Genomic DNA, 72089 nt, shown 5'->3' with positions numbered 1-72089 from the left:
AGCACAGCCGCGCTCGATTGCGCATGTCAGAATGGCCCGCATCGTACTGCGCATGTCAGGGGCGTCATCGCGCACACCGACCCCTATCACAACCACATAAACCCATTGGGGCTAAAGCACTCCTGCCGCGCATTACCGCGCATGTCAGAGCGGCAAAGATACATACAGCGGTCACCATGGTTCTCACAGAAATACAACTCTTGGTCCATGTGCTCATTTGCCACAGCTTCTGGTCAAGGTACGCTGCATCAGTGCCCATTTCTGCAAGTCAGCCACAGCTTCTGCCACTCTAGCAGTGCTGCAGCAGTGCATTCAAATGCCAGCTCACCGACTAGTGTGCAATGTCACCACACGCTGGAACTCCACACTGCACATGCTGTAAAGGGTTTCTGAGCAGAAGATGCCAGTTGTGGAATACCAGCTCCAACATATCCGTTGGTATTCTGGTTAGCCTCCCACATAACAACTGAAAAGTGGGCATGTTTTTGCTGATTTTTCTTTTATTATTATTTTTTATTTCTTGTTCCTTGTATAGATATCATTGGAAAAGGCCTTTGTGCCGAAACATTGGAAATTCTGTTCTGTTCTTTCATTTGTCTGCTGTAAATTAAAAGTCCTTTGATTTAATTAAATTACACATGAAGTGTCATATTTTGAGTGCCGAAGGTGTCTTCTGAGAATTGACTATTGACAATTAACCAAGACGTTTTGCATGCGGACCAGGTGGAGATGGAGGAAGATGTGAGGCAAGGAGATACTGTCCAGAACAGTCCCATCTCATCTGCTCAGTGTGGATTGGATATCAATGAGGAGGTAGAGACTGAGGAGGAGGAACAGGAGCTGGCTACAACAGAGGCTGGTACCTACACAACCTTTGCCCCATCTTTCCTATGTAGATCAGCTGAGGAAGGGAATGAGGAGGAAGAGATGGAGCAGGAGGAGGAGATGGAGAGTAGTCATCATGGTGGAGACAGGAAAGTGTTGCCTGTAGGGCACATATGGCAGACATTATGTACTGCTCCCTTTCCCATGACCCTTGCATTACATTCATCCTGGCCAAAAAGAGTACCAGTTGTTCATCTTGCTAAACCCACTGCTTCCACACTACGAGAAGGCAGCACCGCAGAAAGTTTTTGTAATCTTCAATATTTTAATGAGTCTCGCCATTTGTTTCCTTCAAGGATCTATGGATGTCTGGATGACCATTTTTTATATTTTTCCCCTCAATTTTTACTGTGTTCAGAGCCTTTATGAGTGTAGAAGAGCCACAACATACTTTTTATGGGCACTCCAGTTGATGCCTTCAAGGGTGTGTGGATGGCCCAGCTTGTTATTTTTGGCAAGCTTTGCATTTAGTTCATAGCCTTTATAAGTCTAGGAGTACAACTGCACGACAATTTGAACAGAATGTGTATGAGACCCTCCTTTATCTCTAGTACAGCATGTATCTGAGTCCCTCTTCAATCAAATCGTTGGCAGTTCTTGCTTCCTTCATAAAATATACGGTGCAAATTGCCTCTTCTGGGAAAAAGAGGACTTAAACTCTATAGCGCCACCTGTTGGAAGTAGCGATCCTACAAGTCACAATCAACTCTTTAACGAGTCGTGCAATATGACTTAGGATAAAAGCCAAATTAGTATCTCAATTCGCAGACACGGTGTTTCGGGCTGTTGGCCCTCGTCATTGCGAAGCATGAGAACTAATTTGGCTAGGTGAGAGGCTCTGGACTGGGGTCTAAGGGGTATCGTTTCTCCTTATGGAGAGTGACATACCATCTCTGGCTTGTCAAGGTAAGGAGGCTTATTCGCCGTGCAATGCTCCTCTGGGAAATATAATATGCAAATTGCCTCTTCTGGGAAAAAGAGGACTTAAACTCTATAGCGCCACCTGTTGGAAGTAGCGATCCTACAAGTCACAATCAACTCTTTAACGAGTCGTGCAATATGACTTAGGATAAAAGCCAAATTAGTATCTCAATTCGCAGACACGGTGTTTCGGGCTGTTGGCCCTCGTCATTGCGAAGCATGAGAACTAATTTGGCTAGGTGAGAGGCTCTGGACTGGGGTCTAAGGGGTATCGTTTCTCCTTATGGAGAGTGACATACCATCTCTGGCTTGTCAAGGTAAGGAGGCTTATTCGCCGTGCAATGCTCCTCTGGGAAATATAATATGCAAATTGCCTCTTCTGGGAAAAAGAGGACTTAAACTCTATAGTGCCACCTGTTGGAAGTAGCGATCCTACAAGTCACAATCAACTCTTTAACGAGTCGTGCAATAAGACTTAGGATAAAAGCCAAATTAGTATCTCCATTCGCAGACACGGTGTTTCGGGCTGTTGGCCCTCGTCAGTGCGAAGCATGAGAACTAATTTGGCTAGGTGAGAGGCTCTGGACTGGGGTCTAAGGGGTATCGTTTCTCCTTATGGAGAGTGACATACCATCTCTGGCTTGTCAAGGTAAGGAGGCTTATTCGCCGTGCAATGCTCCTCTGGGAAATATAATATGCAAATTGCCTCTTCTGGGAAAAAGAGGACTTAAACTCTATAGCGCCACCTGTTGGAAGTAGCGATCCTACAAGTCACAATCAACTCTTTAACGAGTCGTGCAATATGATTTAGGATAAAAGCCAAATTAGTTTCTCAATTCGCAGACACGGTGTTTCGGGCTGTTGGCCCTCGTCAGTGCGAAGCATGAGAACTAATTTGGCTAGGTGAGAGGCTCTGGACTGGGGTCTAAGGGGTATCGTTTCTCCTTATGGAGAGTGACATACCATCTCTGGCTTGTCAAGGTAAGGAGGCTTATTCGCCGTGCAATGCTCCTCTGGGAAATATAATATGCAAATTGCCTCTTCTGGGAAAAAGAGGACTTAAACTCTATAGCGCCACCTGTTGGAAGTAGCGATCCTACAAGTCACAATCAACTCTTTAACGAGTCGTGCAATATGACTTAGGATAAAAGCCAAATTAGTATCTCAATTCGCAGACACAGTGTTTCGGGCTATTGGCCCTCGTCAGTGCGAAGCATGAGAACTAATTTGGCTAGGTGAGAGGCTCTGGACTGGGGTCTAAGGGGTATCGTTTCTCCTTATGGAGAGAGAGTGACATACCATCTCTGGCTTGTCAAGGTAAGGAGGCTTATTCGCCGTGCAATGCTCCTCTGGGAAATATAATATGCAAATTGCCTCTTCTGGGAAAAAGAGGACTTAAACTCTATAGCGCCACCTGTTGGAAGTAGCGATCCTACAAGTCACAATCAACTCTTTAACGAGTCATGCAATATGACTTAGGATAATAGCCAAATTAGTATCTCAATTCGCAGATCAGTAAAATATACTTTTTTTAAATTTTGTTTATTTCATTTATTTTCTTTAAATGTTTTTAAAATGTTGCCTTATATACTATGAATTAAACAGTAAAGAATGTTTCTTAACATTCTTTTCCTGTAAAGTCCAATTTCTCATCGATTTTGTCATATGTGTGTCAGGTGTGACAGACAGTCATCCTGGATCTGGCTGTAGAAGGTCATTGCAATTAGCTCCACAAGCACCTTCTTGATTTTTGCATCTCTGTTATGGAGAGATATCCTTTTCCTTCTAAGTACCAACAGTTACCTCCACCTTATGCTACTTAATACTTCCTTTCTGAAGCTTTAAATACCTGCAGTCTCTTCAGCACAGTGCTGGAGTTAGATCAATTTCCCTCTGTCTGGTTGAAAGTACTAGCAGTCGGTTAAGGTCCTCTTGGAGGATTGCTGGTGTGATATCTCAGTGGTCTTCTCAAACTAAGTGCATTCCCTCATTTGTCAACCTCTCTGTCTTTAGTTGTAGTGGAGGCTGACTAGTTCACACCCCATCCCCTCCCTATCCAGGGCCTATCGCTAGGGTCAGGCAGGGATTAGGTTCTGCTCGGCGATAGGTGCAGAACCTATTAAGGGACATTTAGGGCAGACAGGGTGTTATTAGACCTGCCTAGGGTCACCACTCCCCCCTTCCCTAGTTTTTGAGCTTCCCCTTCCTATCTCCATTGTTGTGCACCTTGCTTCTCCCTCATGTAGCATGATATTAACCCCAACCGTACACTTTAAAAAAAAAAAGACTGACACTTGTTTTTTTTGTGTTTTTTTTTTTTTTCTTTTTCCGGATTCGTTGATCCCGATTCTGTGCTGGCAGAACAGCTGTGGAGGTTGTCTTTGAAAGAGACTGACCTTCAATTTGAGGTTCAGCTGCATCGGCAACGGCTGCAGACTACTACTGTGGGTGACTCTGCAGGCAGGCCGGTCAAGCTTGAATGCAAAATTGCCCTCCCGGACAGGCTTTCAGGAGGTAGCGTCACGTTTTTTGTATTTAAAGAAGCATGTAAATTATATTTTAAACTTCATCCTTACTCCTCTGGAGATGAGGAGCAATGAGTGGGAATTGTGATTTCACTGTTGCAATGGGATCCTCAATCCTGGGCTTTTTCTTTATCACAGTGTTCCATTTGTCTCTAGTTGGTTGAGGGCTTTTTGGGGTTTTAGCCATTATCTGTGAATATCCTGACCACATTTCCTTGACTAAATCCAGGCTGTGTCGCCTTCAGCAGAGAAATCGTTCTGTGGAGTATTATAGCTCTGAGTTCTGCAGTTGGGAAACAGATACCAAATGTAATTACCCTGCTCAAAGAAGCCAATTTTGTCAAAGTCTTACTGAAAGGTTAAAAGATGCTTTGTATTTGTGTGTATTAAACCCCAGAGTCATTGGAGGCTGCTATGTCATTTGTTATACAGGGGGGATATAGATTCTTGTGGGATAGATGGGTAAGACCACCTTCTCCTGAGCCCTCTTTCTGGGACAATACCCCATGTGCTGGGGGATGGTCCAGATTTGAACCAGTACTTGTGGAATTAAATGAACCAATGCAGTTAGGAGGTGCTTCTGCGTCGAATGTCTCCCCAGACATTCGCAAGAAAAAGGGCGTGTGTTTTTTGTGTGAAGAAGAGACATTTTATTGGGGCCTGTCCTTTGATTGCATTCCTATTTATACCATAGACTCGGCTCCACTTGCACAGAGAGCGTTGACGCAGATTTTACATAACATAAGACTGAAGGTGGGGTCTTTTCATAATGAGGTAATTCCTTGTTATGTCCTTGTTGGTCTCCCCACTCCAATTGTACTGGGTTTACCCTGTTTGGTGAAGCTGTGCCTTCATACAAGTAATAATAAAGGGCAACATGTTGCTTAACATTTTTTTTTCTTGTAAAGTTCTCTTCAACTTTGAAAGTTTTATTGCCAGACTTTAAAGTGGAGTAAAAATACGGCACCATTGTTCTCAGCAGCAAACTGCCGGTCAGCACATTTTCCATTCATTTCAACATTTTCACTGCCCCTCAGACCTCCCTGTGGGGACTGCTTGAAAAATACTTGTATTTCCCATTTATTCCCATTATGTTCGATACTCAAAACGAGCATCAGAGCATTAAGAATTGCTCTGTCCGAGTAACAAGCATACGAGCATTTTAATGCTCGCTTATCTCTAGTGTTTTCATTTCTTTCAATGTAATTTAAAACCACTCCCCAATAGTCCAGTTTCATTGTAGAGCTCAAGGATATAAATTTAATATAAGAAACATTTACAGTGCCATGCAATTAATATGTAATTTTGAATACTTCAGCTAACAATTATCTCACTATATTGTTTTTCACTTTCAATTAAGCTGCCAAAATGTTCTCGTATCTTAGGACAAACCTTTTCATTTTATAATTACAGTATTTTATTTTTGTAATGGAGTTAATTCTGCAATTATTGTTTAAGCAACTCTAGTGATAGGCTACCTGCCATCAATTAGAGTTTAATGAGCAATGTATTTGTATCAAATGATTACTTGTTCAGCTCGATAAATGATTCCAAGAAAAAATGAGAACATAGAAGCATTAAAATAGCAATGTCTGGAGAAAAGAAAGATAACATTTTAATACTTACATTATTATTAATGACTTTATAACCTTAAGATGCCTGCTTCAAAAAAAATCATGTAATACTTAGTGATGAGTGAGCATGCTCGCCACTACTCGGTACTCGCCAGAGCATCTCACTGCTTGAGATGCTCAGAGCTTGACGAGTATTTCCGGGGTTGCTCGATGGTAGCTCGGGTCCCCTCCCTGCATGTTTGGTGCTCTTTAGAGAGCCATTGTGCATGCAGGGATTGTCTGCCACACACTGTAATGCAGCAGCCATGTTGGTTGTGGCATTACAGTGATTGGCTGGCTGCACAGCGTCATCAGGTCTATATCAGACCTGGCACCGCCATGCTCGTCACAGTCTACTCCGGAATCAGGCAGTGTAGGGAGAGGTGCTGCTGAGCTAGGGACAGATTTGCTTGTTTCTTAGTTAGTGTAGATATACCACAATATATTATACACATATCCATCTCAACTACAGTCCTTCTGAGGACTAATCAAGCTGCATAGATATCAGTGCTAGGCAGGCAGGCAGTGCATGTGGCAGTGCAGTGTATATAGCAAGAGGGTCCATTCCAGTTTTGTCTCCTGCTGCTGCTTTCACAGATATTTGTAGACATAGCTCCAGGAATCAGGGGCCAGGAATAACTTTTTGGGATCTTAAAGGGGTTGTCCACTACTTTCAGTTAACCCCCAATGTATCCCCCCGGGGCCCCTAATGAATTGTGTAAATACCTTCTGTTGCCGTTTTCACCTGTGAGCGGCGCTATGCTGGCGGCTGAGTCTGGGTCACGTGACACTAATGTCAGCCGATGTCACGTCAATTTCCAGACTCTGGACAATTGATGTGACGTCAGCAGCAGGCGTGACCAGCCTCCACAGACAGCGGTCACTCATCAAGAGTGACTGGGCTGTGGGTGGTGCTGGGCTGTGATGGGGTGGGCAGGGCTGTGCTGGGAGCAGGTGGGACTAGGCAGGGATGTGCGGGTGCCAGGGGTCTGCGTGCTGGTGCCGGGATGTGCGGGCGCCAGGGGTCTGCATGCCGGCACCGGGATGTGCGGGTGGTGCTGGGGTCTGCGAGTGTGTGCGGTGGGTCTGCTGGCCATGTTGGTGCGGGGGAGGGGGCGGTCATTGGTGTGTGTGTGTCTCTGTGTGCAGGCATCGTCCGTTGGGACTACAAGTCTCATCGGGCTCTGCCTGCTACAGTGACAGTGAGTGACACATTAGCCAATGATGGGACAGTAGTAGTCCCATCATCCGGCTAATGTGTTGAATGTAAAAAAAAACCACATACACACATATACAGAACATACAGACATGCAACATACACCATGTGACATCATGCGACATGCAGCATGCGACATTTGACAACATGTGATGACATGCAGCATGTGACATGCACCATGCGACATGCACCATGCGATGACATACTACATGCAGCATGCAACATGCGCCATGTGACAACATGCGACACGTGACAACATGCAAATGCAACATGTGACAACATGCGACATGCAACATGCGATGACATGCAACATGTGACAACATGCGACATGCAGCATGTGACATGCGGCTTGCAGCATGCGATGACATGCAGCATACGCCATACAGCATGCGACAACATGCGACGACATGTACCATGCGACAAAATGCACCATGCGACGACATACGACATGCGACATGCGACTACATGCAACATGCGCCATGTGACAACATGCAATATGTGCCATGCGTCAACATGTGACATGCAACATGCGACATGCAACATACGACATGCAACATGCCACGTACAGTATATACATACAGTACATACATACAACATACATATAGACAGACATACAGTACATATAATATAGATTACATACTCACCATCACTTGTCACTTTGATCCCCAAAGCCAGTGTCACCTGTAAAAAATAATAAAATATTAAACAAAGACTGTACTGCCTGATCCGCAGACATCCAATTAAAACGAGTGTCCCACGATGATCTCCCATGGAGAGCAGCAGCATCAGCAGCTGATGTGACTGCTCTCCAGGGGTTCCAGGAATACAATGATGGAGGGTATCTTTCCTCAATGTATTCCTCACAATGTATTCCTACGCCTCTGTGAGAAAATAGTCCCTAGTCTCACTTTTGGCATTGCTGTGTGAGAAAGTTCCCACGCAGCAAATGCCATAAAGTGAGACCAGTGAACTATAGTAACCTCTCAGTGATGCACTGCATGAGCTATTGTCTCCTGTCAGTGTGTCACTGAGGGTCCTATAGAGCAGTGACATTGCCCGATGTCACTGTTCTATAGGGGAGATCGTCGTGGGACCCTCGTTATTAATTGGACTACATTGGACAGGGAGTATATGGTTCATTATTTTACATTTTTTGCAGGCGCTGAAGTATGGTAAGTATGGTTAAATGAATAATATTAAAATACTTTTTTCCTAATGTGTGTGTTTTATTTACCCTTTATTACTATTGGATTAATAATGGATAGGCGTCTCCATTATTAACCCAGCTTAATGTCACCTTACAATAGCAAGGTGACATTAACCCCTTATTACTACATATCCCACCACTACTCGGGAGTGGGAAGAGAGGGGCTAAGTGCCATAATTGGTGCATCTCACAGATGCACCATTTCTCGGGCGGTTGCAGACTGCTATTTGTAGCCGGGGGGGGGGGGGGGGGATATCCATGGTACCTCTCTAGGCTGTGAATATCAGCCCACAGCTGTCTGTGTAGACTTTCTGGCTATAAAATATAGGGGGACCCCACGTCATTTTTTTGGAGTCCCCCTATTTTAATAGCCAGTAAAGGCTACGCAGACAGCTGCGGGCTGATATTCATAGCCTCGGAGGGGCCATGGGTATTGCCCCCTTCCCAGGCTACAAATATTAGCCACCGGCTGTCAGCTTTCCCCCTCTGGCGCAGAAAATTGCGCAGGAGCCCACACCATTTTTTTCGTTTTTTTAACTGAAACATATTGTCCATTAACCCCTTTCTGCCAGTTGACGGAATAGTACGTCAGCTGGCAGTGTGCCCCGCTTGGAGGTGGGCTTCGGCGGTGAGCCCACGTCAAAGCCGCAACATGTCAGCTGTTTTCAATACAACAAAAAAAATTTACATGCTCGCTAAACGGTGTAGCGAGAAAAAAATCAAAAGCCAAAATTATGTTATTTGGTCACCGCGACATTGCATTAAAATGCAATAACGGGCAATCAAAACAACGTATCTGCACAAAAGTGGTATAATTAAAAACGTCAGCTCGGCACGCAAAAAAATAGCCCTCACCCAACCCGATATCTCAGAAAATATAGATGCTATGGGTATTGGAAAATGGTGCAATTATTTTATTTTTTTTTAGCAAAGTTTGGAATTTTTTTTACCATGTAGATAAAAAAATAACCTAGACGTGTTTGGTGTCTATGAACTCGTAATCACCTGGAGAATCATAATGGCAGGTCAGTTTTATGCTGTGTGCACACATTGCAGATTTGGGTGCAGAATTTTCTGCACAAAATCTGCATCTCCTTGCAGAAAACGCAGCAGCGTTTTTGATGCATTTTTTCACGGTTTTTGCGCGGTTTTGATGCGGGTTTTTTGTGCAGTTTTGATGCAGTTCTTGGTGCGGGTTTTGTTGCGTTTTTTGCGCGGTTTTGATTCAGTTTTGCTGCACTATTTGGTGCTTTTTTTACGTCGATATGATTCAGGTTTTTGATGCTTTTTTATGCCGATTTTGGTGAAGTTTTGATGCAGTTTTTGGTGCAGTTTTGATGCAGTTTTTGGTTCAGTTTTTGGTGCGTTTTTTGCGCAGTTTTGATTCAGTTTTTGATGCACTATTTGGTGCGGTTTTTTGCATGGATATGATTCAGGTTTTGATGCTTTTTTTATGCAGTTTTTGGTGAAGTTTTGATGCAGTTTTTGGTGCAGTTTTGATGCAGTTTTTGGTTCGGTTTTAATGCAGTTTTTGGTGTGGTTTTGATGCAGTTTTTGGTGCGGTTTTGATGCATTTTTGATGCAGTTTTTGCTGCGGTTTTGATGCGGTTTTTGGTGACGTTTTGATGCAGTTTTGATGTGTTTTTGGTGCATTTTTTGTGCGCTTTTAATGCATTTTTTAAATTTTTTTGGTGCGGTTTTTGCGCAGTTTTCTTCATTTTTGTATGTGTTTTTGAAAGCTAAATAAAGATATATTATTGAACAAAAAAAGATTTGTGATGTCATTATTGTCCAACCTCCTCTTTTACATTTGTCCAACCCGCACTCAATTACACACAGATAGACAGATAGATGATAGATGAAATGGATAGACAGATCTACATATAGATAGATCTATAGATGCATACATCTATCTATAGATATATCTGGATAGATATATCTATTGATAGATGTATGGCTAGTGTAGGGTTCATGTCCACTGTCCGGATTACATCCGAATTAGCTGCAGATTGGATGCTGCGTACTTGTAGTCCCATCGGATGATGCCTGCACACACACCCCAAAAGACCCCCCGCACAGTCCCGAAAACATCCAAACGTTCCCGCACACACCCGAACAGCCAGGCACACACCCGCACAGCCCCGCACACAACCGAACAGTTCCACCCACACCCAAACAGCCAGGCACACCCGCACAGCCCCGCACACACCCGAACAGTCCCGCACACACCTGAACAGTCCCGCACAGCGCCACACACATCAGAACAGTCCTGCACACACCCGCACACATCCCAACAGCCCGCAGACCCTGACCGCACACACATACACGCACACAGTCACCGCCGACACATTTCCCTCCTCCCGAACTGCAGCGTTTCTCAGACCCACATTCGCAGCAAAACTGCAGATCTTTTTTACATCTGCGGTTTTGCTGCGGATGTGCCCGACTCAATGAAAGTCTAAGGGTGCAGAAACGCTGCAGTTCGGCACAAAAGAAGTGACATGCTGCGGAAAAAAAAAGCTGTGTTTTGGTGCGGCTTTTTCCGCAGTCTGCGGCTCCCATAGGCTTACATTGGTTGTGCACTACACTGCGGATTTGATGCAATTCTGTGCAGCAAAAAACCCTGCGGATCTGGAATCAAATCCACAATGTGTGCACACAGCCTTAGCATTTCGTGAACCTAGCAAAAAAGCCAAGCAAAAAACAAGTGTGGGATTTGCACTTTTTTTGCAATTTCATCGCACTTTGAATTTTTTTCACATTTTCTGTTACACGACATGGTAAAACCAATGGTGTCGTTCAAAATTAGAACTTGTCCCGCAAAAGATAAGCCCTCACATGGCCATATCGACGGAAAAATTATGGCTCTGGAAAGAAGGGGAGCGATAAACGAAAAAAAGCTCCAGGGGTGAAGGGGTTTAGAAACATGGATATGGACATATCTATGTAAATAGACATAGATATATAGATACATATCTATCTATCTATCTAATATCTATCTATCTGTCTATCTATCTATCTATCTATCTGTGTGTAATGGAATGTGGGTTGGAGAAATGTAAAAGAGGAGGTTGGACAGAAATGACATCACAAATCTTTTTGAAGATAGAGGGGAGAGAGGAGGGAGTGGTTTGGGTGTGTTTTGCAGTGGGTGTGGTATGTTCGAGCTTAGTGGCCAGTGCAATGCATCATGGAACTTGTAGTATTAGAGCACAATAACTCAGGAGAAAGGAAGTTGTCGATTAACCCCATGAGAGCTGGATCCGGCACTGAAGATGTGCTGCTACAGCATAATAAAAGGTAATATCTATATATAATTGTCTAAGGGGTACTTCCGTCTGACTGTCTTTCTGTCTGTCGGCAACTTCCGTCATGGAAATCCCACGTCACTAATTGGTCTCACCAGCTGCCTGTCATGGCTGCCACAACCAATCAGCAACGGGCACAGTCCGATTAGTCCCTCCCTACTCCCCTGCAGTCAGTGCCCGGGGCGCCCGCATACTCCCTTCCACTCACCGCTCTCACAGAGTTAATGCCAGCGTTACCGGAGAGCGGTGTAACGCACTTCGGTTACGCAGCTATTAACCCTGTGTGACCAACTTTTTACTATTGATGCTGCGTGTGCAGCATCAATAGTAAAACGATCTAATGTTAAAAACAATAATAATAAAAAAAGGTTATTCTCACCCTCCGACTTGGCGTTGTCCTCATGCAAGCTGCAGGTTCCGGTGCTAAGGATGCTATGCGAGAAGGACCTGCCATGACGTCACGGTCACGTGACCGCGACGTCATCACAGATCCTGCGCTCATACCAACCCTGGGACTGGAAGCTGCCGCGTGCACCGCACACAGCCACCAGGACTACAAGAGCCCTTCAGAAGGTGAGTATTTATATTTTATTTTAAGTCTTTTTTAACCTGTTACATACGTGGCTGGGCAATATACTACGTGGCTGGGCAATATACTACGTGACTGGCCAATACACTACGTGACTGGGCAGTATTCTACATGTCTGTGCTGTATATTACGCGGCTCTGTGCTGTATACTACGTTGCTGTGCAATATACTACGTGACTGGGCAAAATACTACGTGGCTGGGCAATATACTACTTCACTGGGCAATATACTACGTAGCTGGGCAATATAGTACGTGACTTGGCAATATACTACGTGGCTGGGCAATATACTACGTGGCTGGGCAATATACTACGTGGCTGGGCAATATACTACGTAGCTGGGCAATATACTACGTAGCTGGGCAATATAGTACGTGACTTGGCAATATACTACGTGGCTGGGCAATATACTACGTGGCTGGGAAATATACTACGTGGTTGGGCAATATACTACGTGGCTGGGCAATATACTACATGGGCTGTGCAATATACTACGTGGACATGCATATTCTAGAATACCCGATGCGTTAGAATCGGGCCACCAACTAGTTGCTAAAATAAACACAGTGGATGTTTTCAGTGGCACATAATAGCAAGATTTATGAAAAAAAAAATATTGTAGTGGACAACTTCTTTAAGGCCGGGGTCACACTAGACCGTAATACGGACGAGTGCAATGCGATAAAAAATCACATAGCACTCGCACCAATGTTAATCTATGGGGAAGCTCCCATCATCCGATATTTTCTCGGTCGTATTCAGGATCCGAGTGAAATCGCAGCATGCTGCGATTGTCAGCGTATCTCGGCCGAGAATCGCCAATGCAAGTCTATGGGTGCGAGAAAAAATCGGATTACATACGGACCATGCGTGTGCATTGCGAGAAATACGGAAGACTTCTCCAGGTGACAGGAAATTGAATCATCCATTATCAGGAAGCTTTGGCATGCTAATTTCTGGCCCACGCTGGATTGCAAACCAGGAAGCACGCCTCCACGGAGTGTTCTGTTGTAGCAGCATGGCCAGGCATATTAATGTGGAGATGCTGATTGCTCTGGTCCATGATAGACCCGAATTATGGGACCAACGCGACGCACATTATGCGGACCGTGCACGTAAAGACGCAGCATGGAGGTCAACATGTCGCCACATGTTCCCCGATTTTGATGAGCGACCTCAAGAGGTTCAGCAAGAAATATGTAAGTACCATTCTTCATCAAAAAATGTGGTTTAATAATAGTGGTTTCAGGATAAAAATAAGCCTGAACCCATCATATGTGTTTTGTTTATGATGGGAGTAAATCATCCATGCTCTTGGTTGAAGATGCAAAAACATTACCAAGAGACACAAATATGTATGAAATGTATTTTAGCTATAGTCCGTTAATATAGGGCCAAAGGAATTTTATGTCCCCCTAGCCTCCTGGGCCCATGTGTTCTTGCAAACCCTGTAACGGTTTGAGTTATGTGTGTGATATTTATATCGAATATTTTGTATATTTGCAGTCAATGATGTCAATAGATGCTGGCGGAGTTGCCGGGACCAATACCAGCGTGAGCGTCAAGTTCATGGGCGGAGTGATGATGCAGCCCCCAAAAAAAGGAAATACCTTTATTATGATCAACTAAATTTTCTGGCACCGGTGATGGAGCTACGACCGTAAGTGCATGCATGTCTCCAAATATTGTAGACATCTTATGACGTGAATATGTATGTATTTTTTAATATAAATAATATTTTTTGAAATACAGAACAGAGTCAAATCTGACAGAAAGAGAGACTGGATCTGACTCAGAGTTGGTGATTGACCCTGTTGGTGAAGATGCAGAAATGGCTGGACCATCTGGGCAAGCAACAGGCAGCAACCACCCACCACCACCACCACAACCAGCAGCAGCGTCTTCTGCTACACAGGAGGCAAATCCTGAGGTTGATGAAGGAGCCCAGAGCAGCAGTCCAACATTGGCTCTGGATACATCACCACAGCCTACTACAAGACCAAACCGTGGTCGTCGCAGAAGGGTGGCTTTGAACATTGGCACCAGGAGGCAAGTTGATACCGGGGTGTTGGACTATTTGTCACGAGCTGCCCATGACGATGGGGAGGAAGCATACTTCCGCAGTCTTGCACGCTATTTACGGCCCATTCCACGCTCGCTCAGGCTGCGGACCAGAGGTTGCATACAAATTTTGCTAGATGCGGCCACACCCCCAAACAACCCCACTAATATTTTTAATTATCTTGAACGGTGGCAAATGTCAGCTACCAACCTTCTGGCGGTGCAAGACCTTCCACAGGAACAATCACAAACTGAGTCAGCACCACCCCCGCAACCTATAGCTCCCCAACAACAGCCTGCACAAAGCACACGACAAGCCCAAAACAGGGGTATTTATGATTTAGCAGCAAATCCCCAATATGACCACTTGAACAGACACATGTTTGGAGGCTGGTCCCAACATGTGTCTGCTCGACATGGCCATATTGGGGGGTCTGACCAAATGGGTCAATCCAGTACCCAGGACTTGATGCCCTTCTACCCTCCACATCAAGTGTTATCTCATACACATGATCGCAACTTGCCACAACACCCTCAATTTAGATCTGCACTAACACAGTTAGACAGTGTGGTTGGTCAACCACCCAGGCCAAGTTCCGCACATGCTGGACACCCGCCATCACCATCACCACCCCCAACCTACCTTAACCTGTAATGTTTTTTAGTTTATTTTTGGACTGTCATTTGGTCTTTTTGGTGGCCTAAGTATTTTGTTACCTCGGCATGTAAAGCTGTGTTGTTTATTTTGCTCAAATTACATATGAGAATATAAATATGTTTTTTGAATACATATATATATGCGCTGAGCAGTAAAAATTTGTTCTGAAATCAGAGTGTTATGTATTGGTCCAGCTACATGCATGATTTATCAACTTTACACACTTACATAATTTCCTAATCAGATACATAATACACAAATTTATGAAGCAAATTATTTGATTTATTAACTTAGAATCTAAATAAAAATTAAGGCCAAACAGCATTGTCTTGCCAAACCGTAGATCCCTCTGGTGACAAAAAAATTGGTTAAAACATTGCGAACTTTTAGGCCAGAGGGCTGACGACGTGAAGGACGAACACGTGTAGTTGTCAAGACAGTATTTGCATAATCAATGTCATCTGCAGCAGATGATGGGCAATCATGGTCTCTTGTAAAGTTGTGAAGAACAACACATGCTTTAATCACGCCATTTACATTGCCTTCACTCAGTTGGATTGCAGAATGAAGTACCCGCCATTTTGCACTGAGAATGCCGAATGAACACTCGACCAGACGGCGGGCACGGGAAAGACGCAAATTAAAGATTCTGCGCCAGTAGTCCAGGCCTCTCCGTGGATAGGGCCTCATGACGTTCCTTGATAATTGAAAGGCCTCATCTGCTACGATCATGTAAGGTGCCGCATCCAAATTAGCCCCTGGTATGTGACTTGGGGGTGGGAGATCCAATTCATTGTTGCGCAGCCGCCGACCCATAATGGAAGAACTGAAGACTCTAGAGTCTCCAGTTCTCCCATAGGCCCCAATATCTACAATTATAAACCTGTAGTTGCTGTCGACTAGGGCCAACAGCACTACAGAGAAAAACTGTTTATAATTATAGAATTGGGTCCCTGAACCTGGCGGCTTACGCACACGGATGTGCTTTCCATCAAGAGCCCCAATACAGTGCGGAAACTGGCATGTGTCCTGAAATCCTTGAGCAATACGTAACCAGTCTGCAATTTTGGGTTCAGGCATCACCTCTTGATGGAGTCTTCCCCAGATTTCCTTGCATGTATCCCGCACAATCCCAGAAATTGTAGATTTGCCCAATAATAACTCCAAATGCAGGGCCGCATATGATAGGCCAGTGGCAAGGAAGCTAAAAGACAAAAGAATATTGTTTGAAAATATAAAATGAACACAATACAGGGTTATATGGGGCAAAAACAAAAATAAAAACCAAAAAAATATTATTCAAAGATTAAGGACATGCTATGGCTTTGATCTTTGCAAAAATTAAATGTTAGAAAAGAAGGCCAAATTACGTTGAAGTTACTTAACCATTTAAGTATCTAATTTTAATAAGGGGGCTCGACCAAAAAATGATTACAAAATTGGGTCAATTATTATTAAGGCATACCGCAAGGTAAGGATAAGGCGCTCCTCAGCTGAAATAGATTTGCGCATCCTGGTGTCCTTCTTCGTGATCCCTGGACGCAAAATCTCCAACAAAATGTCAAAGGTTTGAATCCTCATCCAACAATAGTTGAAGAACTTGTCCGGATTAGTCCTCAGAGCAGCATACAGACGGCTGAAATGGCCTTTATTGATCCGTTGCTTTAGAAGTGGATGTACCCACATCCGTCCCCGCCTCCTCGGATCTACAATAACTGGGTATGGCTGGCCAAAACGTTGGGAAAGTACCCAGTTGTAAAGCACACGCTCTGTGGTGGTAAAAGTGAGTAGATCAGACATGTTGCTCATAAATCCGAAGTGCACCAACACAAGCAGGGACTCTACTGCATAGATTGGTGGGTGGAACCTGTTTTAGGGCCTTTAAATAATGTCCTTGGTGATGATTTAAATGTTTTCTGGTGTAAAATCCGTTATCTGTCCATTTTGCAAGCCTGCGTGAAAATCTCGTCATACGGATGCCATACGGATGTCACACAGATGTCACACGGATCATTTTATGCGAGAAAATCGCATCCTCGCACTGCACACGGATCACTGTTTTGTCAACACATTGGTGCGATTCTCGTCCGTCAAAAATGGAACTTTTTTTATACGTTGTGTGTGTCCCCGGCCTAATCCTGATTATTTGCTTAAAAATCAATCCAGTATAGCTCCAACAAAGTGTTTATCCGCACAGCGGGGAAGCCCACTCAGTGCACAGGTAATTGCATTAACTGATGCTGCAAGCATGTATACAGCAGTAAGTGCTCTGTGAGCTGGGGTGCCACTCCAAAGAAAGTAGCCACAATGGATACAAAAATTGAAAGGAACGAATGGCACTCACCAGTTAAAAAACTTCTTTATTCCAATACTTTAAAACATCGGCATCGGGAGGATGGAAGCAGGAGTGGAATGGACGACAGCCGTTTCGCGCTGCAGAGGCGCTTCTACTGGTCACCAAAAAAATAAAAAATCAATCCAGAGAACACTGTTTTTCTGCTCCATTTTACTTGTTGGCATTGCAGAATGCAGCCAGATCCTTTACATATTACAACGCTAAAAATCCACCTATTTAAAACTGTGATTTGTCCGTCACAGCGATCACATATAAATGCGCTCAAAATTCTGCCATTTCTGGACTCCATTTAAATCTTGTTGCAGTGTGTTAGCGAAGTTATTGACACCAGTTTGCTGCTAAAAATAGTTGCCTACAGGCCAGCTATTTAACCCCTTTCTGACCTCGGATGGTATAGTACGTCCGAGGTCAGATCCCCTACTTTGATGTGGCCTCTGGCGGTGAGCCCACATCAAGCCACGACATGCCAGCTGCTTTGTACAGCTGACATGTGTGCGCAATAGCGGTGAGTGGAATCGCAATCTACCCGCCACTATTAACTAGTTAAATGCCGCTGTCAAACGCTGACAGCAGCATTTAACTACCACTTCCGGCCATCCGGCCGGAAATGCGTGCATCGCCGACCCCGTCACATGATCGGATGTCAGCGATGCCGGCTGATGCCGGCTTGCTGTGAGCGCCACCCTGTGGTCAGCGCTCATAGCAAGCCTTTAATTCAGCTACATAGGAGCGATCTGATGATGTAGAAGAGCCGATCAGGCTATGCCAGCTTCTAGCCGCCCATGGAGGCTATTGAAGCATGGAAACAGTAAAAAAAGTTTAAAAAAATATGAAATAAATAAAAAAAAATATATAAAAGTGTAAATCACCCCCATTTCACCCCCTTTCAAAATAAAACAATAAAACTAAAATCAAATATACACATATTTGGTATCGCCGCATTCAGAATCGCCCGATCTATCAATAAAAAAAGGATTAACCTGATCGCTAAATGGCATAGCGAGAAAAAAAAACTCCCGAATTACGTTTTTTTGGTCGCCACAACATTGCATTAAAATGCAAAAACGGGTGAACGAAAGAATGTATCTGCACCAAAATAGTATCGTTAAAAACTTCAGCTTGGCACGCAAAAAATAAGCCCTCATCCTATCCCACATCATCAAAAATGGAGACACTACGGGTATCGGAAAATGGCGCAATTTGTTTTTATTTAAGCAAAGTTTGGAATTTTTTTCACCTTTTAGATAAAAAAAAACCTACACATGTTTGGTGTCTAGGAGCTTGTAATGATCTGGAGAATCATAATGGCAGGTCAGTTTTAGCATTTAGTGAACCTAGCAAAAAAGGCAAACAAAAAACAACTGGGGGATTGAACTTTTTTTGCAATTTCACCGCACTTGGAATTTTTTCCATTTTGTAGTTTGCAAAATGGTAAAATCAATGATGTCGCTCAAAAGTAAAACTCGTTCCGCTAAAAATAAGCCCTCACATGGCCATATTGACAGAAAAATAAAAAAGTTATGGCTCTGAGAAGGAGGGGAGCAAAAAACGAACACGGAAAAATGTAAAATCCCAAGGTCATGAAAGGGTTAAAACTGTGGTTTGCTCCTCACACGGCTCGCATATAAATGTGCTTAAAATTCTGCCATTCTGGCTTCCATTTAAATTTTGTTGCAGTGTGTTAGCAAAGTTATTGACACCAGTTTGCGGTTAAAAATAGTTACCTGCAGGACAGCTACTGTGGGGCAAAAAAGTATTTAGTCAGTCAGCAATAGTGCAAGTTCCACCACTTAAAAAGATGAGAGGCGTCAGTAATTTACATCATAGGTAGACCTCAACTATGGGTGACAAACTGAGAAAAAAAAATCCAGAAAATCACATTGTCTGTTTTTTTAACATTTTATTTGCATATTATGGTCGAAAATAAGTATTTGGTCAGAAAAAAAATTTCATCTCAATACTTTGTAATATATCCTTTGTTGGCAATGACAGAGGTCAAACGTTTTCTGTAAGTCTTCACAAGGTTGCCACACACTGTTGTTGGTATGTTGGCCCATTCCTCCATGCAGATCTCCTCTAGAGCAGTGATGTTTTTGGCTTTTTGCTTGGCAACACGGACTTTCAACTACCTCCAAAGGTTTTCTATAGGGTTGAGATCTGGAGACTGGCTAGGCCACTCCAGGACCTTGAAATGCTTCTTACGAAGCCACTCCTTCGTTGCCCTGGCGGTGTGCTTTGTCATTGTCATGTTGAAAGACCCAGCCACGTTTCATCTTCAATGCCCTTGCTGATGGAAGGAGGTTTGCACTCAAAATCTCTCGATACATGGCCCCATTCATTCTTTCATGTACCTGGATCAGTCGTCCTGGCCCCTTTGCAGAGAAACAGCCCCAAAGCATGATGTTTCCACCACCATGCTTTACAGTAGGTATGGTGTTTGATGGATGCAACTCAGTATTCTTTTTCCTCCAAACACGACAAGTTGTGTTTCTACCAAACAGTTCCAGTTTGGTTTCATCAGACCATAGGACATTCTCCCAAAACTCCTCTGGATCATCCAAATGCTCTCTAGCAAACTTCAGACGGGCCCGGACATGTACTGGCTTAAGCAGTGGGACACGTCTGGCACTGCAGGATCTGAGTCCATGGTGGCGTAGTGTGTTACTTATGGTAGGCCTTGTTACATTGGTCCCAGCTCTCTGCAGTTCATTCACTAGGTCCCCCCGCGTGGTTCTGGGATTTTTGCTCACCGTTCTTGTGATCATTCTGACCCCACGGGGTGGGAGTTTGCGTGGAGCCCCAGATCGAGGGAGATTATCAGTGGTCTTGTATGTCTTCCATTTTCTAATTATTGCTCCCACTGTTGATTTCTTCACTCCAAGCTGGTTGGCTATTGCAGATTCAGTCTTCCCAGCCTGGTGCAGGGCTACAATTTTGTTTCTGGTGTCCTTTGACAGCTCTTTGGTCTTCACCATAGTGGAGTTTGGAGTCAGACTGTTTGAGGGTGTTCACAGGTGTCTTTTTATACTGATAACAAGTTTAAACAGGTGCCATTACGACAGGTAATGAGTGGAGGAAAGAGGAGACTCTTAAAGAAGAAGTTACAGGTCTGTGAGAGCCAGAAATCTTGATTGTTTGTTTCTGACCAAATACTTATTTTCCACCATAATATGCAAAAAAAATGTTAAAAAAACAGACAATGTGATTTTCTGGATTTTTTTTTCTCAGTTTGTCTCCCATAGTTGAGGTCTACCTATGATGTAAATTACAGACGCCTCTCATCTTTTTAAGTGGTGGAACTTGCACTATTGCTGACTGACTAAATACTTTTTTGCCCCACTGTATTTAAAACTGTGGTTTGTCCGTCACACGGATCACATATAAGTTTGCTCCAAATTTAGCCATTTGCAGTGAACATGGAAAATATTGTCCTCCATTTAAAATGGGAATGGCGTGTGGCAAGGGATGGGGAACTGGATGTGATGGTGATGGTGCATGCAAAGGCCAAGGCTGTGGGCAAGCTGAAATTGTGCCACAACAAACACCCACATCTTCTCGCTTGACCTTCCTGTCCCAATTACTAGGGGACCGCAGCACACCACTATTGAACCCAGAGCAATGTCAAAAGGTTGTTGGTTGGATAGCGAATAATGCTGCCAGTCACTTTGCCACCACCACCACCACCATCCTGTCTTTCACACGGTCAAGTCTCAGTAGCCCTGAGTCTCGACTGCATATTCCTCACCCTGATCCTCCTTCCTCCCACCATGCCGAGTACCCTGAGACAACTGATCGCACACTTGGACACTTCGAGGAGTGGTTCACTTTTCCATTTGTAGATTCAAGCCTTTGACCTGGTCCACTTGAAGTGGGGCATGATGAGATCGCATGTAGCGATGCCCAAATATTTGAGCAGCCACGGTCACATGAAGGCGATGTTGGGAAAGTGTCACAAGAGGTGGACGAGGATGAGACACAATTGCCAGAAAGTCAGGAGGACGACCAGAGTGGGGAAGTGGAAGATGAGGTGGTGGTAATATAGTAACTTACCAACATGGCAGAAGGACATGCAGAGCGAGGACAGCAGTGGAAAGGGGGAGGGAGGTATAGCACCCCAACAGGCAGGAAGAAGCAGTGTGGTGGCTGCAGACAGAAGACAGGCAACCCTTTCCCGTAACACCAACACAAGTTGCCAGTACAACTGTTAGGTCTTTTCGAGTCTGGTTGTTTTTTAAAGACTCTGCCGATAACCCCAAAAAGGTCATTTGCACCACCTGCCAGTCCATCATCAGCAGGGGTAGCAAAACTACCAGCCTGACCACCACCAGCATGATCAGGCACATGGCAGCAAAGCACCCGATTTGTGGGCTGAAACCCAGGGTCCAGGAACACTGTCTGTGGGTGACACCACTGTTTCTTCCGCTGTTGTGCGTGCAAGCCAATCCCCTGTCCATGGTGCATGCAAAGATGACTCCTGTTCTGCACCTGTCGTTGCACACACTCAGCTAGCACCATCAGCAAGCATGCCCATGTGCTTGTCCCAGCACAGCATTCAGTTGTCCATACCCCAGTCCTTGGAAAGCAAGTGCAAATATGCAGTCATTGCCCCACAGACCACACTACTAAATTCCTACATTTTGGCACTGGTTACACTTGAAATGTTGCCTTTTAGGCTCGTAGAGACAGAAGCTTTCCACAACCTGATGGTGGTGGCCATCCCTCGGTATTCATTCCCCAGCCACCACTATTTCTCCTGGGGTGCTGTCCCCGCATTACACCAGCATGTGTCCCACAATATTAGCCGTGCCCTCAAGAATGCAGTTACTGGGAAAGTCCACCTAACCACTGACACGTGGACAAGTGCTTATGGTCAGGGACGGTACATCTCGCTGATGTCTCACTGGGTTAAAATAGTGGAAGCCAGGACCCAGTCAGACCTTGGGATGGAACACGTCCTCCCGATGCGAGGATTGCGGGCTCTAGGTCAATCAGGGTTGCCCCATCGTCTACAGCTCCTGCACCTCATCCTCCTCCTCTTCAGCCTCCATCTCCGAAATGACTACATCAGTCACAAGCTGGAAGCACTGCAGCACTGCCTCAGCCAAGTGGCAAAAGGCTGTGCTGAAGCCAATATGCTTAAGTAACAAACCACACAATGCTGAAGAGCTGTGGACAGCTCTGAAAGAGCAGGCATATCTGTGGCTGACACCGCTGAACCTACAGCCAGGCATGGCTATGTGTTACAACGGCCTGAACCTGGTAGCGGCTCTGAGATGAGGTGGTCTTACACACAGATCTGCTTGTCAAAGTACGCCGCCTGTGTGCCCATTTTATAAAGTGAGCTACAGCTTCTGCCACCCTTGCTGTGCTTCAGCAGCATTTGCAGCTTCCATCTCACCGACTGGTGTGTGATGTCCCCACTAGTGATGAGCTAGCACTAAAATGCTTGGGTGCTCCTTGCTCGGGTAAAGCAAATTGGAATGCTCGGGTGCTCGACCCGAGCAATGAGCCCAGTGTAAGTCTATGAGAAAACCGAGCATTTTTGCTGCGACCACCACCGGGGGTCCTTTTAGGGTCTAAAAACATCTGAAATTGATGGAAACAGTGTTCAAATGACATGGGAACAACATAGGGAATACACCTGGAAGCATTTCTGACTCCCAGGTCACAGCTGTGAACAAAGTTGCCAGAGTCTTATGCCACTTTTACAGTCACACAATAAAAAATACAAAAACAAAATAGATTTTCCTGGCAAATATGTTAAGGAGCATCCTTTCCGGGGTAATGATTTGTATGTAAGGCAAAATAAATAACCAAAAAAAAAAGTTCATTCACCACTTGGGCTATGTTGACACTTAGCGTTTTTGAACTTTACCATTGCTTTCAACCAAGACAAATGCATTCACTGGGAAATGTCATTTTAACATTTTACAGCCTTATTTGGCCATGTGGTGCGTGACACATCATCAGACACATCCTGTTTCATTTACGAAGTCACAAAGTGTAACAACCCTGCTGGCATCACTGCATGGTCTCCCATCCCCCACCTGCATTACACTCAAATTCACTTATTTTTCTGGGCCATGTTGTGACTTCTCTCTGCTGCCAGCTCCATGCTGTGTGCCTCATGTCTGCTGCTTGCTGTGTGCATGCTCTATCTGTGTGCATAGGGGAGCGGCGCCGGCAACTCCTGTTTCTTTTTGAGACTGTGTACACCTTGCTAAGGTGTCCCCGGCCTATTGCCATGAGGCTTCCTGTATTTAAGACATCTCCACCCATTGGTGGGGGCCTGTGCAACTTACTCCCTCAGTCAGTCCTTAGCTGCTGAGGTGCCAGGCCCTGTCTCTGTGACTCTTGTGTCTGCCACCCAGGAGGGTGTGTTAGCCACCCAGTGGGGCATAGTACCCTGGCCTGTGTCCTTGTGTAGCCACCCAGTGGGGCACAGAACCCTGGCCTGTGTCCTTATGTAGCCACCCAGTGGGGCGTCATACCCTGGCTTGTGTCCGTGTCTCTGTGCCTTGTCCCATTCCTGACTCTGTCTTAGTCTAGTCCTGTTCATGTGTTTATATCCCTGTCTTGGTTTGCTTTCTCTGCTGTGCGTAGTCTGTGTCTTCCTTTGCTCTGCTCTCTGCGACCTTGCTTTGCTCCTTGCTCTGCATTCTGTTACCTTGCTCTGCACTCTGTGGCTTTGCTCTCGGCTCTGCACTCTGTGTCTTGCTCTGCACTCTGTGGCTTTGCTCTCGGCTCTGCACTCTGTGTCTTTCTCTGCACTCTGTGGCTTTACTCTTGGCTCTGCACTTGGTAGCTTTGCTCTGCACTCAGGACTGCACTCTGACTTTGCTCTGCTCTGCACTTGGTGTCTTGCTTTGCTCTGCTCTCAGCTCTACACTCGGTGTCTTGCTTTTCGCCGCTCTCGGCTCTGCAATCTGTGGTCCTTCTCTGCCTTGTGCTCTGCGGCTCCGCTCCTTGCAGTTCTACCTGGCTCTGCTCCTTCCGGTTCTAACTGCTGGCTCTGCTCCTTGCAGTTCTACTTTGTTTCACCTCCTGCGTCTCTGCTCTTGGCTCTTATATATTTAGAAAGCATTGGCCTCGTCTAACAAAAGTCTAACCCAATATCGATATTTTCGGTGAACCGGTATTAATGTGTACTAAAAGACCATCCAATATCAAAGATAGACTAGTAAGAGCCGATATAGGTAGCACACGCCTTACCACTACCCAAAGACTTCTATCTACCCGACGTAATGGTACTTTTCCTTGTCTAAATTGCGCTGCTTGCTCCAATATCATCAAATCAGACAGCATAACTCATCCCAGGACCGGTAAATCTTATCTGATATGCGGTTTCTATACTTGTGACTCCAATTTTGTGATATATGTGGTGAAATGTCCCTGTGGACTCCTTTACGTGGGAGAAACCACACAACACATAAAGGACCGTATTGCAAGCCATAAGTCCACCATTAGGTGTGGAAAAACTTGGTTACCTCTGCCAGACCACTTCACTAAATTTAGACATACAGTGGCACAGCTCAAATTTCAGGTCATCGAGCATGTCCCCCAACTTCAACTTATTGCCACCTTGATGCCTTTTCTGTTTACATATGACCATTAGTGTTGAGCGATACCGTCCGATACTTGAAAGTATCGGTATCGGATAGTATCGGCCGATACCCGAAAAATATCGGATATCGCCGATACCGATATCCGATACCAATACAAGTCAATGGGACACCAAGTATCGGAAGGTATTCTCATGGTTCCCAGGGTCTGAAGGAGAGGAAACTCTCCTTCAGGCCCTGGGATCCATAGGGATGTGTAAAATAAAGAATTAAAATAAAAAATATTGATATGCTCACCTCTCCGGCGGCCCCTGGACATCACGCTGGTAACCGGCCGGCTTCTTTGTTTAAAATGAGCGCCTTCAGGACCTGCGAATGACGTCGCGACTTCTGATTGGTCGCGTGCCGCCCATATGACCGGCACGCGACCAATCAGAAGCCGCGACGTCATTCGCAGGTCCTTAATTCCTAGAATTAGGAGTTTTGTGAATGAGAATGACGTCGCGGCTTCTGATTGGTCGCGTGCCGGTCACATGGGCGGCACGCGACCAATCAGAAGCCGCGACGTCATTCGCAGGTCCTGAAGGCGCTCATTTTAAACAAAGAAGCCGGCCGGTTAGCAGCGTGATGTCCAGGGGCCGCCGGAGAGGTGAGGATATCAATATTTTTTATTTTAATTCTTTATTTTACACATCCCTATTGATCCGATACCGATACCCGATATCACAAAAGTATCGGATCTCGGTATCGGAATTCCGATACCGCAAGTATCGGCCGATACCCGATACTTGCGGTATCGGAATGCTCAACACTAATGACCATTCCACTGATACACAGGTTTAAATGCCACATACACCTTTATGCTGTGATATCGTATATGCAGGGGTTCTCAATCTCATAAGGAACGCTAGTGCTGCCGGTTCTAACTCATAGACAACCACCACCCAGCCTTTATCAAGCTACTGGTTACCTTAGCGATGGCCACGCATGCGCAATACATACACGGCGGCCGCGATACGTCACATCCGGCCGGGGCGGCTCACTTTTGGTCCGGTGGCACAGGGAGATATTTAACAGGAGTCCGCTGCGGTGAACACACATTCCAACACAGCGAGGCGCGGGATCGCTGCTCGTGACAGCTATCCAAACAGGTAACTCACCGCTTTGGCTCAGCTTTGCTCCAGGACTGCTCCTATATGTCCTATATGTATATACACCGGATACATGTATGTATTACTTATTTACAGATTCCCGGCAGCCATCATTGTGCTACTCCATACGGGCATATACTTACTACTAGGTGCCTTATACTCCTATAGGCACTTGGGTGAAGTCTTCCATATGCTAATTAACTTTTCAATTTCCCACAGTCTCTATGCGACACCACTGGGATCCTTATCCCTATTCTTTCTAATCTCCTTTTCATCTGGAATAAGGTAATCATGCATCTCTCATTACCTTAGATTCATTACCTGTCCCTGAGACACTTGTTATATATGTATATATAGTTGTTTATAATTTTGATTCTATAGATTCTTGTAGACTAATCTGCTTAAACAGAACATCTGTTCGCACCAGGGTGACTTTATATTACGGATAATCCACATATGTTCTCTTATTATTTATGTAATTCCATCTGTGTATTTTCGCTTATATGGTTTTCTTTTTATTTACAGCGACTATGTGACAAAGGCTCCGGAGGACCCGAAACGTTTTCTTGTATGTCGCTTTACTTAAATATTCTGTTACGCTCCCAGATTATGTAACAATAAGTTTATAATTTTTGCACGTTAATCCACAAGAGAGTGGGGTGAATTTTAAATTCTATTTCCTTCACTTTGATGTTCGCTCCGGCGGTAAGCCTTTATCTTTCTCGGCACATGTCAACTATATTGAACAGCAGACATGTGTCCTGGACAGCCGAGAGTGGAATTGCGATCCATCCACAGCTATTAACCCGTTAAATGCCGCTGACAGCGGCATTTAACATGCAATTCCGGCATTCACGCAAGAAATCAACCCTGTCACATGATCGCGGGTCACTCATTGGTTGGTATGACAACCAGAGGTGTCCTGGAGACCTCTATTGTTGTCACTGCCGGATTGCTATGAGCGCCACCCAGTAGTAAGCGCTCATAGCAAGTGAGCAATTCTGCTACATACAGGCGATCTGATCATCGCCTGTATGTAGCAGAGCCGATCAGGTTATGGCAGCTTCTAGTCTCCCATGGAGACTATTGAAGCATGCAAAAAGTGAAAAAAAGTTTTTAAAAATTAAAAAAAATAAAAAATTATAAAAGTTCAAATCACCCCCCTTTTGCTTCATTCAAAGTAAAACAATAAAAAAAATTAAACATACACATATTTGGTATTGCCATGTTCAGAATCACCCGGGTTATCAAAAAAAAAAGAATTAACCTGATCGCTAAATGGCGTAGTGAGAAAAAAGTCTAAGCGCCAGAACTCCATTATTTTGGTCGCCATAACATTGCATTAAAGTGCAATAATGGGTAGGGTTGAGCGAAACGGTTCGGCCAGATTCAGAAGTCGCCGACTTTTGGCAAAGTCGGGTTTCATGAAACCCGACCCGACCCCTGTGTGGGATCGGCCATAAGGTCGGCGATCTTCTGAATCTGGAATCGGAATTCCGATACCGAGTTCCGATATGTTTAAGATATCGGGAATCGGTGTGAGAATTCATATTTAAGTGTAAAATAAAAAAAATAAAAAAATATTGATATACTCACCCTCGGACGCGCCCTGGTTCTCACTGGCAGCCTTCCTTCCTAAGGCCGGCGTCACACACAGCGTAAAACAATACGGTCCGTATATTACGGCTATAATACGCTGAAAAGTCCCGAAAATAGTGGTCCGTAGCTCCTCCGTAGGCAGGGTGTGTCAGCGTTTTTTGCGCATGGCATCCTCCGTATGTAATCCGTATGGCATCCGTACTGCGTGGTTTTCTCGCAGGCTTGCAAAACCAACACACCGCTATAGAAGTGATCCATGTGTCCCAAAAATAAAAAAAAAAATATATATATACTGTCTATATATATATATATATATATATATATATATATATATATATATATGTCAGTAGACACATATATGTATATATATTAATATTTATTCCAGCGCCATACAGCTTGAAAGCCGGTAATTCAATTACCGGCTTTTTCTTTCTCCTTCCTAAACCCGACATGACATGACCCGACAATGAAAGTCTATGGAAGCGTGAAAAATACGGATTACACACGGACAAGCAGTGTGACTTGCGAGAAATACGCAGCGGTGTTAGAGAGAAAAGCCGGTAATTCAGTGCGGTGTACAGTAAAATCACACTGACAGCTTCCAGTCCAATAGGTAGAATAAATGTGTACACATAGAATAGGTATATACAGTGGGGCAAAAAAGTATTTAGTCAGTCAGCAATAGTGCAAGTTCCACCACTTAAAAAGATGAGAGGCGTCTGTAATTTACATCATAGGTAGACCTCAACTATGGGAGACAAACTGAGAAAAAAAAATCCAGAAAATCACATTGTCTGTTTTTTTAACATTTTATTTGCATATTATGGTGGAAAATAAGTATTTGGTCAGAAACAAAATTTCATCTCAATACTTTGTAATATATTCTTTGTTGGCAATGACAGAGGTCAAACGTTTTCTGTAAGTCTTCACAAGGTTGCCACACACTGTTGTTGGTATGTTGGCCCATTCCTCCATGCAGATCTCCTCTAGAGCAGTGATGTTTTTGGCTTTTCGCTTGGCAACACGGACTTTCAACTCCCTCCAAAGGTTTTCTATAGGGTTGAGATCTGGAGACTGGCTAGGCCACTCCAGGACCTTGAAATGCTTCTTACGAAGCCACTCCTTCGTTGCCCTGGCGGTGTGCTTTGGATCATTGTCATGTTGAAAGACCCAGCCACGTTTCATCTTCAATGCCCCTGCTGATGGAAGGAGGTTTGCACTCAAAATCTCACGATACATGGCCCCATTCATTCTTTCATGTACCCGGATCAGTCGTCCTGGCCCCTTTGCAGAGAAACAGCCCCAAAGCATGATGTTTCCACCACCATGCTTTACAGTAGGTATGGTGTTTGATGGATGCAACTCAGTATTCTTTTTCCTCCAAACACGACAAGTTGTGTTTCTACCAAACAGTTCCAGTTTGGTTTCATCAGACCATAGGACATTCTCCCAAAACTCCTCTGGATCATCCAAATGCTCTCTAGCAAACTTCAGACGGGCCCGGACATGTACTGGCTTAAGCAGTGGGACACGTCTGGCACTGCAGGATCTGAGTCCATGGTGGCGCAGTGTGTTACTTATGGTAGGCCTTGTTACATTGGTCCCAGCTCTCTGCAGTTCATTCACTAGGTCCCCCCGCATGGTTCTGGGATTTTTGCTCACCGTTCTTGTGATCATTCTGACCCCACGGGGTGGGATTTTGCGTGGAGCCCCAGATCGAGGGAGATTATCAGTGGTCTTGTATGTCTTCCATTTTCTAATTATTGCTCCCACTGTTGATTTCTTCACTCCAAGCTGGTTGGCTATTGCAGATTCAGTCTTCCCAGCCTGGTGCAGGGCTACAATTTTGTTTCTGGTGTCCTTTGACAGCTCTTTGGTCTTCACCATAGTGGAGTTTGGAGTCAGACTGTTTGAGGGTGTGCACAGGTGTCTTTTTATACTGATAACAAGTTTAAACAGGTGCCATTACTACAGGTAATGAGTGGAGGAAAGAGGAGACTCTTAAAGAAGAAGTTACAGGTCTGTGAGAGCCAGAAATCTTGATTGTTTGTTTCTGACCAAATACTTATTTTCCACCATAATATGCAAAAAAAATGATAAAAAAACAGACAATGTGATTTTCTGGATTTTTTTTTCTCAGTTTGTCTCCCATAGTTGAGGTCTACCTATGATGTAAATTACAGACGCCTCTCATCTTTTTAAGTGGTGGAACTTGCACTATTGCTGACTGACTAAATACTTTTTTGCCCCACTGTATATATATGTCAGTGAGACACATATATGTATATATATTAATATTTATTCCAGCGCTATACAGCTTGAAAGCCGGTAATTCAATTACCGGCTTTTTCTTTCTCCTTCCTAAACCCGACATGATTTGAGACATGGTTTACATACAGTAAACCATGTCTTCTCTCCATTTTTTTTGCAGATTCCACACTACTAACTAATTCCACATAATTTTTAATAATGTGTGTGTGTTTTTTTTTAACCCTTTCATTCAATTGGATTAATAATGGATAGGTGTCATAATTGACACCTCTCCATTATTAATTAGGCTTAATGTCACCTTACAATAGCAAGGTGGCATTAACCCTTCATTACCCCATATCCCACCGCTACACGGGAATGGGAAGAGAGTGGCCAAGTGCCTGAATAGGCGCATCTTCCAGATGTGCCTTTTCTGGGGTGGCTGGGGGCAGATGTTTTTAGCCAGGGGGGGGACCAATAACCGTGGACCCTCTCCAGGCTATTAATATCTGCCCTCAGTCACTGGCTTTACTACTCTGGCGGAGAAAATTGCGCGGGAGCCCACGCCAATTTTTTCCGCCATTTAACCCTTTAATTTAGTAGATAGAACAGCCAAATTTTGCAGATACACACTACTGACATTAGTAGTGTGGAATCTGCAAAAAAAAGGAGAGAAGACATGGTTTACTGTATGTAAACCATGTCTGAAATCATGTCGGGTTTAGGAAGGAGAAAGAAAAAGCCGGTAATTGAATTACCGGCTTTCAAGCTGTATAGCGCTGGAATAAATATTAATATATATACATATATGTGTCTCACTGACATATATATATATACCTATTCTATGTGTACACATTTATTCTACCTATTGGACTGGAAGCTGTCAGTGTGATTTTACTGTACACCGCACTGAATTACCGGCTTTTCTCTCTAACACCGCTGCGTATTTCTCGCAAGTCACACTGCTTGTCCGTGTGTAATCCGTATTTTTCACGCTTCCATAGACTTTCATTGGCGTATTTCTTGCGCAGTACGGTGACAAACGCAGCATGCTGCAATTTTCTACGGCCGTAGAAAGCCGTATAATACTGATCAGTAAAATACGGCAGATAGGAGCAGGGGCATAGAGAATAATTGTGCCGTATTTTTTGCGAGTTTTACGGACGTAGTTTCTGCGCTCTTACGTCCGTAAAACTCGCAAGTGTGACGTCGGCCTAAGAATGAGCGCCTGAAGGGCCTTCGATGACGTCATGGCTTGTGATTGGTCGCGTGAGCGGTCACATGGTCGGTCACGTGACCAATCACAAGCCGCGACATCATCTAAGGTCCTTCAGGCGCTAATTCTTAGGAAGGAAGCATCCGAGGGCGCGTCCGAGGGTGAGTATATTCCTAATAGGTATATACTCACCCTCGGACGCGCCCTGGTTCTAACCCGCAGCCTTCCTTCCTAAGAATCAGCACCTGAAGGACCTTAGATGACGTCGCGGCTTGTGATTGGTCGCGTGACGCCCATATGACCGCTCACGCGACCAATCACAAGCCGCGACGTCATCGAAGGTTATTCAGGCGCTCATTCTTAGGAAGGAAGTCTGCCGGTGAGAACCAGGGCACGTTCGAGGGTAAGTATATCAATATTTTTTATTTTGATTCTTTATTTTACACTTAAATATGTATCCCAGGGCCTGAAGGAGAGTTTCCTCTCCTTCAGACCCTGGGAACCATTAGAAACCCAATGCACTGCATTGGGTTTCATGTTTCGGCCGACCCCGACCCCGACTTTTCTATAGGATCGGCCAATTTCACTCGACCCGACTTTTGAAAAAGTTGGGTTTCATGAAACCCAACCCGATCCTATAAAAAGAAAAGTCGCTCAACCCTAATAATGGGCAATCAAAAGATTGTATCTGCACCAAAATGGTATCATTAAAAACATCAGCTCAGATCACAAAAAATAGAGACACTATGGTTATTGGAAAATGCTGCAATTATTTTTTTAACAAAGGATGGAATTTTTTTAACCACTTAGATAAAAAAGAACCTAGACATATTTGGTGTCTAAGAACTCGTAATGACCTGGAGAATCATAATGGAAAGTCAGTTTTAGCATTTAGTTAACCTAGTGAAAACAAAAAACAACTGTGGGATTTCACCGCACTTGCAATTTTTTTCCTGTTTTCCAGTATTTGATATGTTAAAACCAATGAAGTAGTTCAAAAGTACAACTCGTCCCACAAGAAATAAGCCTTCACAAGGCCATATTGATGGAAAAATAAAAAATTATGGCTCTGGGAAGAAGGGGAAACGAAAACAGAAAGCTGTGACCTCTGGTCATGAAAGGATTAGAAAACAGGGTGGGGACCCATCTCTTCATAAACAGCCTTTGATGCTGACAGCTGAGGGTTGCAGCCCACAGTTGTGAGTTTTGCCTGGCTGGGGAACCCATGGCAGTTTTTTCATTTATTTATAGCACAGGAGGTGGGTTCTGAATACTCTCATCTGCCGCTCCTGCTGTTACTGTTATTTGCGGCAGCAGGTGTAGGTTGATGGGAGTAATAATCCCATCATCTGTTGCCTGCTGTAATTGATATCACTTGAATATAACACTCATCATTCTCTCCTGCTCATGCTGATCGCCGGCAGATCAGGGGAGAATGGTGAGAGCCGTCTTCAGCACCCGGCGCCGGGGAACAGAGCTTACTGTACCGCTTTTTCCATGGTGCCGGTGTGTGCCACGCTGATGACATCCATGTGTGTCATCTGTGTGCACATGTGCAGGATGCTTTGTGGCCCGTGCTGACAGTAAAAAATGAACATGTTGCCGTGTGGGTCACACGGACAGACGGTCCATGGTAACAAAGGGCCATATGCACAGCAACATAGATTTCAAAGTGTCTACATGTGTCAGTATCTCCTGTATGTGTGAAATCTGTCAATACACGTACTGGACACACTGACTTGTGAAACCGGCCTTACACGAATTTGAAATTAGCGTGTTGTACAGCCAACATATTTTAATGTGCAGGTTATGCACTCAGTGATACAGACATATGAGGGACTGCAGGACCGGGTGGGGGAAGGGGACAGACGCAGGGCTGCAGTTAGGAGATGAGGCAAGGGCGGAGGCCCTGGCATCCTTGCCATCTGAGGTATCCTGAGGAAGAGGGCAAGTTAGGGTGCCCCTAGTGCTAGGGCCAGGAAAGGTGCCCCTGGTCCCAGTTTACTTGCCAGTCCTATCGTGACAAAAAGTGTATGCAATCATACTATTTCTTTAATTTTGTACTTTTAAATAAAATTGCATTATATCACAAGCAGGAGCCTTCTTTAAAGCCGTATCTGAACCTTAGTGTTAAAAACTTGGCAATACAGCGTTACATCTCACTGACTGGGTACTGGGTGACTCGAGTGGCTGTAGGGGCACGCGGTCAAGGGGATGCTCCACAAGTCTTTGAATTCCCAAGGCTTACGGGACACCTCTGTATCTAACAGTTTCTCCACTGCTTCTGGATTCTCCACCTCCTCTAGGGCCTCCACGTAGAATCCTCCCCACCATGGCTCACCGCAATCAGGCAGTATTCAAATTGACATGACGTGGAGATTGGAGTCACACTGCTGAAGAGTTGTGGAAAGCTATCTCGGGTGAGTTAGAGTAATGGCTGTTTCCACTGAACCTGGAGCCAGGGAAGGCCGTGTGCAATAATGGAGAAAACCGGGTTGCGGCCCTCACACACATGCCTTGCATGGCTCATGTCCTCAACTTGGTGGTACAGCAATTTCTCCACTACTATCCCTTCCTGGATGCACTGCTGCAAAAAGCAGTCGCTGTGTGTTCACTTCCACCGATCACAGCCCGCAGGTCATCGACTTGTATCTTTACAGATGTCTTTTGGGTTACTGGTTAACTGTTTGATTGACGATGTTCCGATATGGTGGAATTCCACTCTGCACATGTTGAAGCATCTGTGGCTGCAGCGACGAGCCCTCTTACAGTATGTTCTTTTGCATAGCCTGGGCCAGCGCAGTACAGACGTGGCACAAATCACGCTTGTGGAGTGGACAGAGACGAAGAATCTCTGCACCCTTCTCCACAGTTTTGAAATGACTACTAAGATGGTTAGTTCTGATGATGCCATCATCAGCATCAGTATTCCGGTCATCTACATGCTGGAGCACACTTTAAATAGTCTGCATCAGGAGGTGGTGGTCTCACAGAAAGAGGTGGAAGCAGAGGAGTATGCATGAGGGATAACAATATCTCAAATTTCCCGACTGTTGTTGCATGGGAGGGCGGTTACAGCGATCGAGCTGGTGCAGGAGCAGAGGAGCAAATGGAGGAGGACAAGGTGATGGATGTGTAACAGTCAGGAGATAAAGATGATAATGATACTCTTTCTGTTGTCCATGGTTGGTGGGAGGGGACAGAGCAAGCAACCTTCAGTGTTACTCTGCCACTAACATGCCATGGTCTTGGACCTCATGGAAGCACCCGCCACATGAGCACCTTCTTGCTGCACTATCTTCAACATGATGCCTGTATTCATAGGGTTAGAAATAGTGGTGACTACTGGGTTGCCACTTTGTTAGATCCACGATACAAAAGTTAATTTAGCCAGATGCTTTTTCCCACTGGAAAGGGATGTGCACATGCTGGAGTAACGAAAAATGCTTGTAGACAATCTTAAGAGTGGTTTTCCCCAAGACAGCAGTGAGGCACACAGTATGCATCCCAGTTCTAGACGTCCAACTCCTGGAAAATCAAGGCATAATTGCAAAAAATATTAGAAGCAGCAGCCGCATTGTAAGTGGCAGAAGCAATTTCTGTGAGTCGTTTCATACATTTTTTAGACCATCCTGTTCACCAGCAGAAGAGAGAACAAGTTTGAAACGTTGTGAATGAATGGAAAGGATTTTGCAGGAGTATCTGTATATGAAGCTCAATATCAATGCCATCAGGGTGGTTTGGACCCTTTTTCAGTTTGGTCTTCAAAAATGGAAGAGTGGCCTGAGCTTGCCTGTTACACCTTGGGGGTATTGTCATGTCTCTCAGAACATGTCTTCAGTGCTGCTGGTTGTGGCCTGATGAAGAAGTGCATCTGGCTGTCCCCCGAAAGTGTAGACTGCCTACCGTTTATCAAAATGAACAAGTCATGGATCTCCAATATCTTTTTTCACCCCAACATAAATTCATCATTATTATGCTGCCCCATCTTAGTACATTGTCATTCACTGTACCCCACCCCCAATTCTTCTTGTCCCCACTCTGTATTTCTGCTCACCAGTCCACATACAGCAGTAAGGGCAGTATTGCCCTGATGGAACCCTGATACCTGGCATTTGACTGCTGTATTTAGTACCGCAATATCTGCATAATATTCCTCCTGAATTCAGGAGACCAAAACTACATGTAAATTATTTCTTAATCACCTCTGATCAATGTTCAGTGTCAGTGTTGGAGAACTAAGGTTTGATTTAAAAAGATTATAAGAGAAAAAGAACATTTTTCTTTCCTTAAATTTTTGCCAGTTTGGCCTCTAAATCTCAGAAAGATGTAGTCATAAAGAACGGAAATTGGACACTAATTGTGAACTAAGTTCCTGTCCTGGAGGTGTTTTCCACCTTTGATTTTTTTTTTAACAGCCAGTTTTCACTTTTGTGATTTTGTTTTTTTCTCATTTTCTTCAGAGAGCCATAACATTTATATTTTTCCATAGGCATATCATAAGAAGACTTATTTTTTGTGGGACAAGAAGTAGTTTTGAATGATATTATTCATTTTTCTAAGTGGGGTTAAATGATGAAAAAAGCACAATTCTGCAATTGTTTTTTTAGGTTTTGTTTTTATATTCATTGTGTAGTAAAAATGCCCAGGTGATATGATTCTTTAGGTCAGTACAATTATGGTGACATAAGAGATAAAGATTTTTTTTTATATTGTAGGAGATCAAAAATGTTTTGAACTTTGTAAAAAAAGGTTTTGTTTGCAGTGACTCACAATTTTCTTAATTTTCCATTAATAGAGGTGTATGAGAGCTTTTTGTTTGCATGATGTCATCTGCCTCATTTTGGGGCAGATACAATGCTTGCAGCAACAACTGTGTTCCATTTTTTCTTATGGTATTTATATTATGGGTTATATAGTATTTATGTTTTGATTTGTTAAACTTTTACGCCTTTGTTTTTTTTTTATTTGAACTTGCGTTCATCTGAAATCTTCCATTATATACTGCCATTCTTCAGTATGGCAGTATCTAATATATAATTGCCTAGAATACTACTTCCTGCAATTTGTGCCAACTTCCGTGGCTTTGTCCGGAGCTAATGTCCGGAGCTAATGTCCGGAGCTAATGTCCGGAGATAAGTGACGTCAACAGTGTCCAGTGTCTGATTGGTTGCCGCCTGCTGCGAGCGACCAATCAGAAACGTGCCGTACTGTGACACACTCCGCCCGCCATTTTGGTGTGATTTTTGAATTTTTACCTCACAGCAAGTTTCTACTGCGTGGAGGCGGGCCCAGTGACGTTGCTCTTCAAGCTCCTGCCGAATTTCGTCAAAAAAATGATAATACCATTTACCAAAACTATATATATTTAGTTGTGAAGTGGTTCAGTGACATTTTCACACCAATTTTGAACTTTTGTTTGGTGTTTTCTCCATATACTGCCTATTATTTTTGTTCTTTCTTACTATTATTTATTAATTGTATTATTCTTACATTTGAATAAATAAAGTATATATGGATTCTAGACTCCCAATTCTTTAGAATCGGGCTGCCATCTAGTATAATATAAATAACTATTGTCTATGAAGCCCTGTGGCAGTGACAGAGGCCTTTAGCAGGCCACTGGCTATCATGGCAACCCATCAAAGATTAACATCGGCAATTAATTGATTAAACAGCAGCGATCAGAGTAAGTTCCAGATGTATAGCGCCTTCTGAGCTTGCTACATATATCCACCCAAACACTTTCATGCACTATTATAACAGAATAAAAAATGAAGCAGGGTCTACTAAAAAAATGAAATGTATAACCATCTACCAATTGCTTACCACTCGTTTCCTGGAACTGCCAGGATGCGTGTTCTTCTTCCAACAGGCATTTATTTTCAGAGAAAATTAGATTTGTTTGCCCATTTTTTGTAGAAGAATATATTGTAATTTTTTCAAATAGGGTACCAACGACAGTTATGGCATTACCATTTTTTCTTAGCAGGTCCCAATGGTTATTTGGGTTCTCAAAAGCCTTTCACTATTACTTCCCCCAGGTTGCTTCCCAGAATAGCTGCTGTCTAGTGGAGCAATGAGAGAGGAAGAAGTAAAAAAGAGCCAAATCTGAGCCATTGAGAATGGAACAATGTTAAAGTCATATCCAACAGCTTAGTTTATGGATAGGCAGGTTAAAGGGAACCTGTAACCCATCCCAGCGTTTTTAACTATAAAAGCCACCTTGTGCAGCACTAATGCCGCATTCTGTCAAGATGGCTCTTTTATTTGGGGTTCCTTCCAAAGCTGAAATATTCGTTTTTATAATTTGCCCGCCATACCTGTAGTCTGTCTGGGGGGCATGTCTTTTCCCCTGGACACAAACGCCTCTCAGCCATCACTCATTTCCTCCATGTGCCGGGCGCAGTCTCATCTGCATTCATTTACGTCCCCGGTGCCTGAAGCTGTAGTTTTTTTTCGGGCATGCGCAGTTTGTGCTGCCCTTCATCTCCCATCACATGATGGCAACTTACAGCGCAGGCTCCGGGGACGTTAATGAAGGCACAGGTGGCGGTGCCCGGTGCATGGAGGAAATGAGTGATGGCTGGGAGGCGTTTATGTCCGGGGGGAAAAGACATGCCCCCCGGACAGACTACAGGTATGGGGGGGCAAATTATAAAAACAAATATTTCAGCATTGGAAGGGACCCCAAATAAAAGAGCCAACTTGACAGAATGCAGCATTAGTGCTGCACAAGGTGGCTCTTTTAGTTAAAAAATGCCAGGGGGGGTGACAGGTTCCCTTTAGAGCCAGGGGGTCAGGGCAGAGATGTCAGGTGGGCCAGTGGCAACTCCAGTAGGACACCTAGTAGTTAATTAGCCAAGTAACTGTGGAGTATAAGCTGGCTCAGAAAACAAAAGACGTCCAGCATGCAGGAACCAATTGCCCTCTTCGCTGTCAGCAATGCCCACAAAACAGGGCTGTATATTTAACTGTAGCATAAACAGTGTCAATACGTGATTATGCTACAATGGTTTTATTCATCTCTTTTTCGCTAATTTTGGACTTGTGTTTTAATATGTAGCTGCACTGATTCCTCAAAAAGACAGTTAATTGTACTTGAGAGGCTTTATCTAGTGGACGATGCAGGAGAAAAGTAGCACTACTACATAGAATAGAATCTATACAAAACATGGAAGAGTCCACCAGAGAATATAGGTAAATGGACCGGTATTGTCTTCATGAGACTAGCCTTTTAATATGGAAACAACCTAAGCTTTATTGACTCCATACCATCAATGCCGGCTGTCAATACAATTCAGACACCTTTGTGAATATATTTATATATGCGTTATAAACGTATAGAATAAAATATATTTGTTGGTTGCAATAAAGAGATGCATTGTATTAGAGCAGATGATTTCTTGTTTTCTTGAGGTAGCTCTGTATATTATTTAGCTTATAATATTCAAGCTTAGTGCTAAAAAAATATCAGGCTTTGTTGCACACAGCAGTAAACTCTATATAAATATATGTGTGTATGTTATACAAAGGACTCGTTCAATCAAACTTATGGAAATGGAGATTTGATTCAACATTTAATCGTAAAGTCATTTTGATGTGCTCAGCTTTCCCTTTTCAGCATGAATTTAGTAGTTTTATTTCTGATAGCTAAAACTGCTGATCCATAGAAAAGTTACATATTTAATTCAAGCTCTGGTCATATGACAGTGACAGTCAAAGAATACACTTAGTCAGCAGTTATGTCATTATTTGGAAAATAAATCACTTCTAACTAGCTGGAGTGCTGCTGGCTCTTTTCTCTGGATTTCATGATGGCGACAATATTAGTTGCTTGAAAACTGCTTAAGACTTTACTTAAAAGTTATTTTTCATACTTTTATACAGCCCCCATAAAGTACATTATTTATTGATTTATTTTAATTATTGAATATACACTGAACAAAATATAAATACACCACTTTTATTTTTGCTCCCATTTTTCATGAGCTAAACTCAAAGGTCTAATATTTTTTCTATGTACACAGAAGGCATTTTTCTCTCAAATATTGTTCACAAATTGTCGAAATCTGTGTGACCATTTCTCCTTTGCCGAGATCGTCCATCCACCTCACAGGTGCGGCATATCAAGATGCCAATTAGACGGCATGATTATTGTACAGGTGTGCCGTAGGCTGGCCACAATAAAAAGCTACTCTAGAATGTGCAGTTTTATCATATAACACAATGCCACAGATGTCAGAAGTTGAGATAGCGGGCAATTAACATGGTGACTGCAGGAATGTTCACCAGAGCTGTTGCTCATGAATTGAATGTTCATTTTTCTGCCATAAGCCATCTCCAAAGGCATTTCAGAGAATTTAGCAGTAAATCCAATCATCCTCACAACCTCAGACCATGTGTAATCACACAAGCCCAAGACCTCAACATCAAGCATCTTCACCTCCAATATCATCTGAGACCAGCCACCCCGACAGCTTCTGCAACAATTGGTTTGCATAACCAAAGAATTTCTGCACAAACTGTCAGAAACCATCTCAGGGAAGCTTTTCTGCATGCTTGTTGTCCTCATTGGGGTCCGTTTGTCGTCGTAACCGATTTGAGTGAGGAAATGCTCATATTCAATAGCATCTGGCACGTTGGAGAGGTGTTCTCTTCACAGATGAATGCCGGTTTTCATTGTACAGGGCAATTGCAGACTCTGTGTATTGCGTTTGTGTGGGTGACTGGTTTGCTGATGTCATCATTGTGCATAGAGTGGCCAGTGGTGGAGATCAGGTTATGTATGGGTAGTTGTATGTTATGCACAATGAACACAGGTGCTTTTTATTGATGCCATTTTGAATGCACAGAGATGCTGTAGCGAGATCTTGAGGCCCATTATTGTGCCATTCATCCACGACCATCACCTCATGTTGCAAGGATCTGTACACAATTCCTGCAAGCTGAAAATATCCTAGTTCTTGCATGGCCAGCATACTCACCGGACACACCAACCATTGAGCATGTTTGGGATACTCTGGACTGGCGTATAAGACAATGTGTTCACATTCCTGCCAAATATCCAGCAACTTCACACAGCAATTGAAGAGAAGTACACCAACATTTCACCGGCCACACTCAATAACCTGATCAATTCTATGAGAAGGAGATGTGTTGCAATGTGTGAGGCAAATGGGGGTCACACCAGATACTGTCCGGTTTTCTGACCCATCAATCCTCCTCAATACTCTGAGGCTATATGCACACGTCAGGATTTTCTTGCAGAAATTTCCTGACAAAATCAGGACATTTCTGTCAGAAATCCGCATGCGTTTTTTGTGTGTTTTTTGCGTGGATTTTACGCGTTTTTTGTGCGGATTTTTTGCGTTTTTTTCCGGACACTCCAATTTATTGGGAAATCTGCAAAAAATCCGCAAAAATAATGAACATGCTACTTTTTTTTGCGGAATGCGTTTTTTTTTGCGGAAAAAAATGCAAACATGTGCACAAAACATGCAGAATGCATTCTAAATGATAGGATGCATATTGTTTGCGTTTATTTTAGCGATTTTATAGCGTTTTTATCGGAAAAATCCGCAAAAAAAAATGCAAAAAATCCTGACGTGTGCACATACCCTAAAAGTGCAGATTTTAGAGTGGCTTTTTATTGTGGCCAGCCTAAGGCACACCTGTACAATAATCATGCCTTCTAATCAGCATCGTGATATGCCACACCCGTGAGGTGGATGGATTATCTCAGCAAAGGAGAAGTGCTCACTAATATGAATCTAGACAAATTTGTGAACAATATTTGAGAGAAAAGGTCCTATTGGGCACTTGGATCTTTGAGTTCAGCTCACGAAAAATGGGAGCAAAAACAAAAGTGTTGTGTTTTTATTTTTGTTTAGTGTAGTTAACAGTTCTTTTTATACAGTGTACATCACCTTATTTTTCCTGTAATTTATTTTAGTGCATACAATCAACTTTACATGATTTATAATACTTATTCCTAATTGTACTAATTAATTTCCCAATATTCATATAGTGCTACCATGTTCTATAGAGTTGTGCAAAAATTGTACTCACATCAGTATCACTTACCCTGACAATTTCCTATATAATCCTAACACAGTACCCAAGGACAATCACTAGAAGCTGTGAAGTCCTAGTTCCTACACTTTTTTAACTCTGACCAATGCAGGACTTGCAAACAGCTGATCAATGGAGGTTCAAGTTGTCAATTCTATATTGATTATCACAATTTTGAGATATATATATTATATACTGTATACTAGCTGTACTACCCAACTTCGCCCGGGTTAATAACTGCTGTTAGAAAAATAGAATGTGTTAACAAAAATTTATTCTGCACACAAAAAACACACAAAAAAATAGATAGAAATGTAATTATTAAAAGGCAAAAACTAAGCTAATAGAAGCATTTCATAACATATATTTCATCTTGTTTTCATGTCTGCAGCCTCGCTTCCCTCTCCTCAGAAAGTTCATTGGCCCTTGAGGAAGCAGCGCTTGTTCTCTTGTCTGCAAGCCTCGCTTCCCTCTGCTCAGAAAGTTCATTGGCTCTTGAGGAAGCAGCTGCTGTTCTCATGTGTGTCAGCCTTGTTTCTAGGTCTTCACATTTTTCATTGGCCCGTAATGCAGCTTTTCTTTTTGCATCAGCTGACATTCGTGCCATGGAATTCCTTTTCTTATGAGGCATTATTGTGGTAAAAATAGTCTGTAACTGGCAGTTTTTATATACTCTCACATAGAGGTAATGTGACTGACATCAGCCTTTCCACCAACACACCCTAACTGACATGCTATTACCTGACACAAGCCTTGTTATACTGAGAATGTCCTTTGTTGCCTATACTAAGCAATCAGAGCTCAGATTAATTAACTGTAGCAAAATAGAAGCTGAGCTGTGATTGGTTGCTATTGGCAGCCTGATAAATCCCCAGCAAACAGGAAGCCCTCCCCCCTGGCAGTATATATTAGCTCACACATACACATAATAGACAGGTCATGTGACTGACAGCTGCCGTATTTCCTATATGGTACATTTGTTGCTCTTGTAGTTTGCTTATTAATCAGATTTTTTTTTTTGAAGGATAATACCAGACTTGTGTGTGTTTTAGGGAGAGTTTCATGTGTCAAGTTGTGTGTGTTGAGTTGCGTGTGGTGACATGCATCTTGCGACTTTTGTGAGATGAGTTTTGTGTGGCGACATGTGTGTAGCAACTTTTTGTGCGTCCAGTTGCATGTGACAGGTTAGTGTAGCAAGTTGTGTGCAGCAAGTTTTGCGCATGGCGAGTTTTGTGCGTGGCGAGATTTATGTGTGGGGCGTTTTGAGTATGTGCAAGTTTGGTGTGAGGCAACTTTTGCATGTGTTGGAACTTTTGTGCATATGGCAATTTTTCCGCATGTGCAAGTTTTGCGTGTGGCGAGTTTTCCATGAGGTGAGTTTTGCACGTGTGGCAAGTTTTGCATGAGCATTGTTTTGCATGTGGCAAGTTTTGCATGTGGCGAATTTTGCGCATGGCAAGTTTTGAGTGGCGACTTTTGTGTTTCGACTTTTAAGTGGCGAGGTCGGTGTATGTGTGGTCAAATGTGTGCTGAAGGTGGTATATGTGTTCAAGCACGTGGTAGTGTGTGGCGCATTTTGTGTGTGTTCATATCCCCATGTGTGGTGAGTCTCCCATGTCGGGGCCCCACCTTAGCAACTGTACGATATATACTCTTTGGCGCTATCACTCTCATTCTTTAAGTCCCCCTTGTTCACATCTGGCAGCTGTCAATTTGCCTCCATCACTTTTCTTTTCACTTTTTCCCCATTATGTAGATAGGGGCAAAATTGTTTTGTGAATTGGACCGCACGGGGTTAAAATTTCACCTCACAACATAGCCTATGACGCTCTCGAGGTCCAGACGTGTGACTGTGCACAATTTTGTGGCCATAAACACATACAGTACAGACCAAAAGTTTGGACACACCTTCTCATTTAAAGATTTTTCTGTATTTTCATGACTATGAAAATTGTACATTCATACTGAAGGCATCAAAACTATGAATTACCACATTTGGAATTATATACTTAACAAAAAAGTGTGAAACAACTGAAATTATGTCTTATATTCCAGGTTCTTCAAAGTAGCCACCTTTTTCTTTAATGACTGCTTTGCACACTCTTGGCATTCTCTTGATGAGCTTCAAGAGATAGTCTCCGGGAATGGTTTTCAATTCACAGGTGTGCCCTGCCAGGTTTAATAAGTGGGATTTCTTGTGTTATAAATGGGGTTGGGACCATCAGTTGTGTTGTGCAGAAGTCTGGTGGATACACAGCTGATAGTCCTACTGAATAGACTGTTAGCTGCTTTTTCTTGCCATAAAACAAATTCTAAGTAAAGAAAAATGAGTGGCCATCATTACTTTAAGAAATGAAGGTCAGTTAGTCCGAAAAATTCGGCAAACTTTGACAGTATCCGAAAGTGCAGTGGCAAAAACCATCAAGCGCTACAAAGAAACTGGCTCACATGAGGATCGCCCCAGGAAAGGAAGACCAAGAGTCACCTCTGCTTCTGAGGATAAGTTTATCCGAGTCACCAGCTTCAGAAATTTCAGGTTAACAGCAGCTCAGATTAGAGACCAGGTCAATGCCACACAGAGTTCTAGCAGCAGACACATCTCTACAACAACTGTTAAGAGGAGACTTTGTGCAGCAGACCTTCATGGTAAAATAGCTGCTAGGAAGCCACTGCTAAGGACAGACAACAAGCAGAAGAGACTTGTTTGGGCTAAAGAACACAAGGAATGGACATTAGACCAGTGGAAATCTGTGCTTTTGTCTGATGAGTCCAAATTTGAGATCTTTGGTTACAAACACCGTGTCTTTGTGCGACGCAGAAAAGGTGAATGGATGCACTCTACATGCCTGCTTCCCACCGTGAAGCATGGAGGAGGAGGTATGATGGTGTGAGGGTGCTTTGCTGGTGACACTGTTGGAAATTTATTCAAAATTGAAGGCATATTGAACCATCATGGCTACCACAGCATCTTGCAGCGGCATGCTATTCCATCCGGTTTGTGTTTAGTTGGACCATCATTTATTTTTCAACAGGTCAATGACCCCAAACACACCTCCAGGCTGTGTAAGGGCTATTTGACCAAGAAGGAGAGTGATGGGGTGCTACATCAGATGTGATGGTTTGGGGTGAGCTGGACCGCAGAGTGAAGGCAAAAGGGCCAACAAGTGCTAAGCATCTCTGGGAATTCCTTCAAGATTGTTGGAAGACCTGTTGTGAATTCTGTTGTCAAGCTCCCACCTGTGGTCGTGAATGGTACTTCGGCGAGTTCCGTCTATGGGCTCCCTCTGGTGGCTATGAGTGAAGCTGCGGCTTCTGAGGTTCCTTACACAGGTGACGTGGTTTATCCTTTGGTTGGCTGTTCTATTTAACTCCTCTCAGATCGTTACTCCATGCCAGCTGTCAATGTTTTTGCATTTGTTCAGTTCGCTCCTGGATCTCTCTGATGACCTGCCTTCTCCTGCAGAAGCTAAGTTCCTGATAGTCATTATTTGTTCACTGTTTTCTTGTCCAGTTGGTTATCATGATTTTGTCTTGCTAGCTGGAAGCTCTGGGATGCAGAGTGGCCCCTTCCGCACTGTGAGTCGGTGCGGAGGTCTTTTTTGCACACTCTGCGTGGTCTTTTGTAGGTTTTTGTGCTGATCGCAAAGTTACCTTTCCTATCCTCTGTCTATTTAGTTAGTCTGGCCTCCCTGTGCTGAAACCTGTTTCATTTCTGCGTTTGTGACTTTCATCTTTACTCACAGTCAATATATGTGGGGGGCTTCCTTTACCTTTGGGGAATTTCTCTGAGGCAAGGTAGGCTTTATTTTCCTTCTCTAGGGCTAGATAGCCCTTAGGCTGTGACGAGGCGCCTAGGTCTGGTCAGGAGTGCTCCACGGCTATTTCTAGTGTGTGTGATAGGATTAGGGCTTGCGGTCAGCAGAGTTCCCACATCCCAGAATTCATCCTGTATGTGGTTTAACTATCAGGTCATTCCAGGTGCTCCTAACCACCAGGTCATAACAGTACAGCTGGCCCAAAGTATTAATGCATCTCAATAGAGGGATAAGAGAACTTCTGAGACCATTTTTTTTTGTTTGCACTGTGTTTTGTCTTTCTTTTCCCCTAGACCTTTTGGGTGGTTCAGGACACAGGTGTAGTTATGGACATTCAAGGTTTGTCCTCTTGTGTGGATCATCTCACTGCAAGAGTACAAAACATTCAAGATTTTGTGGTTCAGAATCCTATGTTAGAGCCTAGAATTCCTATTCCTGACTTATTTTCTGGGGATAGATCTAGGTTATTGAATTTCAAAAATAATTGTAAACTGTTTCTAGCTTTGAAACCCCGCTCCTCTGGTGACCCCGCTCAACAAGTAAAAATCATTATTTCTTTGTTACATGGTGACCCTCAAGACTGGGCATTTTCCCTTGCGCCAGGAGATCCGGCATTGCGTGATGTTGATGCGTTTTTTTCTGGCGCTTGGATTGCTTTATGATGAACCAAATTCAGTGTATCAGGCAGAGAAAATCTTGCTGGCTTTGTGTCAGGGTCAGGATGAAGCGGAGGTGTACTGTCAGAGGTTTAGAAAGTGGTCTGTGCTTACTCAGTGGAATGAATGTGCCCTGGCGGCAATTTTCAGAAAGGGTCTTTCTGAAGCCCTTAAGGATGTCATGGTGGGATTTCCCACACCTGCTGGTCTGAATGAGTCTATGTCTTTGGCCATTCAGATCGATCGGCGCATGCATGAGCGCAAAGCTGTGCACCATCTGGCGGTGTTCTCTGAGCATAGGACTGAGCCTATGCAGTGTGATAGGACTTTGACCAGAGCTGAATGGCAGGAACAGAGACGTCGGAATGGGCTGTGTTTTTACTGTGGTGAATCCACTCATGCTATCTCCGATTGTCCTAAGCGCACTAAGCGGTTCGCTAGGTCTGCCACCATTGGTACGGTACAGTCTACTCTGATTTGCTCTCTGTCGTCCTTTTCTGTAATGGCTTTTGTGGATTCAGGCGCTGCCCTGAATTTGATGGACTTGGAGTTTGCCAGGCGCTGTGGTTTTTTCTTGGAACCCTTGCAGTATCCTATTCCATTGAGAGGAATTGATGCTACGCCTTTGGCCAAGAATAAGCCTCAGTACTGGACTCAATTGACCATGTGCATGGCTCCTGCACATCAGGAGGATATTCGCTTTTTGGTCTTGCATAATCTGCATGATGTGGTCGTTTTGGGGTTGCCATGGCTACAGGTCCATAATCCAGTGTTGGATTGGAAATCTATGTCTGTGTCCAGCTGGGGTTGTCAGGGGGTACATGGTGATGTTCCATTGCTGTCAATTTCGCCTTCCACTCCTTCTGAAGTCCCTGAGTTTTTATCAGATTACCGGGATGTATTTGAAGAGCCCAAATCCGGTGCCCTACCTCCTCATAGGGATTGCGACTGTGCTATTAATTTGATTGATGGTAGTAAGTTTCCTAAGGGCCGTCTGTTTAATTTATCTGTGCCAGAGCACGCCGCTATGCAGAGTTATATAAAGGAATCCTTGGAGAAGGGTCATATTCATCCGTCGACGTCACCATTGGGAGCAGGGTTCTTTTTTGTGGCCAAGAAGGATGGTTCTTTGAGACCTTGTATTGATTACCGCCTTCTTAATAAGATCACAGTCAAATTTCAGTATCCTTTGCCGCTGCTGTCTGATTTATTTGCTCGGATTAAGGGGGCTAGTTGGTTCACCAAGATAGATCTGCGTGGTGCGTATAAACTTGTGTGAATTAAACAGGGTGATGAATAGAAAACGGCATTTAATACGCCCGAGGGCCATTTTGAGTACCTGGTAATGCCATTCGGGCTTTCTAATGCTCCATCTGTGTTTCAGTCCTTTATGCATGACATCTTCCGAGAGTACCTGGATAGATTCATGATTGTATATTTGGATGACATTTTGGTCTTTTCGGATGATTGGGAGTCTCATGTGAAGCAGGTCAGAATGGTGTTCCAGGTCCTTCGTGCGAACTCCTTGTTTGTGAAGGGGTCAAAGTGTCTCTTTGGAGTTCAGAAGGTTTCATTTTGGGGTTTCATTTTTTCCCCTTCTACTATCGAGATGGACCCTGTTAAAGTTCAGGCCATTTACGATTGGACTCAGCCGACATCTGTGAAGAGCTTGTAGAAGTTTCTGGGCTTTGCTAATTTTTATCGTCGCTTCATCGCTAATTTTTCCAGTATTGCTAAACCGTTGACTGATTTGACCAAGAAAGGTGCTGATGTGGTCAATTGGTCCTCTGCGGCTGTAGAGGCTTTTCAGGAGTTGAAGCGACATTTTGCTTCTGCCCCTGTGTTGTGCCAGCCAGATGTTTCGCTCCCTTTTCAGGTTGAGGTTGATGCTTCTGAAATTGGAGCAGGGGCTGTGTTGTCGCAAAGAAGTTCTGATGGCTCGGTGATGAAACCCCGTGCCTTCTTTTCTAGAAAATTCTCGCCTGCTGAGCGCAACTATGATGTGGGCAATCGGGAGTTGTTGGCCATGAAGTGGGCATTCGAGGAGTGGCGACATTGGCTTGAAGGAGCTAAACATCGCGTGGTGGTCTTCACTGATCACAAGAATTTAACTTATCTCGAGTCTGCCAAACGGTTGAATCCTAGACAGGCTCGATGGTCGCTCTTTTTCTCCCGTTTTTATTTTGTGGTTTCATACCTTCCGGGATCTAAGAATGTGAAGGCTGACGCCCTGTCAAGGAGTTTTGTGCCTGACTCTCCGGGTGTTCCGGAGCCGGCGGGTATTCTTAAAGAAGGGGTAATTTTGTCTGCCATTTCCCCTGATTTGCGGCGTGTGCTGCAAAAGTTTCAGGCTGATAGACCTGACCGTTGTCCTACGGAGAAACTGTTTGTCCCTGATAGATGGACTAGTAGAGTTATCTCTGAGATTCATTGGTCAGTGTTGGCTGGTCATCCTGGAATCTTTGGTACCAGAGATTTGGTGGCTAGATCCTTTTGGTGGCCTTCTTTGTCACGGGATGTGCGTTCTTTTGTGCAGTCCTGTGGGACTTGTGCTTGGGCTAAGCCCTGCTGTTCTCGTGCCAGTGGGTTGCTTTTGCCCTTGCCGATCCCGAAGAGGCCCTGGACGCATATTTCCATGGATTTTATTTCTGATCTCCCTGTTTCTCAAAGAATGTCGGTCATTTGGGTGGTTTGTGATCGCTTCTCAAAGATGGTCCATTTGGTACCCTTACCTAAATTGCCTTCCTCCTCTGATTTGGTGCCATTGTTTTTCCAGCATGTGGTTCGTTTGCATGGCATTCCAGAGAACATCGTCTCGGACAGAGGTTCCCAGTTTGTTTCGAGGTTTTGGCGGTCCTTTTGCGCTAAGATGGGCATTGATTTGTCTTTTTCTTCGGCTTTCCATCCTCAGACTAATGGCCAAACCGAACGAACTAATCAGACTTTGGAGACATATCTGAGATGCTTTGTTTCTGCTGATCAGGATGATTGGGTGTCCTTCTTGCCTTTGGCTGAGTTCGCCCTTAATAATCGGGCCAGCTCGGCTACTTTAGTTTCTCCTTTTTTCTGTAATTCTGGTTTCCATCCTCGTTTCTCTTCAGGGCAGGTTGAGCCTTCGGACTGTCCTGGTGTGGATGCGGTGGTGGACAGGTTGCAGCAGATTTGGACTCATGTGGTGGACAATTTGACATTGTCCCAGGAGAAGGCTCAACGTTTCGCTAACCGCCGGCGTTGTGTTGGTCCCCGACTTTGTGTTGGGGATTTGGTTTGGTTGTCATCTCGTCACGTTCCTATGAAGGTTTCCTCTCCTAAGTTTATGCCTCGTTTCATTGGGCCATATAAGATTTCTGAAGTTCTTAATCCTGTGTCATTTCGTTTGGACCTTCCAGCTTCTTTTGCCATCCATAATGTGTTCCATAGGTCGTTGTTGCGGAGATACGTGGCGCCTATGGTTCCCTCCGTTGATCCTCCTGCCCCGGTGTTGGTCGAGGGGGAGTTGGAGTATGTGGTGGAGAAGATTTTGGATTCTCGTGTTTCGAGACGGAAACTCCAGTACCTGGTCAAATGGAAGGGTTATGGTCAGGAAGATAATTCCTGGGTTTTTGCCTCTGATGTTCATGCTGCCGATCTTGTTCGTGCCTTTCATTTGGTTCATCCTGGTCGGCCTGGGGGCTCTGGTGAGGGTTCGGTGACCCCTCCTCAAGGGGGGGTACTGTTGTGAATTCTGTTGTCGAACTCCCTCCTGTGGTCGTGAATGGTACTTCGGCGAGTTCCGTCTATGGGCTCCCTCTGGTGGCTATGAGTGAAGCTGCGGCTTCTGAGGTTCCTTACACAGGTGACGTGGTTTATCCTTTGGTTGGCTGTTCTATTTAACTCCTCTCAGATCGTTACTCCATGCCAGCTGTCAATGTTTTTGCATTTGTTCAGTTCACTCCTGGATCTCTCTGGTGACCTGCCTTCTCCTGCAGAAGCTAAGTTCCTGATAGTCATTATTTGTTCACTGTTTTCTTGTCCAGTTGGTTATCATGATTTTGTCTTGCTAGCTGGAAGCTCTGGGATGCAGAGTGGCCCCTTCCGCACTGTGAGTCGGTGCGGAGGTCTTTTTTGCACACTCTGCGTGGTCTTTTGTAGGTTTTTGTGCTGATCGCAAAGTTACCTTTCCTATCCTCTGTCTATTTAGTTAGTCTGGCCTCCCTGTGTTGAAACCTGTTTCATTTCTGCGTTTGTGACTTTCATCTTTACTCACAGTCAATATATGTGGGGGGCTTCCTTTACCTTTGGGGAATTTCTCTGAGGCAAGGTAGGCTTTATTTTCCTTCTCTAGGGCTAGATAGCCCTTAGGCTGTGACGAGGCGCCTAGGTCTGGTCAGGAGTGCTCCACGGCTATTTCTAGTGTGTGTGATAGAATTAGGGCTTGCGGTCAGCAGAGTTCCCACATCCCAGAGTTCGTCCTGTATGTGGTTTAACTATCAGGTCATTCCGGGTGCTCCTAACCACCAGGTCATAACAAAGACCATTCCCGGTGACTACCTCTTGAAGCTCATCAAGAGAATGCCAAAAGTGTGCAAAGCAGTTGGAGCGCCCTCGTAGGGCAGTGGGGTACTCGGTACTGGGTCCTTCGGTTCTCAAGGGGGATGTCACGGTGGTTGACCCGGTCCATGGCCCTAGGGACTTCCGTGTATAAAAGGGGGAAAAGGCCTTTAAAGGGATAATGTTCGTGACGCCACCTGTGGTATTCGGTCAGGGTGACCGACGCTGCTTAGGGTTCCGCTGGGTTGATGTTATGGCAGCTGGGTGGTATACCTTCCCACAGGTGAAGTATGTCCCCAGGGCTTCCCAGTGTCTGGATGGTGGATGGTGAGAGGCACAGTGAAGAACGAGGAGACAAGGTTACAGTCTCTTTACTTTTACTGAAGGCTTCAGCATCCACAGACCAGATCACAGGGTAGGCAGAGTCCGGCCGGTCTGAAGGCAAATCCAGAGTCCCTTTATCCAGGTGGAAATAAGTAGCCTTCCTCTGGCACCTGGATGTTGTAGTACCTTATTGCTGAGCCTCTCATAAGGTCCCCACAACTGTTATTGGTGTTCTAGATGTTATGTCTCTCTCTGTCCCCCAGATGGATAGGAACAACCCGTATGATTGATGGCCGGAGGCTTTTTACAGGGACTCTAGCACACCCAAGCCCCCACAAGTTGCCACCGTGCTTCCTGGGTATAGGCCGGGCAGGTAACGTGGAATTATCTGTCCTGCCGGTCTCTGGAGCAAGGGATGGAGACGATTGCTCCCTCGGTGTTCCGGCTACCGGATCCTACGCCTCAGAAGGAGGCAGCCTGTGTAGGGCAGAACTCCTTCTGGTTTTCCTCTCCTTTTGCTATGACTTCATTTCTCACCCTCTACAATACAATTCTCTTTCATGTCCTTCCTTAGTATGCTGCTGCATCGGTAGGCAGTCGCAGCTCTGTGGCCTTCTATCTAGGCCTCTGACAGGATCCCACTCCTGTCAGGGACCCTCTGTCTGCCTGACAGGTGCTGCCTAGGTGAAGCCCAGTCAGCTTCTGACTAACTTCCTATCCAGACCACCAGTTTTACCTAATTGTGAGGAGTGCCCTAATAAATAGGAGCATAGCATCCCCTGGTGGACTGGAGTGTGAAGTGTGTAAATATATAGATTAGAGCAACATATAATCTAATACGGAGCAACTCCCAATAGTCTATAAACAATAAAGCAGATGGAGTCAAAAAAGGCTCATTTATGAATAAAAAGGTATAACATTTATTAAATACATCATCATAAAACAATCTCAAGATATCAATACAAAAGTTAGTTATACAAAAGGAGGGTTTCTCACTATTTGTGCAAGGATCACTGTAAAGGTATTCCTACACCCACACAAACATAATGTGTAACGGCCAGAGGTTCAAGTTCTCAGCACCATGTCTATTACTGTTATAAATAGCCACTACAACAAAGGCTATCGTTCCCAGATGATAAATATATTAAAAAGAATGAACCTCACACCCTGAAGAAGCCTACGCGAAACGCGCGTAGGGGCTGGCGTTTCCTCGTCCACACTGCGGCAAACATGGGTGAGGTTCATTCTTTTTGATATCTTTATCATCTGGGAACGATAGCCTTTGTTGTAGTGGCTATTTATAACGGTAATAGACATGGTGCTGAGAACTTGAACCTCTGGCCGTTACACATTATGTTTGTGTGGGTGTAGGCATACCTTTACCGCGATCCTTGCACAAATAGTGAGAAACCCTCCTTTTGTATAACTAACTTTTGTATTGATATCTTGAGATTGTTTTATGATGATGTATTTAATAAATGTTATACCTTTTTATTCATAAATGAGCCTTTTTTGACTCCATCTGCTTTATTGTTTATGGAGTGTGAAGTGTGTTGCATGGTTTGTGATACCTGGAAAAGTGATTTCCTTTATTGCCTTCAGATGTAACATCACTTCCCCCTAGAGGAGAATGATATTACTGCAACGAATAGGACCCTGGTGTGCTGCACTCCCTCCCCTTCCCCCCATTAAATCTAGTACTCCGGGACTTGGAAAAGAAAACAACAATACATTAGCAAAAAGACATGCAATTTTTAAAATGCTATAGAACAAATTAATTTATACTATGCTTCCCTTTATGGGAGGTGAGAACACTTGAACGTTGCAAACAAGAATATATTTACATTACTGACTTGCTTCTTTATCTGACCAATAACAGATGCGCTTACTAACTATGAAATACTATTACCGGTACAGGTATACTATCTATTAAGTGCAAAATTTGTATTCAAGTGCAAACAATTATTCTTTCCTAAGTGCAAAATTTATTAGCTAACTAACTAGCTGACTGACCCCTATGGGTTTACTTTATTTAAATGCAGAACAGTCTATCAACCCCAATGGTCTGTCTTTCGTGGATTGTCAGATCATGCGCAGCAATGGAAGTCTGCGTAGCTTGGTTGTGAGCTGCGGCTACAACAGGGGTCGTGGCTGCTGTCTCATTAACGAGTTCATTTTCCTGGGCCCTAGGTATCGCCATAAGGGCCGCACATCTCTGAACATCCCTAGCCCACCAACCGTTTTCCTTCCGGTACCAGAAGTAGGTCACGGCATTCCCGGGGTACAAGTCGGGGTCTGCGTAGTTTCCTCTGAGGCAAGGTTCCACTTCATCCCGGGTGACGTGGAACCTCACTGGCAATCCAATTTCCTGGATGAAACCCTTCCCCTTCTGGAGGTGGAAGAATACCACAACACCCCACTTTGGTGGACAGTCACCCCGCAAGTCACCCCGGGCCTCTTGTTCCACTTCTTCCCTCCACTCTGCTATTAGATGTCGCTGATACTCTCCCCAGGGGAGGACTCTAAGGTCATGCTCTCGCGATCCGTGGCTGAGTAGCGGGGCTGTAAATTAAAGTTGTACTTAGAATCCATGGTAAAATAGGTATTCTTCTGGAAAGCAGAATTTGCAGATGCTCCTCATCTCTAGTGCGTGAGGGGGGTGAATGGCATCTCACAAAGGAGATTCAAGCACAATAAATTACATAGTCAAAGATACCAAATTATACAGTATATGAATGCTACACAGAAGCATATGGATAATTCTGAAACATGCTCTTCTTTTAAACTACAACTAAACTACATACTAAAAGGATTTGTTTAGGTAACCATACATATTGGAGGAAAGAAAGGAGATAAGCTCCTTCCAGAAACTTCAGACACTATTGTGGAAAAGAGTAAAGTTGCATAGGACCCGTCTGCTTAATTTTTGGACACTAATAGATGTACAGTAATGCTAAAACTATAGTACTTTCCCATATAAGGTTATTAATCTCAGGACTCAGGAGACATCATCCTATGTTAAAACATACGGTTGTTATATAGCAGTATTATTTAGTCCTTCAATGTGGTTTTAGGGGAATACACTACACTTTAGGAAGGAGAAAATATACAGTAGGATCAGCACTTTTGGCCCACAAAAGGAAATTATTATTAGGGTATGTTTCCACATTCAGGAAACGCTGCGTGTTTGATACACGCAGCTTCCAGATGTTACAGCATAGTGGAGGGGATTTCATGAAATCCCGTCTGCACTATGCATTAAAAGACGTATGCGGTCGACACGTCAAACAACACATGAAAAACGCAAGTGACCTTCCAGTGACATCAGGTGCAGATTTGGTGCAGATTTAACCTGCGTAAAATCCTGACCAAATCCTGATGCAATCCTGAACGTGGACACATACCCTTAGGGTCATTCGCCTTAAATATGCTTTAAAAGTGCATATTCCCTTCATATTTATTTGTGCAATGCCCTAAAAGATTGTGTTCTAACAATCAAATATCAATTTTTAATGAGTTGTCCATTAGTTGTACCACTGAGTCCTGTTATGGTAGAGCATATATGGGATACTTTGGGCCATTTGTCATATTAAAACCTGGACCAAAATTGATCATGTATTTATATAGTTGGCCATTAAATGTTATGCTCTATGCTATGTTGCGTAAAATGGAGTTTCACTGTAAATCTAACAGAGATTTTTGTATTAGACTTTGTTTCTTTACTTTTTATTCTTAGCATCCCAAAGCTTATTACTCAATTGCTATTTTTACACTAGTGCAAGAATAAGCTTGAGCAAATATATTTCTACAGCGCTTCCCAAATAAAATCTCATGCAGGTACTTTATCACATCACAGTCTCTTGTCTGTGGTCTTACAAAACCTGGGAAAGGTTTTTTGAAAGTTGGCACCAAACCAGGGAAAATGTATTGGAATAAAATCCAGAACATAAAATCCCTAAGGCATTCTCTGGCATAAAAAGCACATTTCAAGCAGCTGACTTACACAAGTATTGCTATTAATCTATATAAAGCTCAGTAAGAAATTACATTTTTATGTGTTGCAAATTCATTCATATAACTTGAGCAGACTTTGCTCTTAAAAATAAGACATATTTAGAGTTTTAAGGAATATTATACATAAACATACATTAATTAAACAGGAAATATTCTATATTGGTCACAAAGTTTGATTTTTTTACTTAAAGGGAAGGTACCGCGTTTGTAGGTCATTAATAAATCACTGTAATGTAGCATAACATGCTGCTATAAGCAAGTTTGAAATGCATGTGAAACAGATTTCATGTGTTATATGAGTTTAAAGAATGCACTGGGGGCTGACATCTTGGTTTTGCAGCACTAGCAGGGCACTATCAGTGTCAGATTACGGCACCCCATGGACATAGGAGATAATAGACCACCGAGGACCCTATCTGTAACATTGCAGCAGCATTAGCAGTGAGCTGGGCACGCCTCTGTGGGCTGCACAACTCACTGCTGTAGGTGTGACTAGCTGCCATTTTATTATAGCCCTGTGCTCTCTATCGCAGGACAGAAGAAGCCCTCACTGCTCCTCTGTACTCCAAGCAGGCACACGTCCTCTGCTCCTCACACGCTGCCCTGTGTGCTTCTCCTGCTGTGTCTCTGCCTCTCCCTCACACACCGTCCCTGTGATCTCTGGTAAGCTGCACTCACAGCCTGCAGAGAGGGAGGTGACACCTGGAGAGAGAGCAGGGCCGCTGACAGGACAGGGATTAAGGTGGAGGAAGGGGGATGGCAAGAATGTTATTCACAAAAAATGCTGCTGAGCCCACTGTGTTCTGCTCCTCTGTAAACAAGCTGTGCCTCTGATGCAGTAACTGCTGGTGATAGCAGGTCACAGGGCAGTCACACACAAAATGGTGCTGCCCTGTGATGCTGCTCTTCATTCTTACTGTTGGGGCAGTAACTGCTGACATCACCATTTCCCTCCCCTTTTGGGTGGTCTAATATCCCTGGGGCAGAGCTGCTAAATCTTACTATAGCTGCTTGAGGTCTAAAACGGAAAATGCTCCCCCTAGTGGTAAATATGTATATTTGTAGAAAAATATATAATATTTTTCATATAGAAATGTTTGCAAACAGTGCAAACATTACATTAATACATGTTAATTACTATTTTAAGCTTAATTTCACAATAAAACAAAATACAAGAAAATTGGTGGCACCTTCCCTTTAAAAGCAGAAAGTGGTTATTTGCTCTATTATCCTTATATTGCCCTATAGGTCAAGCTAGAGATCAAACTCCCTATGGGTACATGAAAATATATATCTTATTACATTTTAGAGTCCCGAGTGTTAGGGGTTGAGTTCCCGCCTCTGCACAGTGGGAATCTCGGGCCATCTCTTCCCATTCTTCTCCAGCCGCAGTGGAGCCTGCTCAGCAGAGACGTCGGTCCCAGCATTTGACTCAGCCTGATACTGTGCAGATGGTTACTGCTGCCTTTCCAGCCTCAGCCATTGTAGCCAGTACTGGTCAGCCGCGCGCAGACGTCTCTTGGACTAAGTCCTGCTCTTCCCTTTCTGAGCATGCCCAAGGTAAGACCTCTCATTGGAGGTCAGGGGTCACATGCTCAGGTACTGCAGCAGCTACCATTGGTCCTTTAGGAAGGTCCTGAAGTTGCTCAGGTACTGTAGCAATTCCCATTGGTCCTCTAGGAAGGTCCTGAAGTTGCTGCAGCTATAAAAGGTTCGCATGGCCGCTCGGCCATGCGCTAGTATCAACTAAAGTTATGTGCTCTGTGCCAGTGTGGTCTTATACATGTTTATTCAGGGTTTGGCTGTAATAAGCCCTTAGAATACCGGCACCTCCGGTGAGGAGTTGTGTGTAAGCTTTGCTGACTGCATGATCACTGTTGACTCTATTTGCTAGCTGTTCCACTGTGAGGTTAACAGGGCACAGAGTTCTCTTTTCTCAAGCATCTCTGTGAAGTAACAGAGTTCACTTATACCACCATATACAACCCCTGGCAAAAATTATGGAATCACCAGCCTTGGAGGATGTTCTTTCAGTTGTTTAATTTTGTAGAAAAAATGCAGATCATAGACATGGCACAAAACTAAAGTAATTTCAAATGGCAACTTTCTGGCTTTAAGAAACACTAAAAGAAATCAAGAACAAAAAATGTGGTAGTCAGTAATGGTTACTTTTTTTTAACCAAGCATAGGGGAAAAATTATGGAATCATTCAATCTGAGGAAAAAATTATGGAATCACCCTGCTCAGATCTCTTCATCAGGCATAGTATTACTCAGGTCTCATCATTGGGCATAGTATTACTCAAGTTTCATCATCAGGTATAGTATATATTACTCTGATCTCTTCATCAGGCATAGTATTACTCAGTTACTCAGGTCTTTTCATCAGGCATAGTATTTCTCAGGTCTCTTCACCAGCCATATTATATACTGATTAAGTACATACTATGCCTGATGAAGAAATATGAGTAATAATACGCCTGATGAAGAGGCCTGAGTAGTCTTGAAAGCCTGCTATTTTTTACCATCTTTCAGTTAGCCATTAAAAAATATCAACCACTGAGGACTCTAAAATGTAATATTTTACTCCCTATGGAGTTTGCATCTGGAGTGAGGGACAGATTTTCACTGTGCACTCTGAAAACAAAATGCTGTGTGTACTCTGCAACCACGATATGTGCTATTGCTGTGGTAAAAGCAGTTGTGTGTACTCTGTAAACCCTGTTCCCCAACTTGTGGGAGTACTGTTCTTTAAGCTGCTGTGTGTATTCTGCACTTTCTTGCCTGGTGTGTGTTGTTTAGTAGTCTGTGAAATAAACAATTGCCATCAGCTGACTTGTTGCCATTTCTAGGCCAAACCAATAATTTTACTGTACTGCTGTGTCTATATGAGTAGTGTGTATAAAAAATAAGTGTACTCTGCAGCGGTTTTTGTCAAGTAGTGTGTCTAAAAAAAATCTGTGTACTAGTATGCATCATTTTTCTAGTCTGCACCATTTTTTTGCAAGTACTGTGAGTAAAAATAAATGTTCTCTGCCTTGTTTTTTTGTGAGTATGTCCAGTTGTATCAGGTACTTGAATATTGTGCATTGACAACAATAGTATGGCTTCCAAAGTGGGAGAGGGGGAGATATAGGAGACAAATATCATACATGTCAGAGGTCTAAGGAAGCAGGGAACTAACTTACATGTTTATATAAGGATTACTGACCATAAGGCCGGCGTCACACACAGCGTAAAACAATACGGTCCGTATATTACGGCAGTAATACGCTGAAAAGTCCCGAAAAAAGTGGTCCGTAGCTCCTCCGTAGGCAGGGTGTGTCAGCGTTTTTTGCGCATGGCATCCTCCGTATGTAATCCGTATGGCATCCGTACTGCGTGGTTTTCTCGCAGGCTAGCAAAACCAACATACCGCTATAGAAGTGATCCATGTGTCCCAAAAAGAAAAGAAAATATATATATACTGTCTATATATATATATATATATATATATACATATATATATATACAGTGGGGCAAAAAAGTATTTAGTCAGTCAGCAATAGTGCAAGTTCCACCACTTAAAAAGATGAGAGGCGTCTGTAATTTACATCATAGGTAGACCTCAACTATGGGAGACAAACTGAGAAAAAAAAATCCAGAAAATCACATTGTCTGTTTTTTTAACATTTTATTTGCATATTATGGTGGAAAATAAGTATTTGGTCAGAAACAAAATTTCATCTCAATACTTTGTAATATATCCTTTGTTGGCAATGACAGAGGTCAAACGTTTTCTGTAAGTCTTCACAAGGTTGCCACACACTGTTGTTGGTATGTTGGCCCATTCCTCCATGCAGATCTCCTCTAGAGCAGTGATGTTTTTGGCTTTTCGCTTGGCAACACGGACTTTCAACTCCCTCCAAAGGTTTTCTATAGGGTTGAGATCTGGAGACTGGTTAGGCCACTCCAGGACCTTGAAATGCTTCTTACGAAGCCACTCCTTCATTGCCCTGGCGGTGTGCTTTGGATCATTGTCATGCTGAAAGACCCAGCCATGTTTCATCTTCAATGCCCTTGCTGATGGAAGGAGGTTTGCACTCAAAATCTCACGATACATGGCCCCATTCATTATTTCATGTACCCGGATCAGTTGTCCTGGCCCCTTTGCAGAGAAACAGCCCCAAAGCATGATGTTTCCACCACCATGCTTTACAGTAGGTATGGTGTTTGATGGATGCAACTCAGTATTCTTTTTCCTCCAAACACGACAAGTTGTGTTTCTACCAAACAGTTCCAGTTTGGTTTCATCACACCATAGGACATTCTCCCAAAACTCCTTTGGATCATCCAAATGCTCTCTAGCAAATTTCAGACGGGCCCGGACATGTACTGGCTTAAGCAGTGGGACACGTCTGGCACTGCAGGATCTGAGTCCATGGTGGCGTAGTGTGTTACTTATGGTAGGCCTTGTTACATTGGTCCCAGCTCTCTGCAGTTCATTCACTAGGTCCCCCCGCGTGGTTCTGGGATTTTTGCTCACCGTTCTTGTGATCATTCTGACCCCACGGGGTGGGATTTTGCGTGGAGCCCCAGATCGAGGGAGATTATCAGTGGTCTTGTATGTCTTCCATTTTCTAATTATTGCTCCCACTGTTGATTTCTTCACTCCAAGCTGGTTGGCTATTGCAGATTCAGTCTTCCCAGCCTGGTGCAGGGCTACAATTTTGTTTCTGGTGTCCTTTGACGGCTCTTTGGTCTTCATCATAGTGGAGTTTGGAGTCAGACTGTTTGAGGGTGTGCACACGTGTCTTTTTATACTGATAACAAGTTTAAACAGGTGCCATTACTACAGGTAATGAGTGGAGGAAAGAGGAGACTCTTAAAGAAGAAGTTACAGGTCTGTGAGAGCCAGAAATCTTGATTGTTTGTTTCTGACCAAATACTTATTTTCCACCATAATATGCAAATAAATTGTTAAAAAAACAGACAATGTGATTTTCTGGATTTTTTTTTCTCAGTTTGTCTCCCATAGTTGAGGTCTACCTATGATGTAAATTACAGACGCCTCTCATCTTTTTAAGTGGTGGAACTTGCACTATTGCTGACTGACTAAATACTTTTTTGCCCCACTGTATTTAAAACTGTGGTTTGTCCGTCACACGGATCACATATAAGTTTGCTCCAAATTTAGCCATTTGCAGTGAACATGGAAAATATTGTCCTCCATTTAAAATGGGAATGGCGTGTGGCAAGGGATGGGGAACTGGATGTGATGGTGATGGTGCATGCAAAGGCCAAGGCTGTGGGCAAGCTGAAATTGTGCCACAACAAACACCCACATCTTCTCGCTTGACCTTCCTGTCCCAATTACTAGGGGACCGCAGCACACCACTATTGAACCCAGAGCAATGTCAAAAGGTTGTTGGTTGGATAGCGAATAATGCTGCCAGTCACTTTGCCACCACCACCACCACCATCCTGTCTTTCACACGGTCAAGTCTCAGTAGCCCTGAGTCTCGACTGCATATTCCTCACCCTGATCCTCCTTCCTCCCACCATGCCGAGTACCCTGAGACAACTGATCGCACACTTGGACACTTCGAGGAGTGGTTCACTTTTCCATTTGTAGATTCAAGCCTTTGACCTGGTCCACTTGAAGTGGGGCATGATGAGATCGCATGTAGCGATGCCCAAATATTTGAGCAGCCACGGTCACATGAAGGCGATGTTGGGAAAGTGTCACAAGAGGTGGACGAGGATGAGACACAATTGCCAGAAAGTCAGGAGGACGACCAGAGTGGGGAAGTGGAAGATGAGGTGGTGGTAATATAGTAACTTACCAACATGGCAGAAGGACATGCAGAGCGAGGACAGCAGTGGAAAGGGGGAGGGAGGTATAGCACCCCAACAGGCAGGAAGAAGCAGTGTGGTGGCTGCAGACAGAAGACAGGCAACCCTTTCCCGTAACACCAACACAAGTTGCCAGTACAACTGTTAGGTCTTTTCGAGTCTGGTTGTTTTTTAAAGACTCTGCCGATAACCCCAAAAAGGTCATTTGCACCACCTGCCAGTCCATCATCAGCAGGGGTAGCAAAACTACCAGCCTGACCACCACCAGCATGATCAGGCACATGGCAGCAAAGCACCCGATTTGTGGGCTGAAACCCAGGGTCCAGGAACACTGTCTGTGGGTGACACCACTGTTTCTTCCGCTGTTGTGCGTGCAAGCCAATCCCCTGTCCATGGTGCATGCAAAGATGACTCCTGTTCTGCACCTGTCGTTGCACACACTCAGCTAGCACCATCAGCAAGCATGCCCATGTGCTTGTCCCAGCACAGCATTCAGTTGTCCATACCCCAGTCCTTGGAAAGCAAGTGCAAATATGCAGTCATTGCCCCACAGACCACACTACTAAATTCCTACATTTTGGCACTGGTTACACTTGAAATGTTGCCTTTTAGGCTCGTAGAGACAGAAGCTTTCCACAACCTGATGGTGGTGGCCATCCCTCGGTATTCATTCCCCAGCCACCACTATTTCTCCTGGGGTGCTGTCCCCGCATTACACCAGCATGTGTCCCACAATATTAGCCGTGCCCTCAAGAATGCAGTTACTGGGAAAGTCCACCTAACCACTGACACGTGGACAAGTGCTTATGGTCAGGGACGGTACATCTCGCTGATGTCTCACTGGGTTAAAATAGTGGAAGCCAGGACCCAGTCAGACCTTGGGATGGAACACGTCCTCCCGATGCGAGGATTGCGGGCTCTAGGTCAATCAGGGTTGCCCCATCGTCTACAGCTCCTGCACCTCATCCTCCTCCTCTTCAGCCTCCATCTCCGAAATGACTACATCAGTCACAAGCTGGAAGCACTGCAGCACTGCCTCAGCCAAGTGGCAAAAGGCTGTGCTGAAGCCAATATGCTTAAGTAACAAACCACACAATGCTGAAGAGCTGTGGACAGCTCTGAAAGAGCAGGCATATCTGTGGCTGACACCGCTGAACCTACAGCCAGGCATGGCTATGTGTTACAACGGCCTGAACCTGGTAGCGGCTCTGAGATGAGGTGGTCTTACACACAGATCTGCTTGTCAAAGTACGCCGCCTGTGTGCCCATTTTATAAAGTGAGCTACAGCTTCTGCCACCCTTGCTGTGCTTCAGCAGCATTTGCAGCTTCCATCTCACCGACTGGTGTGTGATGTCCCCACTAGTGATGAGCTAGCACTAAAATGCTTGGGTGCTCCTTGCTCGGGTAAAGCAAATTGGAATGCTCGGGTGCTCGACCCGAGCAATGAGCCCAGTGTAAGTCTATGAGAAAACCGAGCATTTTTGCTGCGACCACCACCGGGGGTCCTTTTAGGGTCTAAAAACATCTGAAATTGATGGAAACAGTGTTCAAATGACATGGGAACAACATAGGGAATACACCTGGAAGCATTTCTGACTCCCAGGTCACAGCTGTGAACAAAGTTGCCAGAGTCTTATGCCACTTTTACAGTCACACAATAAAAAATACAAAAACAAAATAGATTTTCCTGGCAAATATGTTAAGGAGCATCCTTTCCGGGGTAATGATTTGTATGTAAGGCAAAATAAATAACCAAAAAAAAAAGTTCATTCACCACTTGGGCTATGTTGACACTTAGCGTTTTTGAACTTTACCATTGCTTTCAACCAAGACAAATGCATTCACTGGGAAATGTCATTTTAACATTTTACAGCCTTATTTGGCCATGTGGTGCGTGACACATCATCAGACACATCCTGTTTCATTTACGAAGTCACAAAGTGTAACAACCCTGCTGGCATCACTGCATGGTCTCCCATCCCCCACCTGCATTACACTCAAATTCACTTATTTTTCTGGGCCATGTTGTGACTTCTCTCTGCTGCCAGCTCCATGCTGTGTGCCTCATGTCTGCTGCTTGCTGTGTGCATGCTCTATCTGTGTGCATAGGGGAGCGGCGCCGGCAACTCCTGTTTCTTTTTGAGACTGTGTACACCTTGCTAAGGTGTCCCCGGCCTATTGCCATGAGGCTTCCTGTATTTAAGACATCTCCACCCATTGGTGGGGGCCTGTGCAACTTACTCCCTCAGTCAGTCCTTAGCTGCTGAGGTGCCAGGCCCTGTCTCTGTGACTCTTGTGTCTGCCACCCAGGAGGGTGTGTTAGCCACCCAGTGGGGCATAGTACCCTGGCCTGTGTCCTTGTGTAGCCACCCAGTGGGGCACAGAACCCTGGCCTGTGTCCTTATGTAGCCACCCAGTGGGGCGTCATACCCTGGCTTGTGTCCGTGTCTCTGTGCCTTGTCCCATTCCTGACTCTGTCTTAGTCTAGTCCTGTTCATGTGTTTATATCCCTGTCTTGGTTTGCTTTCTCTGCTGTGCGTAGTCTGTGTCTTCCTTTGCTCTGCTCTCTGCGACCTTGCTTTGCTCCTTGCTCTGCATTCTGTTACCTTGCTCTGCACTCTGTGGCTTTGCTCTCGGCTCTGCACTCTGTGTCTTGCTCTGCACTCTGTGGCTTTGCTCTCGGCTCTGCACTCTGTGTCTTTCTCTGCACTCTGTGGCTTTACTCTTGGCTCTGCACTTGGTAGCTTTGCTCTGCACTCAGGACTGCACTCTGACTTTGCTCTGCTCTGCACTTGGTGTCTTGCTTTGCTCTGCTCTCAGCTCTACACTCGGTGTCTTGCTTTTCGCCGCTCTCGGCTCTGCAATCTGTGGTCCTTCTCTGCCTTGTGCTCTGCGGCTCCGCTCCTTGCAGTTCTACCTGGCTCTGCTCCTTCCGGTTCTAACTGCTGGCTCTGCTCCTTGCAGTTCTACTTTGTTTCACCTCCTGCGTCTCTGCTCTTGGCTCTTATATATTTAGAAAGCATTGGCCTCGTCTAACAAAAGTCTAACCCAATATCGATATTTTCGGTGAACCGGTATTAATGTGTACTAAAAGACCATCCAATATCAAAGATAGACTAGTAAGAGCCGATATAGGTAGCACACGCCTTACCACTACCCAAAGACTTCTATCTACCCGACGTAATGGTACTTTTCCTTGTCTAAATTGCGCTGCTTGCTCCAATATCATCAAATCAGACAGCATAACTCATCCCAGGACCGGTAAATCTTATCTGATATGCGGTTTCTATACTTGTGACTCCAATTTTGTGATATATGTGGTGAAATGTCCCTGTGGACTCCTTTACGTGGGAGAAACCACACAACACATAAAGGACCGTATTGCAAGCCATAAGTCCACCATTAGGTGTGGAAAAACTTGGTTACCTCTGCCAGACCACTTCACTAAATTTAGACATACAGTGGCACAGCTCAAATTTCAGGTCATCGAGCATGTCCCCCAACTTCAACTTATTGCCACCTTGATGCCTTTTCTGTTTACATATGACCATTAGTGTTGAGCGATACCGTCCGATACTTGAAAGTATCGGTATCGGATAGTATCGGCCGATACCCGAAAAATATCGGATATCGCCGATACCGATATCCGATACCAATACAAGTCAATGGGACACCAAGTATCGGAAGGTATTCTCATGGTTCCCAGGGTCTGAAGGAGAGGAAACTCTCCTTCAGGCCCTGGGATCCATAGGGATGTGTAAAATAAAGAATTAAAATAAAAAATATTGATATGCTCACCTCTCCGGCGGCCCCTGGACATCACGCTGGTAACCGGCCGGCTTCTTTGTTTAAAATGAGCGCCTTCAGGACCTGCGAATGACGTCGCGACTTCTGATTGGTCGCGTGCCGCCCATATGACCGGCACGCGACCAATCAGAAGCCGCGACGTCATTCGCAGGTCCTTAATTCCTAGAATTAGGAGTTTTGTGAATGAGAATGACGTCGCGGCTTCTGATTGGTCGCGTGCCGGTCACATGGGCGGCACGCGACCAATCAGAAGCCGCGACGTCATTCGCAGGTCCTGAAGGCGCTCATTTTAAACAAAGAAGCCGGCCGGTTAGCAGCGTGATGTCCAGGGGCCGCCGGAGAGGTGAGGATATCAATATTTTTTATTTTAATTCTTTATTTTACACATCCCTATTGATCCGATACCGATACCCGATATCACAAAAGTATCGGATCTCGGTATCGGAATTCCGATACCGCAAGTATCGGCCGATACCCGATACTTGCGGTATCGGAATGCTCAACACTAATGACCATTCCACTGATACACAGGTTTAAATGCCACATACACCTTTATGCTGTGATATCGTATATGCAGGGGTTCTCAATCTCATAAGGAACGCTAGTGCTGCCGGTTCTAACTCATAGACAACCACCACCCAGCCTTTATCAAGCTACTGGTTACCTTAGCGATGGCCACGCATGCGCAATACATACACGGCGGCCGCGATACGTCACATCCGGCCGGGGCGGCTCACTTTTGGTCCGGTGGCACAGGGAGATATTTAACAGGAGTCCGCTGCGGTGAACACACATTCCAACACAGCGAGGCGCGGGATCGCTGCTCGTGACAGCTATCCAAACAGGTAACTCACCGCTTTGGCTCAGCTTTGCTCCAGGACTGCTCCTATATGTCCTATATGTATATACACCGGATACATGTATGTATTACTTATTTACAGATTCCCGGCAGCCATCATTGTGCTACTCCATACGGGCATATACTTACTACTAGGTGCCTTATACTCCTATAGGCACTTGGGTGAAGTCTTCCATATGCTAATTAACTTTTCAATTTCCCACAGTCTCTATGCGACACCACTGGGATCCTTATCCCTATTCTTTCTAATCTCCTTTTCATCTGGAATAAGGTAATCATGCATCTCTCATTACCTTAGATTCATTACCTGTCCCTGAGACACTTGTTATATATGTATATATAGTTGTTTATAATTTTGATTCTATAGATTCTTGTAGACTAATCTGCTTAAACAGAACATCTGTTCGCACCAGGGTGACTTTATATTACGGATAATCCACATATGTTCTCTTATTATTTATGTAATTCCATCTGTGTATTTTCGCTTATATGGTTTTCTTTTTATTTACAGCGACTATGTGACAAAGGCTCCGGAGGACCCGAAACGTTTTCTTGTATGTCGCTTTACTTAAATATTCTGTTACGCTCCCAGATTATGTAACAATAAGTTTATAATTTTTGCACGTTAATCCACAAGAGAGTGGGGTGAATTTTAAATTCTATTTCCTTCACTTTGATGTTCGCTCCGGCGGTAAGCCTTTATCTTTCTCGGCACATGTCAACTATATTGAACAGCAGACATGTGTCCTGGACAGCCGAGAGTGGAATTGCGATCCATCCACAGCTATTAACCCGTTAAATGCCGCTGACAGCGGCATTTAACATGCAATTCCGGCATTCACGCAAGAAATCAACCCTGTCACATGATCGCGGGTCACTCATTGGTTGGTATGACAACCAGAGGTGTCCTGGAGACCTCTATTGTTGTCACTGCCGGATTGCTATGAGCGCCACCCAGTAGTAAGCGCTCATAGCAAGTGAGCAATTCTGCTACATACAGGCGATCTGATCATCGCCTGTATGTAGCAGAGCCGATCAGGTTATGGCAGCTTCTAGTCTCCCATGGAGACTATTGAAGCATGCAAAAAGTGAAAAAAAGTTTTTAAAAATTAAAAAAAATAAAAAATAATAAAAGTTCAAATCACCCCCCTTTTGCTTCATTCAAAGTAAAACAATAAAAAAAATTAAACATACACATATTTGGTATTGCCATGTTCAGAATCACCCGGGTTATCAAAAAAAAAAGAATTAACCTGATCGCTAAATGGCGTAGTGAGAAAAAAGTCTAAGCGCCAGAACTCCATTATTTTGGTCGCCATAACATTGCATTAAAGTGCAATAATGGGTAGGGTTGAGCGAAACGGTTCGGCCAGATTCAGAAGTCGCCGACTTTTGGCAAAGTCGGGTTTCATGAAACCCGACCCGACCCCTGTGTGGGATCGGCCATAAGGTCGGCGATCTTCTGAATCTGGAATCGGAATTCCGATACCGAGTTCCGATATGTTTAAGATATCGGGAATCGGTGTCAGAATTCATATTTAAGTGTAAAATAAAAAAAATAAAAAAATATTGATATACTCACCCTCGGACGCGCCCTGGTTCTCACTGGCAGCCTTCCTTCCTAAGGCCGGCGTCACACACAGCGTAAAACAATACGGTCCGTATATTACGGCTATAATACGCTGAAAAGTCCCGAAAATAGTGGTCCGTAGCTCCTCCGTAGGCAGGGTGTGTCAGCGTTTTTTGCGCATGGCATCCTCCGTATGTAATCCGTATGGCATCCGTACTGCGTGGTTTTCTCGCAGGCTTGCAAAACCAACACACCGCTATAGAAGTGATCCATGTGTCCCAAAAATAAAAAAAAAAATATATATATACTGTCTATATATATATATATATATATATATATATATATATATATATATATATATGTCAGTAGACACATATATGTATATATATTAATATTTATTCCAGCGCTATACAGCTTGAAAGCCGGTAATTCAATTACCGGCTTTTTCTTTCTCCTTCCTAAACCCGACATGACATGACCCGACAATGAAAGTCTATGGAAGCGTGAAAAATACGGATTACACACGGACAAGCAGTGTGACTTGCGAGAAATACGCAGCGGTGTTAGAGAGAAAAGCCGGTAATTCAGTGCGGTGTACAGTAAAATCACACTGACAGCTTCCAGTCCAATAGGTAGAATAAATGTGTACACATAGAATAGGTATATACAGTGGGGCAAAAAAGTATTTAGTCAGTCAGCAATAGTGCAAGTTCCACCACTTAAAAAGATGAGAGGCGTCTGTAATTTACATCATAGGTAGACCTCAACTATGGGAGACAAACTGAGAAAAAAAAATCCAGAAAATCACATTGTCTGTTTTTTTAACATTTTATTTGCATATTATGGTGGAAAATAAGTATTTGGTCAGAAACAAAATTTCATCTCAATACTTTGTAATATATTCTTTGTTGGCAATGACAGAGGTCAAACGTTTTCTGTAAGTCTTCACAAGGTTGCCACACACTGTTGTTGGTATGTTGGCCCATTCCTCCATGCAGATCTCCTCTAGAGCAGTGATGTTTTTGGCTTTTCGCTTGGCAACACGGACTTTCAACTCCCTCCAAAGGTTTTCTATAGGGTTGAGATCTGGAGACTGGCTAGGCCACTCCAGGACCTTGAAATGCTTCTTACGAAGCCACTCCTTCGTTGCCCTGGCGGTGTGCTTTGGATCATTGTCATGTTGAAAGACCCAGCCACGTTTCATCTTCAATGCCCCTGCTGATGGAAGGAGGTTTGCACTCAAAATCTCACGATACATGGCCCCATTCATTCTTTCATGTACCCGGATCAGTCGTCCTGGCCCCTTTGCAGAGAAACAGCCCCAAAGCATGATGTTTCCACCACCATGCTTTACAGTAGGTATGGTGTTTGATGGATGCAACTCAGTATTCTTTTTCCTCCAAACACGACAAGTTGTGTTTCTACCAAACAGTTCCAGTTTGGTTTCATCAGACCATAGGACATTCTCCCAAAACTCCTCTGGATCATCCAAATGCTCTCTAGCAAACTTCAGACGGGCCCGGACATGTACTGGCTTAAGCAGTGGGACACGTCTGGCACTGCAGGATCTGAGTCCATGGTGGCGCAGTGTGTTACTTATGGTAGGCCTTGTTACATTGGTCCCAGCTCTCTGCAGTTCATTCACTAGGTCCCCCCGCATGGTTCTGGGATTTTTGCTCACCGTTCTTGTGATCATTCTGACCCCACGGGGTGGGATTTTGCGTGGAGCCCCAGATCGAGGGAGATTATCAGTGGTCTTGTATGTCTTCCATTTTCTAATTATTGCTCCCACTGTTGATTTCTTCACTCCAAGCTGGTTGGCTATTGCAGATTCAGTCTTCCCAGCCTGGTGCAGGGCTACAATTTTGTTTCTGGTGTCCTTTGACAGCTCTTTGGTCTTCACCATAGTGGAGTTTGGAGTCAGACTGTTTGAGGGTGTGCACAGGTGTCTTTTTATACTGATAACAAGTTTAAACAGGTGCCATTACTACAGGTAATGAGTGGAGGAAAGAGGAGACTCTTAAAGAAGAAGTTACAGGTCTGTGAGAGCCAGAAATCTTGATTGTTTGTTTCTGACCAAATACTTATTTTCCACCATAATATGCAAAAAAAATGATAAAAAAACAGACAATGTGATTTTCTGGATTTTTTTTTCTCAGTTTGTCTCCCATAGTTGAGGTCTACCTATGATGTAAATTACAGACGCCTCTCATCTTTTTAAGTGGTGGAACTTGCACTATTGCTGACTGACTAAATACTTTTTTGCCCCACTGTATATATATGTCAGTGAGACACATATATGTATATATATTAATATTTATTCCAGCGCTATACAGCTTGAAAGCCGGTAATTCAATTACCGGCTTTTTCTTTCTCCTTCCTAAACCCGACATGATTTGAGACATGGTTTACATACAGTAAACCATGTCTTCTCTCCATTTTTTTTGCAGATTCCACACTACTAACTAATTCCACATAATTTTTAATAATGTGTGTGTTTTTTTTTAACCCTTTCATTCAATTGGATTAATAATGGATAGGTGTCATAATTGACACCTCTCCATTATTAATTAGGCTTAATGTCACCTTACAATAGCAAGGTGGCATTAACCCTTCATTACCCCATATCCCACCGCTACACGGGAATGGGAAGAGAGTGGCCAAGTGCCTGAATAGGCGCATCTTCCAGATGTGCCTTTTCTGGGGTGGCTGGGGGCAGATGTTTTTAGCCAGGGGGGGGACCAATAACCGTGGACCCTCTCCAGGCTATTAATATCTGCCCTCAGTCACTGGCTTTACTACTCTGGCGGAGAAAATTGCGCGGGAGCCCACGCCAATTTTTTCCGCCATTTAACCCTTTAATTTAGTAGATAGAACAGCCAAATTTTGCAGATACACACTACTGACATTAGTAGTGTGGAATCTGCAAAAAAAAGGAGAGAAGACATGGTTTACTGTATGTAAACCATGTCTGAAATCATGTCGGGTTTAGGAAGGAGAAAGAAAAAGCCGGTAATTGAATTACCGGCTTTCAAGCTGTATAGCGCTGGAATAAATATTAATATATATACATATATGTGTCTCACTGACATATATATATATACCTATTCTATGTGTACACATTTATTCTACCTATTGGACTGGAAGCTGTCAGTGTGATTTTACTGTACACCGCACTGAATTACCGGCTTTTCTCTCTAACACCGCTGCGTATTTCTCGCAAGTCACACTGCTTGTCCGTGTGTAATCCGTATTTTTCACGCTTCCATAGACTTTCATTGGCGTATTTCTTGCGCAGTACGGTGACAAACGCAGCATGCTGCAATTTTCTACGGCCGTAGAAAGCCGTATAATACTGATCAGTAAAATACGGCACATAGGAGCAGGGGCATAGAGAATAATTGTGCCATATTTTTTGCGAGTTTTACGGACGTAGATTCTGCGCTCTTACGTCCGTAAAACTCGCATGTGTGACGGCGGCCTAAGGCAGGGCGATAGAGGGGACCAGGTGTAAAGCACCAAATGCGCTATCTGTAAGTAATGATGTGGCATCATTAGTGAAAGTGGCTCCTTAATGAATGCTTAAACACAGTACTTCCGGTGTGCTGACACCAGAAGTGACGCGAGTAATTTTAGGCCAGAGCGAGGTCTGGAATGCGGGTCACACTGGTGCATGCACAGTAGCGTGAAAGTGAGATAAGAGGTGGATCTTGTGCAGCAGCGGTGAAAGGGAATGTCCCACAGAGTGTGTACTCTTTGGACTAGGTGAATAGGGAGAGCTCTGAAGGAGGGAAGTAGGGGATGGCAGGCAGGGTTGGAAAAACAGGGGTGACTCGTCCTGAATGAGGAAATGATCCTATTGTTGAAGTGATTAACCCCTTCATGACCTTGGGATTTTTTGTTTTTCCGTGTTCGTTTTTCACTCCCCTCCTTCCCAGAGCCATAACTTTTTTATTTTTCCGTCAATATGGCCATGTGAGGGCTTATTTTTTGCGGGACGAGTTGTACTTTTGAAATACATCATTGGTTTTAGCATGTGGTGTACTAGAAAATGGGAAAAAAATTCCAAGTGCGGTGAAATTGCAAAAAAAAAGTGCAATCCCACACTTGTTTTTGTTTGGCTTTTTTGCTAGGTTCACTAAATGCTAAAACTGACCTGACATTATGATTCTCCAGGTCACTACGAGTTCATAGACACCTAACATGACTAGGTTATTTTTTATCTAAGTGGTGAAAATAAATTCCAAACTTTGCTAAAAAAAAAAAAAATTGCGCCATTTTCCGATACTCGTAGCGTCTCCATTTTTCGTGATCTGGGGTCGGTTGAGGGCTTAATTTTTGTGTGCCAAGATGACGTTTTTAATGATAGCATTTTGGTGCAGATACGTTCTTTTGATCCCCCGTTATTGCATTTTAATGCAATGTTGCGGTGACCTAAAAAACGCAATTCTGGCGTTTCGAATTTTTTTCTCGCTACGCCGTTTAGCGATCAGGTTAATGCTTTTTTTAATTGATAGATCGGGCGATTCTGAGCGTGGCGATACCAAATATGTGTAGATTTGATTTTTTTTTATTGATTTATTTTGATTGGGGCGAAAGGGGGGTGATTTAAACTTTTATATTTTTTTTATTTTTTTCACATTTTTTTTAACTTTTTTTTTTTTACTTTTGCCATGCTTCAATAGCCTCCATGGGAGGCTAGAAGCAGGCACAACTTGATCGCCTCTGCTACATAGCAGCGATCTGCTGATCGCTGCTATGTAGCAGAAATGGAGGTGTGCTGTGAGCGCCGACCACAAGGTGGCGCTCACAGCCACCGGTGATCAGTAACCATAGAGGTCTCTAGGACCTCTATGGTTACCATCCTGACGCATCGCCGACCCCCGATCATGTGAAGGGGGTCAGCGATGACGTCATTTCCGGCCGCCCGGCCGGAAGCGGTAGTTAAATGCTGCTGTCTGCGTTTGACAGCGGCATTTAACTAGTTAATAGGTGCGGGCAGATCGCGATTCTGCCCGCGCCTATGACGGGCACATGTCAGCTGTTCAAAACAGCTGACATGTCCCGGCTTTGATGCGGGCTCACCGCGGAGCCCTGCATCAAAGCAGGGGATCTGACCTCGGATGTACTATCCCGTCCGAGGTCAGAAAGGGGTTAATGGTGAAATAGTGAATAATAATCCATAGAAAAAAAATAGCGGGTAATAATAAAATAAAAAATATAAATACAAATAGAAAGAAAGAAGTATAAAAGGGTGGTGAGGGGTAAAAATAAGAGGAGGGATATGAAAAAAATACAGAATATGAATAACAAAAAAAAACTAAAAACCCTGTATTGTGGGACCATTAGAGAGGGAAAAAACATCTGATGACGAACATGGAGAAAGCGCTAGGGGAAATAAATATAATGAGCGAAAAAATAAAAAATGAGGAAAACAATTGTATGGATACAATTGTACTTACCCCAGTATGGTAAAAGAGTGTCAGTGA

The sequence above is a fragment of the Ranitomeya imitator genome, chromosome 4, assembly GCF_032444005.1.
Source record: "Ranitomeya imitator isolate aRanImi1 chromosome 4, aRanImi1.pri, whole genome shotgun sequence".
Taxonomy (NCBI): Eukaryota; Metazoa; Chordata; class Amphibia; order Anura; family Dendrobatidae; genus Ranitomeya; species Ranitomeya imitator.
The sequence above is the reverse complement of the archived record's forward strand: the minus strand, read 5'-3'. Positions refer to the sequence as shown.